Source organism: Pseudochaenichthys georgianus, chromosome 24 (genome assembly GCF_902827115.2).
Source record: "Pseudochaenichthys georgianus chromosome 24, fPseGeo1.2, whole genome shotgun sequence".
In the NCBI taxonomy this organism is placed as follows: domain Eukaryota; kingdom Metazoa; phylum Chordata; class Actinopteri; order Perciformes; family Channichthyidae; genus Pseudochaenichthys; species Pseudochaenichthys georgianus.
Genome location: NC_047526.1, coordinates 11,156,378 through 11,228,466, shown reverse-complemented (window position 1 = coordinate 11,228,466; position 72,089 = coordinate 11,156,378). Strand labels below are relative to the sequence as shown.

Genomic DNA, 72,089 nt, shown 5'->3' with positions numbered 1-72,089 from the left:
ACGCTAACTTTACATGGAAGTTGCCCCATATACAGTACACGTTCTCCTGGCGAGACCTCAAATCATGTTCGTATATCTATCAAACTGTAGATCCTACACATCCACTGGACGTGGATTATAAAAGTACAATATACACTTCTCGCTAGAAATCTAAAAAAAAAGCATTTTAATGGCCAAACTATTCCACAATTTAGGATTTTCCAGAGAGGGTTATTTGTGAATAAACGACCCTCCGGAGCGTTTGCAATCGACAGGAGCATGTTGTTTCTTACACGACCACTAGAGGCGCTACACTTTAAAACGTGTCTCTGGGTCGTATTTAGCTGCTGAACAATCGACCTATATGGTCGTTTTTTGTAGGAGGACAGGCTGCTAAGGAGGCAGGGCCAGTTCTGACCAATTTGCTGCCCTAGGCGAGATTTTAGCAGGTGCCTGATAAGCCAAAATCCCCCACTTTCATCACTTACAGCGCCCATCGTACAGGGCAAATGGAACGTGTAACCGGGGTGAAAAGGGTACCCCCCCCAAAGCAGTTAACCTAGGGGAAACACTGTATAGTATATTATACAGTATTTGTACAATATAGCGTTGCATCGTATAGTGTAGTATGGAATAGTATAGCATAGTATAGAAAAATAAAATGTATGGTAATGTGGTATAGCATTATAGAAAACCTAGTATATTATAGTATAGTAAAACACGGCATAGTACAGTACAGTACAATATATTGTAGTATAATATGGTATAGTTCAGCATGGTATAGTTTAGTTTGGTATAGTCTAGTAAAGTATAGTATGTAACAATACAGGGTAGAGAGGCGTAGTAAGGTTTATTCTAGTAAGGTATAGTGTAGTAATTTAAATGTTATAGTATATTTAAGCAATCATACACTAGAGGCCGTTCTTGAACGTCATTATTGGTACGACAGTACTGCGGCAGGACCGAGGCGCTTGCGCCGAGGTCCGTACCCCCTGTACTGGAGGTGGAGCATAGCAACTATGTTTCATGCAGAAGGCAACGGAGGGACTATTTTATTTTGAACATCATTATTTACTTATAAAAACTATTTAAATTAGAGTGTGTATTTTTCTTTCATAGTGCCACACTTGGTAACCGTTTTATAAACGCAATAGCTCACTTCAGGCCGTTTGCTTAAATATATAATACTTCAGTAGTATAGCATGTTATCAAGCTCAACAACATGAAATCCTAAATTACTTAAAACAAACCAGAATTGACAGTGCTGTTCAACCATGAAAAACCAGAGAAAATGAGTCTTTGATAGCTTTCAACAACCACTTTAGATAAATAGCAGTTGCTCGGAGAGGAGAAACAACAATCAACACTAATCTCAAACTAATTGCCAGTAAAATATCGATACTCGGCAATGTGGAATGGATTTGGCCCGGTCTATTAAGTCCTGTAATCAGGGGGCGAGTCATGTACACAGTAGGCATCAAGAAGACTGTTGACTTTCTCTGATGTTGCCTATTATTACATAAGGGTTTCTTGTATTTATTAATTTACATATTTGTCATGGTATGATTATCTGTGGGGTGTGTACACAGTGCTGCAAGACACAGCCCAAGAAGTGACTCTCCCCTTCCGAGGTCATTCCTGATAGACTTCCAGTTTCAGTTAAAAAAATCCTTGATCAATGTCTTAAGTGTTTCAATCAGACATAATTATTAACTGTAAAATATTACATTCATCTGTTGTCACGTTACAGTGAACAGATTAGAAATAACGCTTTTTTGCAATATTTGTATGAATTATTTTCACATCACGATAGCAATAGAATAAAATTGAATGCTTTGACACAAAAAACAAAATTCGCTGCCCAATATTTAAAGTTTAATTGGCAACTTGAAACTGAAGACTGGAGTTGCGATACAACTTCTAAGCTCGGTAAAGTCAGAAAGATATTGATAGGTATAGGCCAGTGTTTCTCAAACTTTTTCATACCAAGGACCACTTAACCAATAAAAAAACACTCGCGGACCACCTAACTCCACAAATATCCCAAAACACATCGTTTTTCTAGAACAGATTATAAATCGCCTGAAAATGGTACAAACAAGTGGCAACATGTGTGACGAAGGTGTTGCCCTGAGCTTTATCATGCAATAGAAACTTAAGCTCGTTCCATTGCGGAGATATTCCCGCGAGAGTGCGAAAAACTTAAATGTATTTATTTATTTCAAATGTGAAATGTTACCAATATACTCACGGACCACTAGGGGGCGCTCACGGACCACCAGTGGTCTGCGGACCACACTTTGAGAAGCACTGGTATAGGCATATGGAATATTTTCTATCAGAAAAACTAAATAAAAAAGAAAACTGTAATTTCCCCTTACTTGTTGATGTGGTAAAACCAAGACCACTAATGTGTGAAGTGAGTTTGGTAGCACTTTATTGTATGACTGGAAGTTTGGGATATGTCTTTTCGGCATTGCACTTTGTAGACGGTCCCTGCGCATTGTCTCTCCTTTGGCTGCAAATTGAGAACAATGCAAGTTGTCCAGCTCTGAAAACTGCGCGTTTTGGCTTGTTTTAAAAATAAAAATTAGGTTTTAACTAATTTGTCTAACTGTTGTTAATAGACGTCTTTTGTTATAGATCCTCGAATCAGTCAATTTCTCAACTTTCCCAAACTAAGTGTGACCTGAACGTCTTGCAGCTCTGTCCATGGTTCTGGAAAGTTATTGAAAAAATAAATCCCAATTTTACAGAAATAGCTCTTTGTTGTCCCCGTGATCGTGAATAATTTATCTCGCACCGCCGTTCCGTGCTGACATTTGCTCACATGTCCCCGGGTAAGCGCGGACAGGAGCATGAATACCTCATCAGAAGAAAGAGAAAGGTCAAGTCTTATTGATTTCCCTATGCAAACGCGCTCTATTTTGTCGAAATCAAACCTCCAAAGTTGGACTCAGGTCATCCTCATCTTCCTCTTCATTCGACTTGTATTATGCAGGCTGAAATTAGATAATAGTCTGGATAGTAGTAGCTCTAGCAAAATAGACGTATATTTAGTGATAAATGTACAGAGGCTGTAAATGCTTCTGTATGTTGGTGGTCAATCAGCGGTGCGTAAAACGCGCGCTCAGGGGTGGGGACTCCTTTGGAGAGGCAGGACCAGAGAGTAAAACAGGACGAGTCTGCATCCACAGATTGCCGCGCGCCTCTCTCCTCCTCTCAGTGAATCTTTAGATTGCTGACAGTGGAGGAGAACCGTTTTGGACTTGGGCTGCATAGAATCTCATTGGCAAAATGCCACATCAACCGCCGCGGGACAACTCGATATATAATAATGTAATCTTATTGCGCTGGACTTTTCTGTCGTAAAAAAAAACACCTGTTTATTCCGAGGACGGTGCGTTTTTATTCCTGAACACCATGCCACCTCACATGAGCTGCACCACGCTGACAACAGCTACATAATGGCATGTAGGGGCGGCTCCGGTCCAATAAACGAGGATAACGCAAGGTTCCTGCTGCTGGCATTGTTCATCATCATCTATCTCCTCTGTGGGGCCGCTGTCTTCTCCGCGCTGGAGCAGCCAAAAGAGCGAGAGGCGAAGGAGCGCTGGGAGCAGAGGTTCGAGCATTTCAGCCAGAAGTACAACCTGAGTAAGAAAGACCTAAACAACTTCCTGAGGAACTACGAGGAGGCGAACGTGGCGGGGATCCGCGTGGACACAATCCGACCTCGATGGGACTTCACCGGCGCGTTTTACTTCGTGGGGACGGTGGTGTCAACAATTGGTGAGATGGAGAAAAGTCGCGTTTTAAAACAGTGATTTTGCGATTTTCTCTGTCAGCTCTATCATCTTTTTATTGAAATCATTTTAAAATCCACTATTTAGTATCTCCATAATCTTCATAAAGTCCTTGTTTGCAAGAAACTATCTTAAATATCACAGCTACTCGCTCTCCATGAACCAAAATAAAAATAAATGTAAATAGAAATGTACCCCCTTAATGTATTTCAGGATGTTCAAAGCCCAGTTATCTGATGTTTTAATTGTCATAGAAGCATAAATACTGGCCCAACAAAGAGCCAGCATACACACTATTTCTGGAACAAGCACACCTGATTATAATTAAGCCGTAATTATAGGCATGAGTTGCACCTGTGACAAGTCGAAATCCTGATTTGCATTCAATTAGGACCTCCACTTTTCTCTTATCTGTTTGTGTATGTTTATTTAGTCCTAAGAGATATACTTCAAGTTATTCTTTATATTAACATCGCTGTGTCATATTTATTGGCCATGACTTGTGATTTGATCCAGTATAGGTTCAACTGAACAAGGCTAGGAAAAAAGGCAATTTAGAGCAAGATTTGTCCTTGACAACCGTTTTTTCCATTTCAGGCTGCTTCTGAGAGTCAGTATTTAATAAACAGTAAAGCCATATTTCCCTAACCAATAGCACTGTTAAACGATAGCCCTGTTGATATTCTGTTGTCGATATCATTTGATCCTACCCTACACTCTCAATGTTTTTTCCCCTCATTAGCTAATCAGTAGTCATATTCACCTGTAATTGGAGTGAGTTGTTTCATGATTATTGACAGTTTGACAGATTGATTATTGGCATTAGTTATGTTAATAATGGTCCAGACTGTTCTTAACTGAACACATTGTGATTAATGTTGGTCTAAAAAAAAGTGATCTCCATATTGATCCAATGATTCACCCGTGATTACTAAAATACCAGGGAAAAAAGGAAGACAATGATTGTTTATAGCCTCATTATCAGCTTTTGGAGGATGTATACAGCCCCTCATCGAGAGCACTTTTTGCATCAACAACCCAAACCCGACTCTCGCCCTGACAAAAAGAGGTGATAGGCACCAAAGCTCCTTTTGTTTTTGCTCCCAATTGTCATGAGATGAACTCAAAGATCTAAAACATTTTCTATATACACAAAATAACCATTTATCTCAAATATTGTTCACAAATCTGTGATAGTGAGCACTTCTCCTTTGCCGAGATAATCCATCCCACCTCACAGGTGTGGCATATCAAGATGCTGATTAGAGAGCATGATTATTGCACAGGTGTGCCTTAGGCTGGCCACAATAAAAGGCCACTCTGAAACGTGCAGTTTTGCTTTATTGGGGGGGTCTGGGGGGGTCCGAAAACCAGTCAGTATCTGGTGTGACCACCATTTGCCTCACGCAGTGCAACACATCTCCTTCGCATAGAGTTGATCAGGTTGTTGATTGTGGCCTGTGGAATGTTGGTCCACTCCTCTTCAATGGCTGTGCGAAGTTGCTGGATATTGGCACGCTGTCGTATACGCCGATCCAGAGCATCCCAAACATGCTCAATGGGTGACATGTCCGGTGAGTATGCTGGCCATGCAAGAACTGGGATGTTTTCAGCCTCCAGGAATTGTGTACAGACCCTTGCAACATGGGGCCGTGCATTATCATGCTGCAACATGAGGTGATGGTCGTGGATGAATGGCACAACAATGAGCCTCAGGATCTCGTCACGGTATCTCTGTGCATTCACAATGCCATCAATAAAATGCACCTGTGTTCGTACGCATACCCATACCATAACCCCACCACCACCATGGGCCACTCGATTCACAACATGACATCAGAAAACCGCTCACCCACACGACGCCGCATACGCTGTCTGCCATCTGCCCTGAACAGTGAAAACCGGGATTCATCCGTGAAGAGAACACCTCTCCAACGTGCCAGACGCCATCGAATGTGAGCATGTTCCCACTCAAGTCGGTTACGACGACCAACCGGAGTCAGGTCGAAACCCCGATGAGGACGACGAGCATGCAGATGAGCTTCCCTGAGATGGTTTCAGACAGTTTGTGCAGAAATTCTTTGGTTATGTAAACCGATTGTTGCAGCAGCTGTCCGAGTGGCTGGTCTCAGACGATCTTGGAGGTGAACATGCTGGATGTGGACGTCCTGGGCTGGTGTGGTTACACTTGGTCTGCGGTTGTGAGGCCGGTTGGATGTACTGCCAAATTCTCTGAAACGCCTTTGGAGACGGCTTATGGTAGAGAAATGAACATTCAATTCACGGGCAACAGCTCTGGTGGACATTCCTGCTGTCAGCATGCCAATTACACGCTCCCTCAAAACTGGCAACATCTGTGGCATTGTGCTGTGTGATAAAACTGCACGTTTCAGAGTGGCCTTTTATTGTGGCCAGCCTAAGGCACACCTGTGCAATAATCATGCTGTCTAATCAGCATCTTGATATGCCACACCTGTGAGGTGGGATGGATTATCTCGGCAAAGGAGAAGTGCTCACTATCACAGACCTTCTACTTTCCTCCTATGAAAGTATGTACTCTTAATATATTTTTAATCAAATATAACACATAAAAACAATAATTCAATAACGTGCTTTAACCACTAGGCGGTGCACACAAGGTACACACAGCCATAATAACTTTGTATTATTAGTGTAGGACACTTATGTATGTACAACATCTGAAGATGTGTAGTTGTATTCATGCTTTCACATCATTTTACAGCATATTGCTATACTATTTCAGACTCAGTATTTGCATTCCTATATTCAAAGAAAATCAGTAATATCTTTAAAAACTACAAGTCCTTTTATGTCAGCTGTGCACTGCATCTATGAATTAGATCAAATGTAAAAGTCAGCCGAATTAGTGTTGATACTGCAAGGAGACGTATTGTGTGAAGAGAAATTGAAGATGTTGTTTAGTTGTTGATATGAAAGCTTTAGCGCAAGTTCAATAAGGAAGAACTAACAATGAGCCACTTACACGTCACTCTATTGCTTCCTTCCCCCCTCATTAAATACGAGGGCGTCACCCCTCAGCAGCCAATTGCTGCACATGCTAAATTCCTTAAATGCCTGCTCTTCCTCCCTGTCAGTTGTCATTTCAGGTGACCACACACAAATGGTAGTACACTAATAGTCCTCTTCCGTTAAACACTCAGGAATATATAACCTCAAGATGTCTAATTCAGACTTTTCCGACAACGAACCTTTTTCGAAGGATCTCGATCCTGGCTCCGACGTACCTCCAGAAGTAGCTTCCAACTCCTCAAGCCACCGGCGCATGAGCGCCCGTCTGGCTTCCCGTGGCGGCTCACGGACGGCAGAGGCAGACTTCCTCTTCTCCCATCTCAACCCTGTCTCCTAAAAATTACGTTCCCACAGAACTAAACTGCATTCTCAATTACGTTTAGCTAGAAACGTATTTTCTCCCACGTTACGTTAGTTATGAACGTATCTCAAATACGTTTATTTTCTACATATCTTCTAGAAGCATATTTTCTTCCACGTTACGTTAGTTATGAATGTAACTTAAATACGTTTATTTTCTACATATCTTTGCCATTTATTGTCTTGCTTATAATAATGATAATTAGTTATTTATAAATATCATTTTAGAGCACACCTTTGAAATCGACAATCGGGCTCGATATATGGTTAAATTAAAATCAGTAGGCGAGGCTGTAATTTCGCCAGCTGTTACTCTCATGTGCGAGGCAGAACATAATAGTTTTAACATGCCAAAAAGCTGCTGTGTCGTTTATTGCACCTCAAACATTAAAACAAATCCAGAGTTACGTGTTTCTGTACTTCCTCTAAGAAGAAAGGACAGTAACAGAAGAGCTCTGTGACTTCAGGCTTGATCGCCGTTCAAATGACAGCGCTGGTTTCCCCAAAAGTGGGCGGGGCTGTAAAGTGAAGTAGATTTACTCTCATCTATTATTCAAAACCATTCTATTTATTCTAACGTAAATTACATGCCAGTGTTTTATCTTTTATTTATTTGTTTTTATTTTAAATCGTATAATGTCGGACTTTTTTTTCCGTCTGTGAGGAAAAGAAATGGGGCTCAGAGCCTCAAAATACTGAAATCTGTATTTTTTAAAATCTTTTCCTTCTAATTTATTATTCTTTTCTAAATAACACACTGTTATTTACTCAACAATAACACACAATTATCCTTGTTTTTATTTATTCATTTAATTCTATAATCTTGGGCTTTTTAGCCGTAAATAAAGTCACCGGAAACAGACGGGACATTTTGAGCGATACACACCACAAACCCACTAAACTGATTACCCAAGATCCTCAGCTTGAAGCTTGTTGATTGGATGTTTTAGCCGCAATGCACGCTGGGATATGGTGTTGATATGATATGGAGATATGATATCCGACAACGAAAAATAAAATACCTAATTCAGAGTGTGCTTGCTTTTCTCTTTGGAAGTCATCACATAACGGCATTGTAATACACGGTTCGGCTGCATTACATATTACACATCTGCCATAATTCTTTATTTATAGAGAGAGACAAACAGGAGAACTGCTGCCAAAACTGAATACTTGACGTGGATCATAAATATATCAACAATTAAACATCTTCAATTTCTTTTCACAAAATACGTCTCCTTGCAGTATCAATAGTAATTCGGCTGACTTTTATATTTGATCCAATTGGTATATAGGTTATATTTACACCATAACGGTGCACAGCTGATCGAAAAGGACTTGTAGTTTTTAAAGATATTACTGATTTTCTTTGAATATAAGAATCTAAATACTGAGTTGAGAGAATAGTCAGGGGATTTGGGTGATGGGAGACACATCTATGGAATCACAATTTCAATAGCTTACTATTAAATGACGGATAGCCTATGCCTTTCTGTCTGTGATGTTTTACAAATCAGATATTAATGTGTAGAAGTAAAACAAGAGAAATAGTATAGCAATATCCTGTAAAATTATGTAAAAACATGAATAAAACTACACATCTTCAGATGTTATACATAAGTGTCTACACTAATAATACAAAGTTATTATTAGTATGCTGTGTGTACCCTGTGTGCACCGCCTAGTGGTTAAAGCATGTTATTGAATTATTTTTGTTGCATAATCTTATTTGATCAAAACAATATTAAGAGTACATACTTTCATAGGGGGAAAGTAGAAGGTCAATGATAGAAATATAGAATATAAAAAGTCGAGAAGATACTAAGTGATCTCTACAATAAAACAGTTTAGTGCTGGATGTATAAAGATATTAATAGGAGGATGTGCAAAACAGAAAAACGAATTAACCTTTATTAACACATTAAAACATACTTTAGGTTAAGGTCTTCTTTTAAACAAGAAAAAAGCTCTGGGGGTATCTATCTACAGATGAATATTAAGCCTGACAAAGTACTTAACGTCTAACATATTGCTTTCCTGCAATGTTAACTATGTTGAAACACTTATTTTAAATGATATTATACACATTAATTATACTCTTATGTATGTAGATAGAATAAGAAATGTGCAGAATATGACAGTTTAATGGTGGAGGTATACAGTACACACATATTGATAGATGTCTGTTGAGGAACCTGCGACCCAAGTTGTGTATAAGATCAATACACCTTAGAAAACCTTGAAATCTTGAAAGGGATATGCAAAATAGCCATTATACAGTTTTTAATTAACTATTAGTAGAGAATAACGAGTAATGAATATACTTTATAAAGATCTGCAGATAAATGTTTAGTCTTCTCAAGCACCAACTATCAAATATCTCTCCTGATTGTTGGCACTTGACAATCACCTTCCCTGAATTGTATTCAGGTGTAACTAAAGTCTGCTTTAAGGGTTGTTTATATTCCACATCATTAATCAGAATCTGCAAAGTAACTAAACTAAATGTAGTGGAGTAAAAATACCAGGTTAACCTCTGAATTGTAGTGGAGTAGAATTACAAAGTAACAATGAGCTGTCGTGTGGGTATATATTAATGCTGCCCATTATGGATACAAGCGATTTTCACCCATTTAGTAATTACATGTTTTAAATGTATACACACCAATGTGTTTCCTATTGCCTATAACCTCCAGGGCTGTACACAGTTTAATACTGTCAACTTCTACATTTGGGAAAAACGTCTTTTAAAACTACAATTCCCAGTAGAGACGTGCCATAGAGAACATGTTGCGAAACACAATAGCCAGCATGTGTAGTTCTGGTGGGGCGTTCGACCGTAATACGGCAAATAATACGTTTGCCGTATTATTTTATTCTTTTCAAATGTTTTCTGGATTTCATATCATATAAACAACACCAAATCCCAGCAGGCATTGCGGCTAAAACATCCAATCAGCGAGCTTAAACCATAGCTGAGGATCTTGGGTAATCACTCGAAATGCCTACGTCTGTTTCCGGTTATTTTTATTTTGAAATTCAGTTCCTGACGGACGCCGAAAAAGCACGAGATTATGAAATTAAACCAATAAATAAAAGCAAGGATAATTGTGTGTTATTGGTGAGTAAATAACAGTGTTATTTTGAAAAGAATAACAAATTAGAAGGAAAAAAAGATTTAAAAATACAGATTTCAGTATCCTGAGGCTCTGAGCCCCATTTATTTTCCTCACAGACGGCAACAAAAGTCCGAAATTATACGATTTAAAATAAAAGCAATAATTGTGGCTTGATATTGAGTAAGAACATGTTTTTATGAACCACACAGCTTCCGGTCTTCCACGACCCGACCGGAGAAAAAGACGTGCTGCAGGCACAAAACACATTACCAGTAGAAATACATTGCTTTTAAAATCGTGCTGTGCAACACGAAAAAAAAAAAAGGGGAAAATCGTGTTGGTGAACACAAATCAATAGATTAAAAATCGTGTTGGTGAACACGAAATGCCATGAGACTGGGTTGCGTATCACGCAGAGATAGCAGAGTGTCGTCTTCAGTATTAAAAAATATTACCAAAATTAATGCCAACATTCATTAAGAATTGTGGTGAGCATTAAAGAACGCTGCATTTCCAAGTAGCAGGACAATGTCATGACATGTAAGGTAAATTAGACTGCCTCAGCCTTATACGTTTTCATTTTGTCTTTTAACACTCTAAACTTTCCCCTGAGTCATGCTTTAATATGTGATGCCCTGGAACTCCCTGCAGTAATTTGATCAAGCATATAGCTTTTTCCTTATTATACATGTTGGCTTTATGCCTGCACGGAGCCCTATCTGCAGAATTAGTTTAGGCCCACCACAATCCTAGGGCTGGCCTTGCTCAGAGTGTTATTTCATGAAAGGAGATTCAGTCAAATGTATCTTTGCTTTTCGAGTGAAAAGGCTCTTGTCAGAATTCCAAGCTGCACAACAAAACAGCGTGCATGTAACTGAATCTGCAGACAATAACATTGTTATTAATATATCAACTCAAACAGGTGAACAGAGACAGACAGTGCTTCATTGAGCTTTAAGTGCTAAATGAGGGATGAGACATCGCTGAGATCTGTGCGATCGATGGATGCACCTCTCGGCTTGAGTCCTATTTTGCTTCTCTGTCAGTTCAAAAGAGACAATTTGCCCTTATAAATAGAAAACAGTTTAATGGGTTCTTACCTTTTAAAAATGATAGAACATGACGTCACCTTCTTAAACTAATGGCCTAAGTCATATTTTGGAGAAAATGTTTTTTTTGCCTAAATCATCTCTTCTTGATGCTGGCCACCTCTGATAAAATTGCCTACATCCTTATTGAAAATAAAGTGCTGTTCTAACTTCCTACCCTGATAGTATAATGGCCTATGTCAAGAGTGTGACTTAGGCAATATATTTAAAAAAAAAAAGATGGCTTAAGTCACAAGACAATGTGACTTAGGCCATTTGACAAGCTTTACAAAATGGCTGCTTCAAGAAGAAAGAAAAACTAACAGAACAGATAAATTAAGTTATTTTCATGGTTCAGGGCTTGTCCCCTGTTGTTGATGTTTACTATACTATAGGCTAGGCTATAAATGTTGTGTAGTTATTTAGTCTGTGAAATTAAAAATGTATAGTTACTGTAGCTAATGTAGCTACTGTAGCTCCATGAAGCTTGCACACATTTCCCTCTGGGACAATAAAGACTCATCTAAAAACTAATCTAATCTTTCAAAACTAACTGTTACAATTACAGCATAATTATAAATAAGGAAAAGTACATTTTGCATTTGTCTGTTTTAATTCTTAATATTGTCTTTTTTCCACATTACATTTCCATCTTATTAGGAAAGATGAAATGTTTTTTTAACTGAATTTGGCGAAATAATATTCATTAAATAGCTTTAATGTATTAATGCATAGGACCACAGTGCAATTACAAAAATGTTTTTCACAATAATCACACAGTTGTGACCGTACGCCTACTCCTTTTTGGTAGGAGATGCACTTGACTTTTCAGACACCGATCAGGAATCATCCAATGAAAATGAGACTGTCTTTAAAGAGGTGGAGCAGCATGTACCAGGCCAAGACACTGTGGGTGTTTCTCAATGTCGAGGACGCTTCCTTGTCCTCCAAGTCAGGTCCATCAGAGGCTAGGCAAGAGTCATTCCTGGCTTTCGGAGAACGAAGAATGGAACAGGCTAGCAAGTGTGCAGGTGTGCGTCATATGAGAGGCCCCGCCTTACATTTTCTGCCAAAGATTTTGGGAATTGGTCCGTGCGCAAAGCATTGTGGGGATTTTAAGACCGCGGAGTCTACACATGTGCAGCCTCGAAATTTCCAGCAACGAATTACGCCGGCCTCGGTAGAATTCCAAGGATCCTGGACATTGGAACAGTCCTTCGGCGGCACTCGATGATGTAGTATCCTTGAAATAGTGGCTCTGGAGCAGCCTTACTCGACATTGAGAAACACCCTGAATCAGATGGAGCAGACAATAACCTAAACACTTTCATTGAAGAAGAGAGTGTTGCTGAAGATGCCTTAGCAGAACCGTCCACACCATGAAGAAGACATAGATGATGATGATGTTATCATTGACCCAAACTACAATCCATCCTCTGATGAGTCCTCTGTTCCCGAAAATGAAGACAGTCTGGCAGCAACTTCAGAACATTATGGTCCTCATCTAAAGGATGTATGAAAACAATACGGTCAAAAGGAAACAAATACCTCAGCCCAGAAACATGGAAGCAAAATGAATCCAAGAAGAAACGTCTCAAAGGAATGGCATACAAGGCCAAAGGTGGCAAAGAAATAGCTGCAAAGGCTATGGGCCTTCCCTGCAATTCGAAGTTCTGTCAACGAGTCACGACTTGAGACTGCCAATCCATTACAGAAGAGCAGAGGCAGTGGATATTTCAGAAAGTTTGGTCAATGGACAACTGGGAAGAACATCGGTTATACGTCACCACTTTGGTCACTGTTACGGTTTGTGTTGGAAGTAGGACCCAAATGCAGATATAACTGAAAACTCCTTTATTTCAAGGCTATGATACCTATATCGACAAAGACAAACAGAACACTCACCGACGAACTTCGTTATCACACAAGACAACCCGACAAAGAGAGACAGAAAACCCAGAACTTAAATACACCCAGGACTAATCACATAAATACGACAGGTGAGGAGGGAGGAGAAAACACATAGGTATCAGGTGAACACAATTGGGTAATCAGAGAGGGAAACCGACAGAAAGCAAACAGGCAGGAAACGGGGGTGAACACTTTACAAAATAAAACAGGAAACCCAAAGATAGAAAAGGACAAGAAAAATACCAACACAGACAAATCCTAACAGTCACAAAGGTTTCCATGAAGCAAAATAAAGAAAGTTGGTGAAGGATCCAGGCGCAGTTCATCATTTTCCTATAACTGAAACTTCAGGATGGAACAAATCTTAAAGAATACAAAGCTTTTTTTCTTCTACACTTGGTATCCCTGAAAGAACCATTACACTGGCTGAACAAAAATACCATCGACCATGACGAACAAGTGGCAGACCCGCCAACTACATCTCCACCTAAGAGTGGCAAAAATGCAAAGCTGGAAATGGCTGTTGCAGATTTCCTTAAGGACTGGTTATAGGATCTGCCCACTGTTGATTCGCACTACTGTCTAAAGACACGAAGTTCCTTCACCCAGGCACAACCATCTCCATCAGGAATATCAACAGGCAGCTGCAACTGCTGAAGTTGACGCTCTGCCAATCAAGGCGAGGAGGTTTCAGGACCTTCCATCCATGAAACATGTCATGCCCTTCGAGTGCCACCCACACGCACACACGCACGCACACACGCACACACACACACACACACACACACACACACACACACACACACACACACACCAAGATGACTGAGAAAGGTTCAGGGGAGAAACGGATTTAAATGGAAAAGGGTTAGCAATTAAAAACACAGCAAAGAAGAGCTGGAGGGAGTAGTGAGGAGAGGCACATGCCTCCTCAGGGTTTGATTTACTTGCCTTTTGTTTTATTTAGCTAAGAGTGATTTAAGTTGTAGCTTTTGAGTTTGCTATATTGAATTAAAGGGCCAACCACGGCCAAACTGCCCTCTCTTTTCTGAGTCTCTGTATGCTCCTCTAGCATTTTAAACTGTTAGTGGCTGACCCAGCCCCATGGTCTGTCACAGTAATGCGGAAAAGAGAAGTGCACTGTTTTGCCTAAGTCACTTACTCCAGAAGTAATAAGGCCTAAGTCAGGTTTCAAATTGCCTAAGTCACAACAACATGTTCGTAAATTGGCCTAAGTCATCTAATCCTCTTATTTTACACAATTGACAGACAGTGTTATTTGTATGTCAATAGTCATATATTGTCATAACCTTTTTGTGTGAAATAATTAATATATATCATATATTCGGTTAAGTTTTTTCTGTTTTTTGAAAAACTTTCAAATATGACTTAGGCCATTAGTTTAAGAAGGTGACGATGATACAATTGACATGTGAATTGGCCCCAGTGGGACTTTCACTTGCTAAGTAACTGTAGGGAATACGGTGACATGTTAGAGAAACAGACACCTTTGCTCTGATTGTCAAGATGTGCTTGGATTGAAAACACATTTGCGCTTTGATTAAGTGAGTGACAAAGCGAGAAGGAGAGCACGTCACCAATTGCAACTAAGGGGTTCAGCCAGTTTTGTGAGAATGATTTCCCTCTCTGAGATGAAAAGATCAGTAATTAGCCTTCTTTGTTAATGGCATAAAGGATATGAGTTTGATTCAAAAGGTAAATACAATTAGCTGGAGGCAATGGACACAATGGTCTTCTCTACAAAGGATCCATTCATTTACAACAGTGTGTGTGATAGTTTTCCAGTGATAATAATGCTTCTCTTGTGCTTTGTGAAGCGTTTATTCTCTCCTTTTTATTCAGAGCCACCTGCATCTGCAAAAGTCAAGGAGTTTCGCAACTCTCTGAACGTGAGCTTGCAGTCCTATTATGTATATATTTCCTTATTGCATATATTGTGTGTTTCCAAGGGTTCGGTATGACCACTCCTGCCACCATTGGAGGAAAAGTCTTCTTGATGTTCTACGGCCTGCTCGGCTGCGCTGCCACCATCCTCTTCTTCAACCTCTTTCTGGAGCGTGTCATCACAGTCATCGCCGTGGTCCTCAAGTCCTGTCACAAACATCGGCATAAAAAAGCTGCGCTTGCATCAAATGGCCAGCGGGTGTCTGAGGGAAACAGAGCTGGTGGAAATGGAGGAGAAAGAGGAGAGGATCTGGCTGGCTGGAAGCCTTCGGTTTACTGCGTCATGTTCATTCTAGGCATGGCGGCCATTGTGGTGTCCTGCTCTGCCTCGCTCATGTACTCTGCAGCCGAGGGTTGGGACTACCTGGACTCGCTCTACTTCTGCTTTGTGGCCTTTAGCACAATTGGTTTTGGAGACATGGTGAGCAGCCAGCGGGCGGTGTACGAGGGCCACGCCACAGTCGCGTATAGGTTGGGCAACTTCTTCTTCATCCTGACCGGCGTCTGCTGCATATACTCCCTCTTCAACGTCATCTCCATCGTCATCAAACAGGTCCTGAACTGGCTCCTGAGGAGGCTGGACGCACCCTGCCGCTGCTGTTTCCCCAGGAGGGGTCACCACCCACACCGGCACCCCCGACGGAACGTGGTGGCACCGGGCCACCTGCACACCCGCAGAGACCCCTCCATCGAGACGGATGCCCTCAACGAAAGTGAGACCGACAACGGGCGCAGGATGTCTGGGGAGATGATCTCCATGAAGGACTTTCTTGCAGCCAACAAGGTGAGAGCTTCACGGTGTTACTGACAGTCATTTCATCTATCTAATATCATTACGTGTTATGACGCTCAACATATTCAGTTATCTCCCAGAGTAATTTAATTTAAACTGCTCACAAGATTAGTAAAACAGACATTCATTCAATCTTGTTGGTTCCCTGTAGTCATGCTTACTTTAGTCATTAACTCCTCATTCACCCTGCTCTGTCATCTTGCTCCTCATAACCTGTATTGCACTTTGCTCTGCTCTACTGCAGCTTTTCTGCATAATTGGCAATGAAGAAACTCCAACATAAAAGTAACCTATCATATAACAGAAGGGATATATGGATAAAATCTAATATCCCGATATTTCTGATCAATTACTCCGATATTTAGCGATATAAACACAATGTGATGCAGTTTTTGAAAAAGTAAACATCTGGAATTTGGATATAATAGCTAAGAGGGTTCAAATGTATGTTCATACAATTACAGCACTTTACTGCCTTTGAAAGAAGAAACATTTGCGATATTACGCTATCCAAAATGTAGGACGATATCTAGTCTATCATGATATCCATTTTATATATATATATAACACAAGAATTAAGGCAATTTGTGTTGGGTTGATGATTTCTATGTTGAAGCAATGCTTTTTGGCAATAAATCTTATACCATTATATACTGTTTTCTTACCTTTCCAGTGGTACCACATTTGTGAGGAACAAGCCACATTTGTGGGATGAGCAGCAGAGCTGTGGGGTGCGCCCATGAAAAATGTGATACCCCACATAAATGTGACAAATCTCCTCTAACATATTTTTTTGCTGCTGACTCTAGTTTTGTGTTGTTTGGTGGATTGGATGATTGGAGTCTGATGAATAAAGACATATTGGCAACAATTGATTTATTAACAATTGATTCATTTAACAAGCAGCCTCAGTCGCGTGTGGAAGAACCAAACACAGCCACAACAGCCTCTCCTCCTCATGCTTCCATTATTCAACCAGCAGTTGTCCCAGGTCAGCCGGCGTGGTTGTGTTGGTCACTCTGGAGCGGACAGCAGGGCCAAGCTGACCCAACATGGGGTTCAATGGGGTTGAGGTCAGGACTGCAGGTCATCCCATCCTCTCCACTCCTACTCTATCGGTGCAGCAGTCAGCAAAGCATTCTCTGCGTCTTCTCCACACTGTGACCCTACGATCCATGTGCCGCAGGCAGAATCTGGACTCATCGCTGAGCATAATGTTCCTCCACATGTTGAGGTTCCTGTTTAAGTGGGCCTGACGGTGTAGGGCAGTCATGGCAAGCTCCTGGCAGCCGTACGAGACCGGAGAGTGGCTGCTGTTTGGCATTGGCAGAGGAGATTTATCACATTTTTCATGGGCGCACCCCACATACTCAGCTCTGCTGCTCATCCAACAAATGCTTGTTCCTCACAAATCTGGAAAACAGGCTTTCCAACGGTACAAGATGTATTGCCAAAAGTATTGTTACAACATAGAAATCATCTACCAAACACAAATTGCCTTACTTCTTGTGTTAAGTTTGTATATTACCCAGCCTCATAGTGATGTTTCCCTTTAAACACACCAATATTAAATCATCTGTTATAACTAGATTACAAGTATTTAAACTAAAGTTTACTTAAAAATGTAGCGTAGTGCAAGTCATAGTTTGGCTTCCTGGAAGAAGCAGTATGAGTTAGTTGCTGTTTTCTAGGCTACATGGATATTATGTGTAAAATGTATCTGAATACCAATTCCCTACTCCATTGCTATCACCCTTTCAAGAGCCCTCTGAGACACTCAGAGGTGTCAATTGTCCATACATTTCCATAACTGCCACCCTACTTTTCCGACGAGACGAATGAGCAGTGTGTGCTGTTGAATATCAAATTGTTGCTCACTCACTCCAGAGTTATTCTCAACTGGAAGTACAACATCTGAATGTTCACACCTGGTTATTATTCTGATTACTGAGCCTGAAGTTTCTGGCTGAGATAATTAGAAGACAACATGGTGTGATGTTTCAAGGATGTGAATATCCTGATGCAAACTAGCCAAATCTCCAGCGATGTCACTTTGATTTACCTGCTTCATTGACTATTAATAACTATTAACAACATTCATTTACTCCTAGGCATAGGCATAGGTGGAGCCAAGAGAAAGACAAAGGAAACGACAGGAAAATCAGAGATATTTGTATAGGCAAGGGGACTGGTAAGGGTTATTAGAAAATACATGCTAGCACGTTGTAGTGTTGCGACTACCCATCCATAGTTCATTATATGTATTTAAAAAGTTACAAATGGCATAAAAACTTCAGTAACACGGATCTAACAAGGCTTAATGATGCTTAACACATGGCCAATTAGAGCTATGAAGAGATTACGGTTGTCGACAGGGGCAACCGCAAGGCTAAAAAAGACATATTTGATTATGGAAGTGCAACTGACAAAAAAATTATAATATATATATTTACATTACATAAAAGTATATGTGGTCAATACCAACAAAAGCAAACGCAATGTGGCAGTCCAATTTTGAATAAAAAGCACAAGTTGTTCAAAGCTGGATTCTGCCTCAGAACTATCTGATAACATCAGAGTGCCACAGGAATAGCATTTCAAGTCTGAAAAAGTAGCAGGTTACATATTGTACGTGTGTAAAGAGGAATAAGAGAGAACATGAGGGGAAAGGGAGGGGTGGAGAGGATGTAGACGAGACATGTGATAGAAAAACAGAATGCTGCTGTTGCATAATGTAACAAACGGGCCTTTAGATGTTCAATCAGGGACAGCTGCACATTGAAGATGTGTATAGACTTTAGTGGCAACATGGACCTGTACTTTATTAAGGCCTTAAACGTTTCAATGCAGGGGGATAGGTGGAAACATTCTTAGAGATAGACCTCCAAACACTGAGTCATTTTTATAAATATGACTTTGTCTGTCATTAACTGAAGACGAGGTCATCGTGTCATAGTCATCCTCAGCATATTATGTGACAACCTCATCCAATTAAAATGCTATAATTTCAGGTATAACAATATAAGTGTAGAGGTTAAGGTGATTCAGCAACTAACTAACCATACTCATACGTCCTTGAGAGGTGGTCTGAAGTGAAACAGAAAGAGAATTGAGACCTCTTTCAAATACATTCACACAAGAAACATATCCGTGTTCTGTTGGTCCACTATATGGTTAGTTTAAAAGAGTCTATTTGTGAAAACATCCTTGATTTCCCTCACTTCAGGTACATGTTTATTACAAGATGAGTAATGCAAGACTCAGGGGATCACCAAAGTTAGAAGGCTTTTCCCGTGGGGCTTTCTGTACTGTACACATTTCCTGATAAATCATCTCAAGAGCTGTTGAAATATTTCTGTCTGGATGAAAGACAAACATCCAGTCATGCAACTACCATGGCTAAGAATACCCATTCATCCAAAATACAGTTCCATTAAATATGAAGGAATATTAATTAAACAAATGTTAAACAATATTACACATCAGTAATATGTATTCCCTACAGGTTGTTTTGTACACTGATAAAGCAAAAAGAAGGTTCTGCTCAGTAACACTTGCTCAGTATTTGTCGTCCTTGTTCACATAGATCGACACCTAAAAAGGAGAGGAAAGGCACCATCTGGTAGCCTCATATCACACCTGTGAAATCAGATGTGTGTGCTGCCAACGCATTGTATTATCCTCATTGTGCAAGGCTTCACAGGTTGCAGCTACCACTTCCAAACGCAGACAGAACATATATCCTCATCTGTTCATTCCTTTATCTCTTTCTCTTCCTGCAGGTCAATCTGGCTATTATGCAGAAGCAGCTTTCCGAGATGGCCATTGGGCACCCGCGCCAGTCCAGCTCCAATTCACGTCAGAACGGATTCTCCGGAGGGGTGGGAGCCCTTGGCATCATGAACAACCGTTTGGCAGAGACTAGCACGGACAGATAGGGCAGACAATTATTTTTAGGGGTAACAAAAGGCTGCAAGGATAAGCCGATAAGGACACATTTCCACTGGGGAAAGCCTTCCTGGAAAAACGAAAATGAGACTTTGGGTGGTTTAAAGACTGAGTACATGACTAATTCATCCATTGACACCACGCTGACTCCCAGCAGCAATCATCTCCGCCAATTTCCCTGTCAAGAACATGGCTACACTAATGATGAATTAGATGGGCTGGAGTCTGTCTTCTGAACCACAATGTTACCACATGAGGAATTCAGTTGCCATGGTGATATAAAAAAAGGCCTGCCTGGAGTACTTGTATCTAAGCCTTAAAATCCTAATGCACTACACGCTTCTTCACCTTACATATCGTACTTACTCAATACTCACTATGGCTCTACCCACATCCACAATGACATAAAAATAGCTTTAATAAAATGGGTGTTGCTTAATTTTGTGTCTAACATTAGTAATTACATGAAGCTGGGTGAAATGCAGAAAGGAAAAGCTGAATTAATGGCTAATTCGATGTTTTGATCCTGAATGCATCATTTTACAATTAGAATCATGACCGAAAGAACGAGATCGCGGATACAAGCGGCCGAGATGGGTTTTCTCCGCAGGGTGGCTGGTGTCTCCCTTAGGGATAAGGTGAGAAGTTCGGTCATCCGGGAGGGACTCTGAGTTGAACCGCTCCTCCTTTGCGTTGAAAGGAGCCAGTTGAGGTGGTTCGGGCACCTAGTAAGGATGCCACCTGGGCATCCTTACTAGGCATGTCCAGCTGGGAAGAGACCAAGGGGTAGACCTAGGACCAGGTGGAGGGATTATATCTCTTCGCTGGCCTGGGAGCGCCTTGGGACCCCCCAGTCAGAGCTGGTTGATGTCGCCAGGGAAAAGGAAGTTTGGGGCTCTCTGCTGGAACTGCTACCCCTGCGACCCGACCACGGATAAGCGGGAGAAGATGGATGGATGGATGGACAATTAGAATTGCAATGCCACTCTCGTTAACTCAAACAAATGTTTCAAAGCCTTTTTATATGCCATTCAATAGCCTCCATCTTGGCAATGGTTACATTAATTATAACGACAAATAGAAGAAGAAAAAATCCCAGGAGAACCTTATTATAAAATAAACAGACCTATTATCTTCAGCTGAATGGGTGATGTTTTGCGACTGAGATGAAACCTATTATGTTAGACTGATGGTTACTTTTTGGTTTGCAGCACTTTCTCCAGGCACAGACGCAGATAGAAGGACATTTTCACACTCTGATGTTGTCTTACAGTCCCAGGAGGTTGGCAGTAATATAATGTGTCGAAAAAGGTAGCTCCAGGGGTTATTCTTTTTCATTTTAGCACAACAGTGTAAGGTTTATGTTTTTCCTGTCGTCTAGGTTCACCGCAGATGCAGTTACTAAAATGGACGGACTGTTCAAAACATGCCTACACTGATTGACCGACCCCTGAAATCAGCCACGCATGAAGACAATTTGTGGACACTATATCATTAACTGCAATTGAATAGGTATCTTAATTCTCTTTGTTCATACATCTGAGAGGAAATTACAGGTTGACAATACTTGTGCTCCACATCTGACGTCAACATCTTTTGGAATCTGAATTGTGTAAGAAGTGTCTGAACAAAAGCAGACAGACAACGTTTATTGTTGATAAATTGATAATCAAGCAAACCTGCACAGAAAGCATGTGCTATATTTTTGTACAGGGGTCTGCATAGATTTCTTTTAGGATGATGATGAAAGAAGGAGGTCGGATTCAGATGGCACACAGCATTAATAATATGTAAAGATTGTATTTGTGTAATAAAAAAGGAAAACAATGTAAGTGAATATTTGTTACAACCATTTCCCCATATGGATTTTTTTTAAATCGGTAATATAATATGCACAGCTAACCTTTGAAGCTTTGGATGTCTCAACTTGCTAGAGCAGTGTTCTTTTCTGAGTCTAGTAATAGTGTCTTTGTGTAACTTTTCCCAAACAAAAAACACAAAAAAAAGGGTGCTTGAAGGTGTTTTTAAACGAAGTTTTCATCTGCTCTAATGTAAGCTAATGTCATGAGCATAACCAAACTAGCTTATGAAATACAGGAGCAACTCCAATGCCAAAAAGCCTTATACTGTATAAAAGAAGCCTCGAGTTTGGTCATTTAAATGGGGGTCTCTTGTTTTTTTGTGAGCATTGTTGTTTTTTGTGAGCATTTTTCAAAAGCTAACGTTAGCTCTAGCAAGCTAGTTTGATTAGCAAGGTGTATGTGAAATTCACACTAACTGTGAAATCAGTTCCTTTTGACTTGCAAAAATACATGTTTAACAGAAAATACACTTTCCCCAAAAAGTGAAAAGTCAATTACTTATTAAGTAGTGTACAACTGAACACTGAAACAAAAGCTTGGTAGCAAAGCAGTGTTAGGGACACCATGAAGCTCCCTAAGGCATACCCTGCACTTGTCATTTTTACTCTTTTTTTCTTTTTAACTCTAAATGGTATCACCAAAACTAGCAATCGAGACCATAAACCCATTAGGAAATATTTGTACTGAAGTAAGCCTTGACTCTTTGGACAAGGAGGTTGAGAACAGCTAATGAGCACTAATTCCACTGTGTGGTCATTCTCCACCTTATAGCTCTTCCTGGATACTGCAAGATATGCTTTTCTTTACTGGATTTGAGGAAGTTTGTACACTCGAGCCATGCATGCAGCTTTAGCCTCAGTCTTTAAGCACAATATCATGTTTGTCAATTCTTATACAAGAATATTTTCTTTAACAATTGTTGTTTAATTGCTGGAAACATTGAAAAGTAAGCCAGAGACAGCAACTCATTTTGCAAATGTTAGCTTAGTTAGCAAACGCTTGATTAAAATCCCTAACCACTTTAATGTAATATCTTATAAACAGTAAGAACACTGACACAAATAACCTGAATTTTGCAGCCTCCATTTTTTGCTATGGAGATAGTCCCACACTAGGAAAGAATATTCTGATACACAAACTGCAATGATGTTGCTTAGCTATTGTCAACGCAGATGCATGATGCACACACACAAAATCACAGAGAAGCGGTGTCTACACAGATAATTATAGCTTTGAACAGATGCTTGTGTGTTCCTGTTATTCTGTATGTGTGCACAAGTGTGTGTGTGTTACAGACCAGACTCGGACAGATGCAGACATACAAAGACTCTTTGTCAAAGCTGTAGTCTGAGTTAAGGCAACTCCCAGAGAATTACTGACACTGCGTTCAGACCCTTTGCGTTGGAGACAATTTGATGCTCAGTCTGATGGAACAGTCATGTGGTTTTATTATGTTCTTCTGCAGAGGTTGTCTCAGGCATGCAAGGTTTAGAGGTAAATCCTTTCAAAGGTGGGTATTTTATGATGATGTTCACAATAGGTGTGAAAACTCTGTGTACCTTAGTGAAGATGCATGTGTGACCATACTGTGAAGACATTTGAGAATAAATGAAAGTGAGTGTATTTTCCTTACTATGACTGATACATTTTTTGGGAAACAACACAAGTTTATATATTACACGTATTACATAATGTGTAATATATGCAATCATTTGGGTCAGGTAATGGCTTTGCACATATACAGACATGTCCGACCAGTGGGATTAGCTACGCAACAAGTGAAAACCTTGCCCAATTAGCTAATTACCTTAATGAAAAATTAGAATTGCTGGAATGCGTTGTCATGTTGTGGGCATAATTATTGCTTGATCATCGGCATGACTGTGACAGGGGAGGGCAAACAGCAAGCAAGCAAGCCAATTAAATTGTCCCTGAAATCCGAGGGGGTTACATGTGGCACATGGTGGCAATCAAACCAAGCATATGCACAGTGACAAGCTCATTTGTACAAAAACAAAATCAAGACAATTATTTGCAGCTCTTTCCCATCCTCTTCACTGTCCAACACCCATGTCACGATCTTGTGCAGTACTGACGATGTAAATAAAGTCCAATATGAAAGTCTTCCTTGTAGTTTATGTCTTTTCCACCTACGTGTTTATGGCATAAACCATGTAGATTATTTTGCCTATTTTAGTGGCATACAATAAACTATGGCAATCAGCTGGTAGTATGCATTTGCACATGGACTCATGATTATGGTTCACTAGTCATCAGCTACAATGTGCCATAATGTCAGATTTGACCATAACAACCCACAAATTATTTTTAGCAAACTTAGTTTAATAAAATGTGAAGGCAAACTGTGCTATTTTAATGAGTTGAGCTTTGAAGTTTGTACATACAACAGACAACAATAGAAGCAGTTTAAGTTGTAGACAAAATGGTACGCTATCATCATATTAAATATTTTTACAAGTAGTAGGGAGGATTAAAGTTTAGTGCAATACAAAGGTTGTGTTGAAAAATCCCAGCCGAATACGTTTTGTTTTAATTTAAAGGAAGTAACCCATGAAAGTATTTTTTTAAATAAGGCTTAAAAAAGTGGACCGTTCATTCCAGTCACAGGTGTCTTCTCTTTCCCGGAGATGTTTGGCCGTTAGTGTTGCCGTACCGAGTGACGTCACTTCAGAGCGACAACTAACAATGGTAAGTGAGCAAGCAATTTTCTCTTCGGCTCGTATATTTATTTTACATAAACATCATATTCGCCAATACAACTTTAAATCATGGTACTTGAAACGTTAACATTCGTGCTGTCGTGTCGTTTTAGACTGCTTTATGTCTTATGTGTGTACTAACAACTTGTATATAATTGAGAGTAGGGTAGAGCCTAAAGCTAGCAACATTAGCTTATTTTTCTCGGTTTGAAGCACTCGTTATCCTAGCTACTATTAGCATAGTCATTCATATGGTAACGAGTAGCTTTTCCCGACTTCTTTCAAATTTATGAGGTTTTTTGTGGATGACAGTGTTAAATATTGTTTCTATAATACAAGCGAACGTTTTGAATTCAGCTATCCTGGCAGGTAATGTTAACGGCGACGTAAGCTAACTTCACTGTAAACAGCTAAGCTAATGAGCTATGAAGGGAAATGTCTAACTAACCAGAAAGGCCAAAATGCAATGGTGGATATTTTTCTTTTCAGCTGTTTTTAACATATATCTGATATTCTTTTAGGGTCAAAGCCAGAGTGGAGGCCACGGACCGGGGGGAGGCAAGAAGGATGACAAGGTGAGGATGACACAGCTTCTGCTAGCTTAGTGTCTGACCGTTTTGTTTTGCTAGCCACATATTATCCTTCGTGTGGCCTCTGAACTAAACGAATTAGTCGTGACATTACATTTCAAATTTTAAATACCCAAATTGTATTTTAACATTTTAAGACATTTTGCATATTGACACGTTTAGGTAATTTATTTTTGATGGTCTAAATTGACAGTTAGTGCTGTGATATATGATTGTCAATAAAGTAATTGCCTTGTTTATTTATTTATTAAACATTTAAGATTAATTATAGGACATTTTGTTTTGCATAAGCTCGTATTATCTGAGAAGCTATCCTGGTCTACTAAAGGCCTTATTTAGAAAAAAAAGCTTCTGTTCTAACAATGGCTGTTAGTGCCATTATGTCAAACAATACATGTTTTGCTGTAGGTGATGAGATTCTGGCTATATCCTTTTCTGACATTTGTCATCATCTCACTTTGTCCCAACTGAAGGATAAGAAAAAGAAGTATGAGCCTCCAATTCCCACAAGAGTTGGCAAGAGAAAGAAGAAGACCAAGGGACCAGATGCTGCCAGTAAACTACCATTAGGTAAGGAACTGCAAAGACATAGACATGTGAAGACGTGTTTCTATCTGTCTGGTGGTCTGATTTTGTTTGAGCTGTATTTCATAAGAAGTCTTGAGCTATAAGGTCTCCTTCCTAACGCGATTTAAGCTCACCGGATACAACTAAGGATACTCAGATTGGTATACAATTAAAACTCCTTATTTGGCAGTATGAAAGAGAACAAAATGTTACAAGCGGTCATGATATTGACAGCATTCAAGCTGAAGAGGCTCTGTGAAACATCACGTTTTTGGTTGCATGAATTTGGTGTTTATGTTTTTGCTAGCACGACATATGCTGACCTTTTTGTTTGTCTTTCAGTCACTCCTCACACTCAATGCCGTCTCAAGCTGCTGAAGCAGGAGCGGATAAAAGATTACCTGTTGATGGAGGAGGAGTTCATCAGAAACCAGGAGCAGATGAAGCCTCTGGAAGAGAAACAGGAGGTCAGTTATTGCTCTACATATCTCTATTGCTTTTGTGCTATGATTTTTAGGAGAAATATAGGAACATTACCCTATTTGACTTTTTATACTGATTTATCTGTGGTCAAGTCACTGAGGAGAACGGATCTTCATTTTTCCTACCATTTAACTTTTGATAATCCTGGTCGTATCTATTCTATAGGAGGAGAGGTCAAAGGTGGACGACCTGCGAGGAACCCCTATGTCCGTGGGCACTCTGGAGGAAATCATCGATGACAACCACGCCATCGTTTCCACCTCGGTGGGATCAGAGCACTATGTCAGCATCCTCTCCTTTGTGGATAAAGATCTGCTGGAGCCTGGCTGCTCCGTCCTGCTCAATCACAAGGTACAATTCAGATAGTTTTAATTTCAGGTTAACCCTTTTGTAAATGCATTTCAAGATAACTTTGTGTTGTTTCTGCCAACTCTTAACTGTGCCACAATTAATAATTTACCTGTGTTTGTGTGTCACTCGTAGGTCCATGCTGTGATTGGTGTGCTGATGGATGACACTGATCCCCTGGTGACAGTGATGAAGGTGGAGAAGGCCCCACAAGAAACCTACGCTGACATCGGAGGACTGGACGCTCAGATCCAGGAGATCAAGGTACAAACACTTCCACCTGCTGTGATATACACTGGCCCCGAGTTAGCAACCCTGACACAATTAAATAATGACAATAATAATATGTTTAATGTCCTTTGTAGCTTTCCCAGTGATTTGTTCACATCACTTGCAACCACTTTTAATGATAAGCCAAATTGAGCACATTTACAAAACATCCTATAAGATGTAATTGTTTATGCATGTAACTTTTTACAGTGTATTTTTCTGTGTGTTGATTTTCATAGGAGTCAGTGGAGCTGCCTCTCACACATCCAGAGTATTATGAAGAGATGGGCATAAAGCCTCCCAAGGGTGTCATCCTGTACGGACCACCTGGCACAGGTGGGTGCTTTCATTAAACATGGCAACGACAGTGGCTCTCAAACAGAGAGAATAAATTGACAAATGTTTTTCATCTTCTTTCCACCATATAGTAGGAACATGATGGGAAGAAATTAAATATATGTGGGACCAGATGCTGGGACCATGCTTTATGACTTTAGTTTCAGGTTCAGTCACATATGTATTTTTCAAGTGAATCCAGAGATAATGGTCAATTTACCTCAGAGTTTGATGAGTTTGATCATCAGGGAGTGATTTTAAAGGGCACCACAGCAGGGAAGCTGAGGGACTGTCACCAGCCTCCTGTAGCTGCGCGAAGACATTAGGCGCTTTCACACCAAGTACTTTGCCGTACTTAGTTCATCAGAACTCTTTAGTCCTGATGAACTAAAGAGCAGATCGCGTTCACACCGGAATAAGTTCCCTGAGGGAAGGATTAGGCAAATGAAGCCGCTGACGTCACTTCTTCTTCTGCTTTGGGCTTACTGGCAGGCCGCAAACAACTTCACGGCGTATACTGCCACCCGAAGTTCCCGGCCGGAAGTCCCCGGAGTTGGGGACTGGCTTCAGAGTAAATCGTCAGAACTCCGACACCTCCTCATCTCCACCGCTCCCATGTGTTTTTTTTGAGTTGCCATAAGTTATTCTCTCTCCGTTGGTGTGCTGGGCTAATGTTAATAATGCTAATGCCAGCAAATACAATGGCAGCTTCACAAAACTTTTCCGAGTTTTACGGGGCGTGGTTTGCAATCCGCCCAGCCAATCGGAAATGGGAACCTTTTTCTCCCACGAAAGTACCTGCTCTCTAGCAGGGACTAAAAATGGGGTGAAAAGGTTCTCATGAACTAAGTTCTAGTTCCGGATTGTTTTGGTGTGAACGCAACATTTCAAGAACTATTAGGAAAAGTACTGCGGTGTGAAAGCGCCTATACAGAATGTATTCTTTAGTCTGTCCATGTGAGAATGAGATGTATTTATAACTTGCATATAAGTATTCCAGAACCTTTTATCAGAATTGCAATATTGAAATTGCAGGAAGCCCAATATGTGTTTTAGGCTGAATATATAAATAATAATTGGTAGTCGGTAGCTGTAAACTGAGGTCCTGTTTTTTTTAAACATACCAGAAGCTTTTACTGAAATTGTCTCAATGGATACCGCAGATAGATTTGAATATCTTTAAAAATGCAATGTCCTGACAATAATTGACAACACACCTGGAATTTAGGTAACAGTGTCCCAATTCTTTTTATTGGACATTTTACTTTAACTTCTTTTGTTTGTATTAATTCCGTTTCTCTATTTTATTGAAAATAACAATTTAATTTCTAATAGTTATATACATATCTTTAATTAAATTCTTAATATTTTATCTTCCGTTGGGCATTTTACTTTGACTACTTATTTTTATATAAATGTTGTATTTCTTTGAGTTCTTTCATTTGATGTTGTTTTTAAAATGGAGCAACTGTCCCAAAACCCAATTGTGCCTGTGAAAAATAGAATATTCTGATAGTTCTTGTATTGCTTAAGGTACACTTGAGAATGTAGCAAAGAATGACTATGTTGTTTTGTGCAATTACCAGGTAAGACTCTGCTCGCCAAGGCCGTAGCCAATCAGACGTCGGCCACCTTCCTGCGCGTGGTGGGCTCCGAGCTGATCCAGAAGTACCTGGGAGACGGGCCCAAGCTGGTCCGAGAGCTGTTCAGGGTGGCAGAGGAGCACGCGCCCTCCATCGTCTTCATCGATGAGATCGACGCCATCGGAACCAAGCGGTATGCAGACGTCTTCTTTAACCTATTTTAGTGTGAGAGACAGCGAGCATCAGAGTGGGAGTGATGCATCACCTTTTGGTGTTTAGGAGTCACACGTGGGTGACAAGGTGTTGATGGAACAGTTTTATTTTTATTCAGTACTTAACAGCACATTAACAGCTCAGTACTTCATCATAGAACTGAACATGAGCTTAATGATGTAATCCTAATCAACTGCATTTTGTACCTTTTCAATATGTACTTTGCAAGAGTGTTATCCAGGTGGGCATTATGTAAACCTGAAAAAGAGAAGACAGTTTTAGGACCAGATGCCAAAGAATATCCAAAATGCACCACTCTTATTTGTTTTTCACGAGCAGCTAAATGTAAAGATTCATTGTTAGGTAGGGCCTTGGCTGACTTGGCACTAATCAGCCTGGTTGGATCTGAATAGAAATGTGTACTTCCTGTCTGTTGTGCAGGTACGACTCTAACTCTGGTGGAGAGAGGGAGATCCAGAGGACCATGCTGGAGCTGCTCAATCAGCTGGACGGCTTCGACTCGCGGGGAGACGTCAAAGTCATCATGGCCACCAATAGGATAGAAACCCTGGACCCCGCCCTCATCAGACCCGGTCAGTGACTGAATCTGTTTTGATTTTGACATCTACAGTATGTCTGATACGGAAAATGCTTTCACTCTGCTGAGTCCTGGCAGGAAATGCTGCTTCTCATCTTCCTCTTTTGCAACTGCTCTTTGAAACCTAGATCCGTGCCGCAGGTGGTCACTACCAGATTTGTATTTACTTTAGCAACAAACATGTTTTAGTTTGAAAATTCTGCTAATTTAAAAAACCATCTTTAGTCATATGACATGTGTACGTATTAACAGTTAATTATTAGTTCATTTAAAGCTGTTGCCAAATCTACCTTAAAGCGCTTGACTAAACTGTACCTCGTCCTCCTCCTCAGGGAGAATCGACCGTAAGATCGAGTTCCCCCTCCCCGATGAGAAGACCAAGAGGAGGATCTTCAATATTCACACCAGCCGCATGACGGTAGCAGATGATGTCACCCTGGATGACCTCATCCTGGCTAAGGACGATCTATCAGGAGCGGACATTAAGGTAAGAAAATCTACTGGCAGCTCGACTTCTCACTTCTTTATTCACATCAGAAAGGATCTTAAAAACACATGGGTAGGCAAATTAAACATTACAATACCCAAAAAACATTATGACACGCACTGCATGATGGGTAGAGCTGGTGGTTCAAGTGAGTTGATTATTTTTTCTTTTGAGTTGTTTCTTTACTCCCACATGTGTTACTAACAGTGTCTGTGGGAGTCTTAACATGTGGATTAAGCAGCGAGGTTTTGTCCAATCAGGGTGCATGCTGGCACCGGACCTGCTTTCTTAATTTGCCCCTGCTTGCTTCTGTGACCATTTATTGATTGTGTGATTTTGAAAAGGTCTTTAGCAGCAAGCCACCTCACACTGGCTCAGCAGGAAAATGCAATGAAGGGGCTGATTTGCTAAGTTATTGTAGCATCAACACTTATTTTTTATTGTGTTAAGTCCTCCAATAAAGAAGATCTGATCCAAAGTTTACTGTCGCTTGAACTCTTAGTATCTCACTGACTCAGCTCTGCTGCCCTCATGTGGCGTCTGACAGAACTACACCACGAGTCGGTTTCCACCGTGCTGTATGCTAAATTACTTTGTAGATTTGAGTTCTTTAACATCCTCAATAATATCAAATACATATTATTACTTAAAGGGTTAGTTCTCACATAAGCCTTTAAGTCAGGGGTGTCAAACTCAAGGCCTGCGACTTCATTTTATGTGGCCCCACAAGAGCTTGCAAAGAATATAATGTTTATTATATGGTTTACTTGCTACTTTACAGAAGCACGTTGCCCATAAACTACATGTCCCACAATGTCACTTTTTTTTAGAATTAGCCTTTTTCTCAAATAGATTTTTTTTTCAGAATGTGGCTTTTCTTTTAAAATCATATTGTGACAGTCTTACTGAAGAGACTTGCAATTATTTGCCCTCGACTTCTGCTTTCAGGCGTAGTTAATTATGAAGTTATTCCCCTATCTGATAATAATCCAATGCAGAGGCAATAATGTAATATAATACATTATTTTATATATATTAATATTTATGTATGCCTTTTTTTTATAGTCTTAAAGTTACAATCGGCCCTTTGAGTGCAACCATAATGCTGATATGGCCCGTGATGAAATTGAGTTTGACACCCCTGCTTTAAGTGATTACTCTCTGAATTCTAAAACACGCTGGGGGCCGAGAGGAAGATGTTTACTTCAACCCGTGATCTGAACTGTATGCCTGTTAGAATTATTTAAAAGGTGAGAAGTTGTTATAATTGAATGAAAAGCACCTACAGCCTGGGTTCAAACTACATCCTGAAAGTTAGGGAAATGGCACATTTGAACCATTATGTTTAAAGGTTAGGAATACGCTTGACTTTAAGTATACTCCTTCACATATGCTACATACAAGAGAATCTGATTTCAATTTAGACAATAGCACATGTAAAGCAACTCTTTAATCTCTTACACTTACCATAGTCAGGTTGGTTGTCCTGGTGGCAGAATAATGCAGGGTGGAGATAGGAAAGCCTGAAATATGAACAATATACATTGATACGAAAGATGCTTCTTACATTTTCTCATCAGAATACTTCATTTATCCTGGTGGAAATTGGGTTTTGGGAGTTTCTAAAAAACAATTCACAGCATTGTCAAATACTTCACGAGTAGTTTACACAACCATTTTGACTCGGTGTTAAGGCTTCTTTTTCTCTATATAAAACATGTATTAACTCATTTCCTGTGTCTCCAGGCCATCTGCACAGAAGCCGGCCTCATGGCTCTGCGGGAGCGCCGTATGAAAGTCACCAACGAGGACTTCAAGAAGTCCAAGGAGAACGTGCTGTACAAGAAGCAGGAGGGCACACCGGAGGGGCTTTACCTCTAACCTAAAAACTCTGATGTATCTCTAGCCCTCTCCCTACCAACCTAAGCCCTCTCTCTATCGCTGTGTGAAAGAGAGGAGGCAGCAACCGAGTTGTGTGCCTCCCGAGAGAGTTTTGATATATTTTCTGCATGTCTTGTATGGCTTTAATCCACTCTCCTGTTACTGTTATGTGAATAAAATAACAAAAGAATATTCGCACTGTGATTTTTGGAGCATTTGTTTGTTAACGTCTGCTTCTCATTAGATGTATATTGAGTTAATCGCTGCTATAATATCTTTTATAATCGACCACATTAATAATTCAATTAGTTCAGTCTGTGTGGCTGCAAATGGAATTGATCCTAACACGTTTTTTCGCCTTGCTTTTATCGCATACTTCCTGATGATGCATGTTCAATTCAAAACCTTTATTTATCCAAGTAAAATCCCATTGAGATCAATGATCTCTTTTTTAAGGGAGACCTGCAGCAGTAGGCTCCACAAGACATAAAAACATAAACAACAAAAGGACATCATACAGCAAAATGTACAGGTATTACAATTTACATATCTAACCACAGGTACCAACAGCATCTGATTGTGTAGCATCCAACCGAGCTTTAAAAACATGTAGTGGTACTAGCTTGGTAATTTTCCATTCTTTTTGCAGACTGTTCCATGTTAGTGGAGCTGCACATCTAAAAGCTTTCTTCCCGAAGACAGTCCTAGCACTTTGCACATTTAATAAAACCACAGCATGCGATCTCAGGCAATACGTACTTTCAATTCGCAGAGAGATCAGGGAGCAGATATAAGATGGTAGTTTCTCCAACATGGCTTTGTAAATGAAAAAGTACCAGTGACTGAGCCTCCGTACAGTTAGTGATGGCAAAACCGCCTTGGTGTACAGTGATGCGTAAGTGCTTTACAATTTGTCAAAAATCTCAGTGCACTGTGATACGCAGCATCTAACTTGCTCAGGTAATTGGCAGGTGCATTCATATATAACAAATCACCATAGTCCAGCACAGGTCAAAAGGTCACAGTGACTAGCCTTTTCCTGGCCTCAAGCGAGAAACAGGACTTATTTCTGTAAAAGAACCCTAGCCTAACCCTCAGCTTTTTAAGCAGGTTATAGACATGACATTTAAAAGTGAGACAATCATCAAGCCAGATACCCAGGTATTTGTAACAGGTAACCACTTCAAGTTGTATTCCTTGCGTAGTTACAATATCCAAAGCAGTCTCCGGTGTATTTTTAGCTTTAGCTTTAGAAAAGAGCATTACCTTGGTGTTATCCACATTTAAAAGAAGCTTAAGCTCAGAGAGCTGAGCCTGAATAATGTTAAAAACAGCCTGTAATTTAACAACAGCCTCGTTAATCGAGGGACCTGCACAGTACATAACGGTATCGTCCGCATAAAAATGTAAGGTTGCTCTTTCGACATTTTCACCTAAACTATTAATATATATGGAGAATAAAAGTGGTCCTAAAACAGAACCTTGTGGTACACCATTAGTGATGTTTAACCACTCAGAAGACTCCATCAAAGTGAACACATTGGGACCTTTCAGAGAGGTAGTTCACAAACCACCCCACTGCAAGGCTGGATATGCCAATACGGACCAGCCTCTGCTTCAAAATGCGATGATCGACGGTATCAAAAGCTTTGGATACCTCAACAAATAGAGCTGCACAACTCTGCTTATTATCTAAAATACTCGTAATATCATTTACCACTTTCATTGTGGCAGTGATGGAGCTGTGTTGCTTTCTGAATCCTGACTGATGTTTAGACAGGATGTCATTTGTACATAAAAACTCCTTTACTTGTTCACTCACTAGGCGTTCAAGAACCTTAGCCAGAACTGACAATTTAGAGATGGGTCTATAATTGTTTAATAAGGTGGCCTCCCCTCCTTTTAGTAGTGGCAGGACATACTTTTTGGGATTTTGTTCGTGCTGAGGGAGAGGTTAAAAAGAGTAGTAAGAGGTGGAGCAATACAATCTGCAGCTATCTTTAAAAATAAAGGTTCTACGTTGTCCGGACCAGCCGGCTTTTTAGGATCTAGCTTGGTTAATGCTTCACGAACAACATCAACAGTAAAAGGAGTAAAACTGAAAGGGTTTTCCAGACCACATTGTTCTGAGTCACCGACTGTGGTGTTCACAGAAGCAGAATTAGAAACAGAGAGCCACAGGACACAAAATGCTCATTAAAACAAATTAACATGGTAGCCCTATCCGATATAGTGCCAGATGCTGTGGTAAGGCACGGAGGTAGCTCAGTGTGTTATTTTCAGAGCTTAGCTACGAGACAGGCCGGAAAAGAATTGCCCCGTCTTTCCCCTTTCAAAAAATTAACATTCTCCACTCATTAGAATAGAATCACACACATGCAGAGCACACAGTGAAATGTGTTCTCTGCATTTAACCCATCTAGTACCAGGAGTCTAGTACTAGGAGCAGTGGGCAGCTATTGTACAGCGCAATGGGAGTGGGGGGGTGTCCAGTGCCTTGCTCAAGGGCACCACGGTAGGGCAGGAGGTGAACTGGGACCTCTCCAAGTAGTCCACACTCCATATTTAGGTCTGGTCGGGGACTTGAACCGGCGGCCCTACAGCTCCCAGTCCAAGCCCCTACTGACTGAGCCACTGCCGGACTATTAGTAGAATATTTCATACAAGACTCTCACAGTTTGACATCATTAAATCTGTGTTACAGAATTGCTTAACACACCAATCGGACAGTACCTCCTATCATTGCACTAATGCTTTCCTCTTAAAGGGGTTTAGTTTAAAGGGGCCGAATAGAAATGTAAGTGAATTTGGGTTTGTTTTCCGCACATGATCATGAATGTTTGGCAGGGGGGTGAGTGCTGTCTTCCATTCAAACGGGCCTTTAGGTTATTAAGTCGCTCGGAGCTGCCCTTGCTGCAGTCTGACATGCGGAGAACAGCGGCGGTGATTTAATTCCTCTTGATGTGGAGCCATGTGTAACTCAGTGCTCAGCAGAAAGTGGCCCCCATGCAGCAATCATCGAACCACTGCTGCAGCCCCCCCCCCCCCTCGTAAAAACACTCTCCTTATTAAATCAGTCACGCATTTCAACTGCAGCTCATACAATTCAGCAAATGGAAGAAGGAAAAAAAACAAATAGTTTTAAATCAAGCGGGGAGAGTCTTGGAGGGCAACAGGATGAGGGGTGTGTGTGCTGTAATGACGAGTTAGCTCAAGGCAAACTGTGCCCCCCCTCAAGGGAGAGCTCAGATACTGATGGGGGATGATACGGCAGGGCGGAACATGCTGTTGGCATTCTCTGAAATGTCACATCCACATGATTGCTTATTCACGATGTGTGCAGGTTGTGCTCGGCTTATACGCAAATAAAAGCCTCGTTTTCGAGATGATCAACTAAAAGACATGAAAGAAATGCAAAAGAATACCAAACTGCATAATGTACTCACAATTACCAAGCTTTTTATTTGTATGCATGGAGGTTGTTTGCCTAACAAATCCTACAACGATCCATTTGTATATTTTAAATTAGAAAGATACTGACACCGGGACGTACTCCACCTTCATAGCTAAAACCAGCATATTTGTACAGCTGAAAATATTGTATTGAACACAATATTATGCGTTATTGTAGTTAAAGTACCTTTACTTCTTGTGCACTTGAATATTCTTATATTCTAAAATGGAGCAAAACCCAATTTTACCAAGGATAAAGTATTCTGATCCTGAATGAACCGATTTGCTGTAAGTGTTGCATCTGTGCTGACAAATGCCTTTTATAAACCTGAATGTAATTGACCTTCTATATTGGCAGTCAAGGGTTTGAGGCGAGGAAAGGTGACTTGACGCAGGAAAGTAAAATACAATGCTCATCCCCCCCACCTCTGTGACTGCCAAGAGTCAAGCCATTCAAAAAGAAAGTTGTGAGAGTGAGTTAGTGACTGGGAGACATTTCTCGTGTTGAACAGGCCAACACATCGGACAAATTCAGCAAGAAGTCCCGATTAGTTCCACCAGATTAACAAATAAAACTTGAGTTAGAGTTTTTCTTTAAATGTGCTCCATTGTGCTGAAATGTTCATGGAGATTTTCACATATGCTACAAGCAAGCGATATCCTCCTGGGGTCCACAGCACACACAGAAAAGCCTACTTCATATGATTAATGACACACATACACATGAACATAAAGAAGCCACAGCACTGTAACATAATCAGCAGTAATGCAGCATGCGCACTATCAAATATGCTGCCAAACAATACACTTTACTATTACATTATATTCTTGTTATAATAAACTATATATATAAATTGTGATGGGTTTGAAAGTCCTTTTTTTAATGTAATGCTTTAAAACTATAAATTACTTTTACAATTATGTGTAAAGCTGATTATTGTTTGTTTGCATACAAATGTGTGTATATGTTCGTAACACATATTTAATGGTAATATCCACTACCTATGAGCATAATGAAGTGTTGGTCAATGTATAATTGTAGAACAATGCATTATGTTTTATATTTCTCATTAAAAAGGGCGTAAAGGTAATGAATTTATTTCTGCAGTGTCTCTAAATATTTTTTTAAAGGCGCACATTGATAATTATTTCCAACTGTACAGTGAAATGACATCCTATTTGATACAAAGGGAAAGAATATGTGCATACAATGGTCTTTGTTGTACCATGCTAATGCAAATCAATTCTCCTTAATTTCAGACGACCTTCAAAATATTTATGGCTCATTAGAAATCTGATGATTCAATATATTCAACAGAATGGAACAAAACGGATGACTTTAAATCCTTGGTTTGGGACTGTGGACTAGTGACCTTATTATTCATTTCCACATGTCTAGCTTTAGTGACGCAAACAAACGTTTTACAGCCTTGAATTTGTATTTAAAAATATTATGATGTCCATGGGCACACGGACACGGACTTCATGATGGTTAGGGTTGTTTTTGTGGTGTCTCGTTTTTTACGTTTTGTGTATTTGTTGTTGGTTTTATGTCTCATTTGGTTGCTCTGCGTGTAATGTTGTGTTTATTTGATCGTTTCGTTTGCTTCGAGTTAATTTGTTTTCATTTTGTGAGTTTTTGAAGAAATGGGTGCTTATTTTTGTTCTGTTACTTTGTGGTAATATACGCCTCTTTGTAGTTATTTTTCGTCTCTTTTTTGGTCGTTTCGTCTCTTTTTAACAATTTGTGTTTGTTGTATGTCAAATTGTTGCCCTTTTGTTTGTCTTCGTAGACATTTTGAGTCTTATTTTGTATCACTTTGTGATCACGTATTTTTCTTAGTTTGTCTCATTTACTCATTTGTGTTCATTTTGTCCTTTTGTGTGTCTTTGTTGTAATTTCCTGTCCCTTTTTAAGTCTATTTGTTATCATTTGTTTATGCTTGGTGGTTTAGATGTTCTTAGTATTCATTTTGTGTCTCTTTGTAGTGTTTTTGTCATTCCTTGTGGACATTTTTGCATTACTTTGTGGTGACAACATGTCTTTTTGAGTGACATTTTGTCGGTGAAGGACAGGGGGTGAGGATGTCACATACATCTGTTTATAATGTTAGTTAAGTCTGAATGTCTTCTATCCTTTGAATCAAAACAGAAACAAAGCTATGCATGGAGCCATCAAATGACAGTTACTAACCACTAGTAGGCTATGTATAAATTGTGTGTGTGTTATCACACTTTGTCCACTGGGTGGTGCTTGTGTCAGATACACTGACTGCACACACTCACACAGGCTGGAGGATTTATTCAGTATGTGTATACATTATGACAACACAGCGATGATATCTGCTTCGCCAAATTCTGCGTCGTCATTCTACCAACCGAATTCAAATACCTTTCATTGTAGAGGCCGATATATCCTTAGTAAATGACACGACTGCTCGTTTTCGACATACAAATGCAACAAACCACCGGTTGTGTATCTACCTACCGCTCAAATACGTAGGCGCAGTGCTTCATTGTTAATTCCACGTAGGCCTACACACTTTGTAGTAGCCAATAGTAAATCTGCGCACTTCCCACATCGAGCCTATCAAACATTCACCCCTCACCAATGAAAAGCTGTCGCATTTTCCAGCCGTCTCGATCAAATAAATTAAAAATAATGTCACACATTTATAAAGCGTTGTAAACACAGCGTTGAATAGTTCGACGGTTTTTAAGTTTCCTTTATTTATATTTATTACATTTTAATCAAGTGCCACTGCCTGGTGCAATGCAGGTCCCGTGTAGCCAATCGATGCGGCCGACACATGGAGTATAATATTGCAGGTCTGCAGCGGCCAATCAGAAATGACATCACACAACGGCAGAGCAAACTCTCCAGTGTCGGCCGGGCTGCTTCCTACACTAGAGATAACCTTCCGCGGATGAAAACTAGTACTCCGTGTTGGGAGAATCTAACTCTCTTTCTGAAATAATAGGGTGAATGCATTGTAGTTAATGCACATTTGGAGATTTGATATTATTTGTGTTAAGTTAATTATTAGATATATTCAGTGAAGTTGATAATTCTAAAATGTATAGGCTCCAATTTAAAAGGCACAGTCTGCGTTTTCTTTTTAGCCCATGAGTTTGATTATGGTGTTCACATTTGCTACAAATGGCTATACAATTACAAATAAACTGTAAAATGAGTCTCTGGTGGATATTGCCAGATGTAAACTTTAGTTTGTGCAATATTCTTATTTTCTCAAGTATATTATCAGTTGCCAAAAGTGCACCATCTTTCACATTTGTAACATATTGGTTTTGATTTATTTATGAAAGAGATTATCCCAATGAAAAATGGCAAGTCTTTGGCATTCCATAAAGGCCAGTTACTAAACATGTTTAGTATGCTCTGGATATGTACATATAGGATGATGAAGATAGTGATTGAGCAATATATTTTGTTTGCCCACTCAAACTTAATTCTGGTTTATATCTAAAACCAGAATACCACAATAAGTATTTGGTCTTAACTTCATTTTTCAGCTTCATTCTACTGAATCTAACTGGCCCTAAAAACTATTCAAGGGGCCTAGAAAACACACACAAATAGTGCACAAAATACAGACAAGCTGATAAAAAGCCAGAAAATGGCCTCCAGTTGGTAATTAAGTAGAGCAAATATGCATTTGTATAAAAGTGAAATCGAAACAAACATTAATGCTATCTTTAAAGGACCTTATTCTCAAACAACTATGGCACTGTCTCTCAGATGGAGGCCAGTGGTAAACTAAGCAATACAATTTAACCTAAAAAATATATTATTACATAATATGTTTGATATCAATTTGTAGGCTACTATGTGTTTGGTGTATTTTTATGCATTATCTATATTGAAAAAGGCCTTGTGATGACTTTAGCCATAATTAACCAAATATCGACTACATCCTTGTTGAAGTAGTTTAACACGAGTGTACGGGTGAACTCCGTGCACTGCAGGCGTTTTTTAGCCCGGCATGTCTCCTGCTGGAGGCCTGCGCCGCTGCAGCAACCCTGAGATGAAACAAGGAAGTGAGTGATCAGTGCTAGTGTGGCGGAGGGATACACAGGCAATCCCCATTCTGGCCACGGCCAATATACACTTCCTAACCCGCCAGTGGAACTCCATCTAAGGAACGACCACACTCTGCCTCCACAGACCAACAAGCACACAACCTATCCGACATGGTATGTATTGTCATTCATTGTGTGCAGAGAGAACATGTGTTTTAATAGCGTGATAGCATACTTACTTACTACAAGTGTAAACTTGGTCTGTCTTTTCATTCGCTATTCACTCATTGATTCCGCTTACAAGCGATTTGTATGCGTAGAAGAGACGGAAAACACCCGTAAACTGCATTTTATGTTTTCTAGCCATTGCATTGGGATAATGTGACGCAATATTATAGTCTTACTTGCTTCGTTTTTAGTGATATATGCGTGAAATGATGTTCACCTTCATTAACGGGACAGTATTTCCTCATAACTGCGCAATTCATACAGTATTGTATTGTATTGTATTTGGTTGGTCGGGCCAAGAAGCTGCTTCACGGCTGCATGGTGCAGCTCGAATTAATTGTTGGATTGCATTTTGTAGTAAGCTATTCTGGGTCATTACAGCGTAATTCTGCAGTCATAAAGGCATTAGGGTGCATTTAACACTCCGACTTAGTAGCACGAGCGTGTTGGGAAGCCTACCTAACGTTATTAGAGCCACGCGCTGACATTTTCACATCAAAGCCGACATGTCCATGTATGTATGTTCGAGAGATATCCATGTTTTATTCTGTTTCACCCGGCTGAACACGGTGAACCCGCAACTGACGCCTCCTCTCGTCATGAAAAAAACTGAGCATGCTGCGTTTGGCTTCCTCTTTTTCTATGTTGCACCATCTTGGATCTCGAGCTGAGCCGTGCGGTGATAGGGGAATGGCACTGTTGTATCTTGTCAGTGTTCCGCAACGGAAACTGACCATAATTGCAATGTTACGCGTGGCCATTAAAGTGTACTAATAAAACTATATGGGACGCAGTTCCGCATTCACTGCAGCCTCTGAGGGGTTTATCTTTGGCTTGGTTTTCTATCTGTGTTATGTCGCCTGATTTGGTTGCCTCTTTGCAAATGTCGATGTTATGCAAATGTGTGCGAGTTGTCAGAGAAGCTCTTTCTGGCACTTGCCACCACAAAACATCAACAGCTGGGAAGTTAGTCAATTTTTAAAAGGTAACTATTTCAGCAGGAAGTCAAGAGAAACCGCAATGTTTCAATAGGCCTCAGTGACTTGCAAAATGTGCACCACAAAATTATAACACATTTCACCAGATGATTGAGGCACACTTTCACACCAACACTGACATCTGCAAGCAGCTAATGGAACAGAGCTACGTCACATGAGAAGAAAATCTGCACTTGTAAAAGAGGCCTTCAACCCATTGATTATCAAGCCTGATAGATCATTAATGGCCCAAGGGAGTCAAGAAACTGTACAACTATTTTCCCCCCTCTACTGTGATCAAATATCCCATATATGGCATTGAGCTGCGATACAGTTTCACGTTGCAACGCGGCACAGTAATTGGAGTGTAAAGCATGATTGTTATGGAGTTAGTCTGCGTATCAGCATCTCTGAAAAGTTTAATCCACACGCGTAAGCCCCCCTGTCTGCAACAATACGGCCATTGAAGTGGAAACAGTCTCCCCCATTGAGGTGGAAGTATCGAATAAGTATTCGGACCTTGCTAGGGACCTATCACATTCCTGTTACACTGTTGTTTGCTGATGCATGTTTAGTAATTTGAAGGACATCCGATCCGCTGCAATGAATAATGAATATGCTTGGCGGAAACACCTAGCCATGCCCCATGTGCCCAGTGTCTCTGAGCGATAAAGTGCTCTCTGTGGTGCGGAGGGGTACCCAGCCACCCACCACCATCAGGCCATATGGTGGACCGGCCTTGTCCGCAGGGTGTGGGGAGGCTGGTGTTGTTTACACCCATCTTTTCGCCTCCCCTCCAGACACAGCCCGGGCCCCGAGGCCTCATTGTCTTTTGTCCGGTCTCAAAGACAAGAGGCGTTCAGGGCTATGTCGAGCTCAGTGCTGCTATAGAAAGGAAGTGTGCGTCCCACACTAACTCTTTGTGTTAGAATGAATGGAAGCGTGTGTGTGCTATTGTGTGTGTCACACCCTCTGTCATGGTGACAGCCGGTTGTGCATCTTTCGCTTGGTGACTATAAAGAACCTATATCGGGATTTATGTATCTGGAATCTAAAAGTGAAATATTATTATAGGGCTTGGCAATATGGGAAACATGTAATATCACAACCTTTTTATCGATTTGGCGATAATGTCGATTAACCATTGGCGCTTTCACAAAAATATTTACACAATGAGATTTAACAAAATCATCAGTAATGTGGATATAATGACTAAGTGGGTAAAGGAAATAGAAGAACATCTACAACATTGAGTTCATAAAATAAGCAATTTGAAAAATATCTACAGCGCTGACAACAGGGTTATTAGGAAGAAAATTAACGTTCTCTTACACCCTTTTTCATCACCTATCGAATGAAACCAGTGTGAACAGTGAACGATGCAGTACGTTTATACAAGGGTATCAACTGAGAGCACCAGATATTTCTCACTGCCTCCCACAGTTCTGTTTGGAGCGAATTGCTGGGGCCGGCTTCCCGGGCAACAGTGCGAGTGGTTGACCCACTCGTGCCAGCAAACTGCTGCCAGCAGTGCCCCCTCCCCCGCCCCCTACAATCCCAAAACACTCACACTCCGGTTCCTCTACAAGCTGTCATAAGCCTGGCAGTGAAAAGCCATGTCCAAAGGACAGTGTGGATGGTGAATCACAGGGAGTTTCCTCTGCACAGTATGTCATATATCTGGTGAGAGAAACATGCAGAGGGGAAAGGTCTAGAGGAGGAGTTGGTGTAGGCCAAAGTGCCAGGGAAAGTAGGAAGAGAGATGAAGGGATGGGCCGGTAGCTGGTCTGGTGGTGCAGCAGCACCGTGAGGCCCCAACAGCTTGGGCCTAAGCCAGGGGAGGATCCATAGCACTGAGTCACCAAACCCCACACCCGGTCAACTTAGGGAGACAGAGAGAGGCAACAGGAACGACAAAGCATGACAAAGAGGATGACTATGGGGAAGATAGGAATGGAGATATCAACAGAGGAAGATTGGGAAATGTACAAACGATAGAGGCAACACAAAACACACAGACGAGAATGAGAATATTGGTCGAGCTGGGTGGCATTTTAGCATCGGGAGAACGGCTTTGTCTCTTGACATTTTCCCGATTCTCACGGTGGAAATGGAGAAAGGAAAAGGGTGAATTGAGGGAGAAGAAAAGCATTGAATCATGTCAGCTAATTGTATGAGCGCCACTGATGTTATCTGTGAAAACCCTCGCTGGGCTGGATCAATCCATCCTTTGGCTGCTGCTACGTTAGCCTTCAGCAGAGGCTTTTGTTTTTGACAAGTTAAAGGTCAGCTCGCAGTGTGTCATCTGCTAAATCTTATCCAGTCCAACCCAATCCAGTAATTGAGCAAGAACTTCGATTTACTACCTAGATTTACAGAATAAAATACCCTCACTTCCAAACATAGATTTTACAAGGCTCTGAATTCCATAGCCATGGGCATTGAAGGTTTTCTTGGCAGTATCCACAGCTGCATTGCTTGTTCAAACTCACCAATGTGATGGAGGAATTTTCTTTGAGGCAAACTGGCAACTATGACTAACTCACAGGAAACATGGGGATGGAAAGTGTTGGTGTTGAGGAAAAATGCACCTTAAGCTGGACTGCACACATGTTTGTGTGTGACCTTATGTGCACATCTGCAACTGCTAATGTTTATCTGTGTGTGTTCCTTTGCTGCCAAGTGTGGTCTGCTAACCATAATAATTAAAGAAACTGTCGTTTTACAATATAAGGGGTACCTGTGGGATTTATTTGCCCCTCAAGCTTTGTATTCAAACTTTACTGCTGAGGGTCTGAAAACAGCTTCACAAAGAAGCTTGATACTTCTATGCAAAAGGCCTGGCAGTGGATGCTCGCCTGCAAGCCATTTAAAGCTTGTGTGAGTCACTATCAGCCGTCGCAAAGCCCCAGCAAGTGAAGGGGAACAGGCTGGGAGGGGAACCAATCTGCGCCAACCCAGCAGGTCGTTTTTCTTGTTGGTCAGCATGACCGTGGAAAACGCTCCCATGCTGATATGTCCCGAAACAACCCCGCCTAAACAGTCCATTCTGGTCTGGAGACAGCACTTCATCCGTTTTATTACAGCATCCCTCTGCCAAGCTTGGGTGAACCGCCATGCTGTAGCCTACTTTTCTGACAATCGTGTGAGTCAATCCCATAGAGCCACTTATCAGCCGGAAATTTAATTTTGTGCAATTCCATTGTGGAACTCTTTAATGTGGTAGCTTTACGAGACATCTTGATAAGGCTTCGGTTAATTTAGCTGAGTCTGATAACTCATAGTTAGCATCGGACTTGGTTTTAAAACAAATCAACGTCTGCCTGGAGTCAATGTGGAATCCAATTGATTCTAAAATAATACAGGGACAAATGGTTTTGAGTCTGAATAGATACAAACATTTTGAAAATACATTTAAGAAAGTGACATTGAAGCATACTCTTCACTTTTTGACGCTCCAATGCTAGCATTTGTTGCTAGCTAATGGGGCTAGTAATTAATTTAGGTTATTTTCATTGGTTAACCCCGTCAGATTCAAACACCGAGGCCAGCAGACCCCTAAACACTGTGACCAGTGTCGAGCCGCGTGGTTGTGGTTGAGTGGGGACGATGAGGAATGTAATGACGCAACAGTTCAGCATTTGCAATAGCTGCCTTGTCGAGAAACGTCATTGTTTGTAACCCTCTTCCTTTTTTTTCTACCACAGGCTGACCAACTAACAGAGGAGCAGATCGCAGGTACGAACAGAAAGATTTGTTCTCCTAAGATTTGTCCCTCATACCCAAATCTTGCCTTCACATATCCACATGATCTTATTCCATACAGTATCTTTGTCACATGACCAAGATAATACATCTCATTAGCTGTTCTGATTGCTTCCACCTCACATATAGAGAGCATGAAATTAAACAGAACATTGCATGATCTGGCAGCCGCCCTCCCTTGGTAGATCATTAGCTTTTCAAAATGAAAGGGAAATAAACGGAAAAAGCATTTACATGAGTCATGAGTCAGGAGGAAACCACACTGAACCGAGCTCATGAGAAGTTTCAATCACTAAGGCACCTTGAAATTCTTGATAAATAAATGATGTGGCCCTTGTACTAAAATTGGAGTCTGCACAGTTTCCTCTCAGTCAAACCCCCTCTGTGGCTAATTAGCTTCTGCTAAGGCTCCAAGGCTGATGCTCAATATTGCCTGCGTCTCCCTCGATGGCTTTTTATGGATATGGAAATATTTATATTTAGAAGCACGCTTGTACAAGCCGGTGCAGACAGTTACTACATTAAATTCACTCAGCTTTCAAAATGATGCACCATTGTTAAGTTTTTCACAGTAGGAGATAAGACTGTGTGTTTTTAGAGCTCAGCTTATTTACAACCTTACCTCTGGGTCTGTTAAGAAACAAGCATGGATTTAGTCAGCACGGCCGCTTTTAGTAAGGGACTGATTAACCTTTTCGACCCCACTTCAGCGTCCTAACATAACCCTATTTTGCAACCGCAGCGTAACGGATATCTAACGGCTCATTCTTAACTCCGTTCCCCACAGAGTTCAAGGAGGCTTTCTCCTTATTCGACAAGGATGGCGACGGCACCATCACCACCAAAGAGCTGGGCACAGTCATGAGGTCGCTGGGCCAGAACCCAACAGAGGCCGAACTGCAGGACATGATCAACGAGGTGGACGCTGACGGTCAGTAAACATGCTTGATTTAGCCATGTACCAACAGTTGGGAGTTATTCATTACTGACATGAGTAATTCATAATCAATTCATATCAGGCTTCAAATTTGAAAATAATGCTAGTAGATTTCTCTTGACTGGTCCAAAAGAGGTTAACAATCAGAACTACCTACCTTGTCAGATGTCATACAAACACACACTGCTTCAGTAGTTCATATTATTTAACACCTAGAGATATACAGTGCTGATAGTCGTATTTTCTGCTAAATCATAAAAAGAAAATTGGACTAAATCATCATGTGGTGCTCGAAATGACTTTTTAAAGACAGCATGATTTTTTGAATCATTATTTAAGTAGGTGAAAATCTGTCACTGGATATATACATAATGCTTTAATCTGAGGTCAAATGTAAAAAGATGAATAACTGTAATCACATTTAACAAAATCTATGGTAGGAATGGTTTGACATTTAGGTTTATAAGGTGAGTCAGTTCCCATCAAGTTTAACCTTTCCAGCAAACAAACCCATTTTTAACCAGTGAAAGGATTACAGTTTTAGTTCTATACCGTGTGGCACTGTTCTTTGGGAGATTTATCCATTAATGCCAGTCGTTTTCGTGGAATAGGACCCTAATTCCATGTTGCATGACTTCTGTGATAAAACCTCTGTTACAAATGCATAAGGGATTACGAATGGCATCCATTACAGCCCCATCTAGAAACACATCAGCGGTGCCGATGCCCACCTCCCTCCCCCTTTCCTACCAACTCTCCACGCCAACTGTCTGGCCAGCTTTACCCTCGGATGACGTGTGACTGTCAGCAGTTTAGTCACTGTGTGTTCAGCTCCATCAGAGTTGACAAAGTCAGGGAGATGTGTGCGCAGGAGATGCTTTCACTGCTGGTGAGCGGAGCAGGCTAAGTGTCAGAAAGGCTGTCAGCGTCAGATTCTTCACTGAGTCTTTAACCTCCACTGTCTCCAAAAGGCACTGTGATAAGAGAGTGATGGAGAGAATAAAAGGCAGGAGAAAAAGAGAGAGGAGTCAGAGCAGTTGGCCCGTACTTCCCGTGCTCAGCGTCCTTGGGCTGTGGAGTCAAGGATGTGAGCCGTCAGTGGACCTTTACCTCAGCGGTGCTCGAGGTAAAGGAGGAATCAATTGCATCGAAACTTGGCTGCCTCTTTTTTATTGAAACGCCCTCCCAACATCCTCAGCCCCCCTCCCCCTAAGTTTCACCCAAGAGCACACAACCATCACTAACATCCCCTTGTTCAGCCTCTGCCTCCCTTGGCTGATGCAATCTAGGTCAGACAGCAATGAAGCTAGTAATGGAAAATAAAAGTGGTTGCATAAGGCCTCTCTTCGCTCTGCATATCCAGTACCCACAATCGGCAGCCATGGGATGTCAGCTGGCCCATTGAAAATCAGCTTTATTTACCAAACAAGGAGGCTGTGGCAAGGAGTTACAATGAATAAAAATGAGCGGATGGAAGGCAGACAGACAGGGAGCCGCTGAAAGAAATAGTCTCGCGGGTGATTTGATTGTAAAAGCAGAGGCGTAATTTATGAGCAGTTGGGGTTACAGTATCGAATGGCATTCCTGCTGTTTATCTTCCACAGAAAACCACAGCTGCTTGAAATAATACACTGCCTTCCACATTTCAGTATGTAACAGACCCCACCGAGCTGAAATGTGTCAAAAGATATATATGGGTGTATGACAAAAGTATTAGCTTTAGTCACAGCAAGTCATCGTTACACAACCCTGCGCTTCATCCCCATCTCAGGGATGGAAGTTGGCTTTGTGATGCAGGGAAAGCGATGACCACACGCACAAGTGCGCCGAGATGCCTGAGCCTTCTATAGTTTGCGTCAGCGCCTCTTATGTGTAATCGCACCATCTCCCACTCGGTTCACTCCTTATATTCTCTCCTCTTCACAGCTCCCTCACTACCGCCCGCCCACTCCCTCCCTCGCTTTATTCTCTCTCATTCCCTCCCACCATTTTCCCTCTTCTCCTCCCTATCTTCATCCCTCCTTGCTTCCATCCCCCCCCTCGGATGATGGTTGCAGTCCTGCCCTTTTTACAAGACTGGGACAATCCCTCACCCACCCCTGCTCCAACCCCCAGTGGCAGCATGTGTTCCCTCGGTGCTGCTGGCTGTCTCTGTGTGTTAGATAACAGGTCCTTAGATTGTTACCCCGGGCTATAAGTTCACCATCTGCCCCATCACATTACTGCATCCCTTTTTACTCGTTCCACACACCACATCCATTCTCGCTCTCTTATTCTGCCTCTATGTAGCTCTGTGAGGCATGCGCCACCATTAGTTAATCTGCGTACAATCCCTCTGCCTCCATCAGTCCATCAGTCCCACCCCGGGCTAATCCTCCCGGGTGCTTTGCCCTCGGTGTCCCTGACCTTCTCTTCAATCCCCTGACAATTGTTTTTGTTCGGATTTTAATTATTATACACAGAGATACTCACTCCCAACATTTCCAGTTCTACATACATGCAGGGTTTACCCCCACCCTTAGATTAACCAGCATCCCTCCCTCCCTCCCTCCCTCCCTGTGGTTGCTGTTAGTGAGCTGCTGAGTTCCTCATAGATCCTTCTTCTGTCAGTAGGGTCTGATCCCCTGGTAATCCCGTCTTGACAACAGTAACATGGATATTGATCCGGTCGCACACACACACGCAACCACCAGCACAGCGAGCTGCCATTAGCACCACCACAACTCAGTGCAAAATGTTAGAGGAAAAAAGGGACACAAAAAAGGATGGGATGGTGCATCTGCATAGAAGCTCCCCTGCTCCCTTTCCCTGCAGCCAGGAACACCAGGAGAGATCCTTTGATTTATCCAGGCTCCTTAGGGCCAAGCTGCACTGTAAACTATATGTCTACATTATGGATGACTGGCCATGCAATCCTGCTGAGCTGTGTATAACATATGCAACATCTTCCAAGGGCTTCCCTGAGGAAGAAAGGGAAGCACCCGGGTTATCCGAGTTTGCTTTTTAAGTAATTGCCATTTTTGCTGATTAAATGTGCCTCATTGGTCACCCACTGCAGGTAATGGAACCATCGACTTCCCCGAGTTCCTGACCATGATGGCCAGAAAAATGAAGGACACAGACAGCGAGGAGGAGATCCGCGAGGCTTTCCGGGTATTCGATAAGGTAAATAAATCTTATAAGAGTATATTAAAGGGACATTGTTATGTAATATATGTGAATAGTTTCCATTCTTTGCAAAGTAAAGTTTTAGCTTTGTTTCCTCGTTAATTTATGTTGATTCAAGTCATGTGGTAAAGAGATTTACCCACGTAATCAGTTTCCAACATCCTGCTCAATTAACACCCAAGGGCCCTCAGGGTCTCCTCATTTATCACCCCGGTGGAAATTAGTCGGATAGGATTTTTGGTTTCACAAATGTAATCCCATGCCGCATGTTTCCAGGATGGAAACGGCTATATCAGCGCCGCAGAGCTCCGTCACGTCATGACGAACCTGGGGGAGAAGCTAACGGACGAGGAGGTGGACGAGATGATCAGAGAAGCAGACATCGATGGAGACGGACAGGTCAACTATGAAGGTAAATTGAAGACAGTCGTAAAAAAGAAAGTAAAGTGTCACGGTGCACAAATAGCTTTAGTTTCTAGGCCACAGTGTAAGCTTTTATTAAACAGGGGGACCAGAGCTCTTCATTTTCCAAGCTGTGTATTTCTCTGAGGGCGCCTGCGAGACAAACCAGCCACACATAATATCAGTTATTAGATAGGGGCTATAGATGGAGCCTGATGAGATAGGAGAAAGCCATCCTTCTGAATTATCATCAGTGTGCTAGGAGCCTTTTCACTCTTTCTTCTTGTTGCCTTCCCCCTTCCCCCTACTTTCGCTCCCTTGGCACATTACACGAGAGACTGCGCTCATTTTCTAGAAGGCTGTTGATATATTATGAACAGTCCATACGTTTTGTCTGAAAGTGCCCCACTTCTATACTCCCATTGTACCGCAGACAGAATAAGTAGTCAGACAATGAAAGCCTTCTCTTATTTATTTATTTTATATGTGCGGCGTGCATGCTCTACGAAACTGTAAGCACAATGCGAGAGCTTTTGAATCAACCGGGTTTAATGAGATGAACATGGAAGCCGTTTGGAAAGGGAACACTAATTAGGATGTGTGTTCTGAACCTGCCTAAGTTGATTAAAAAATTAATAAAGCATTTAACAATTTAGCAGGTGAGTGCTCTTGCTGGCAACGTGCTGTGCCAAAGCCTTAAACCCAATGTCCTCATTGTCTTTTGTCTTCTCTCTTTCTCTCTCTCTGCAGAGTTTGTACAGATGATGACTGCAAAGTGAAGCTTGCCCGCCCCGTCCTGTCCCCTCTTAGAAGAAAAAAAAAAAAGGGAAAAAAAATCAAAATGTTTTACTTACCTCTTGGAAAAAAAATGTTCATTTATTCATACTGTTTCTGTATAGAAAATAATTGAATGTTGAAATAAAATATCCTTCTGTCCACACAGGAAAATATAAAAATATACAAAAAATATCTGCATGAAAATGATGGTTAGTGATCCTGTCCCCTCCCCACTGGAGATCAGTTTAGCATCAGTACTTAACAAGTAAAATAATAATATCAAGGAACCCTGTAACTACGACCTTCAGACTAAAACAAAAGCACTTGGCAAACTACTTCCAGTTCCATTTGCTAGTGGTAAATGTCTGGGCTGGCCATCTCTTCTTTCTCGCTCTGTTTTCTGTTCTTCATGCATGCAGCTTGAGACCGGAGCACTAACCCCCATCCCTCCTCCGGGCTACCAGAGCGTGCTGATTCCACTATAAGCTGTCCTCTTGTTGGTTTGGTACAGTTTTTTTGTATTTGGAGAGGAACCCTGTACTGTTAAGATGAGTTTACCAGGTTCTAACTCAAGCGTTAAAGTGGAATGGGACTTAATTGTATGCTAGATAAAGAGAAAAAAACAATGTACAAAAAATACATTTTCAAATGTTTGGCATGTTCTTTTGTTTTTGTTATGTTATTTGGACGGCCATCTTAGTAGTTGTGCGTCCCGCCCTTCTTAAACGAGGGGGGACTTAAAGAGTCTTACGGTGAGCTTTCTGTTTCTTTTCTTTCGCTGAGATGGAGCGTCTGTTTCTGGCAAAAGAGAATCACTGGCCTTCACTTTTCTTTTTTCTTCTTCTGTTTCTCGACTCAGACAAGAGCATAGTGATGGGTGTACTGTGTTCGCAGTGCATGCTGTTCCGAGTGTCAGCGCACAGCTCTTCGCAACTGTTCGTCTGAGTTCAGTTTACATTCATTCCAAGTTGTACATGCTAGTCTTTATTTTTTTTTTCAAATAAAAGACCATGAACTTTATCACGTCTTATGTCATTTTTCTTATGCATGATCTGTACAAATTATCGCTATTGTGCTGTCAGTTGCCTTCAAGCAGAAACAATTGTCTTGTGTTTTACCAACTGGAGAAATGTGTCAATAATAGACGATTACTAGCCTAGTCCTCATCATGTGCAGTGTCATTGGGTGATGTTTAGCAGAAGAGGACTTGCGGTGTGTAATTCTGTGCTCCATTACATGGCAGTGCGGTTGTGGAGAGAGTGAGCTGCTCACACACAGGGGGAGGGAGAGGCAGCAGAGAGTGTTTGCTCTCGTGCTCAGCAGTGAATATACAAACGCATTTATGACGCTTCTCTTCTCTCAAGTCCCAGCGGGTTGCTAGGCAACAGGAACATGCTGTAACTGGGATGTTTTTGTTTTTTTTAAAGGCAAGTGGGAGTTTGAATAAACCCTCCTGCTTCTGCTGAGGTCTCCATGTTGGCTTGTCCTAGTAAGCCAAACCAGGCCACAATGCTACTGCCGTATGCACTTTTTAAACAGCACACAGTGTAGAGCACAGCAAGGTCTCTGCCATGACAATGCACTACCTTCCTGTCTTAAAAAGTCAAGTTTACTATATTTGGACTGTAATTTGACCATGTTTAGAAAGGAGCAAAGATAGCCTGAGAAAGCTCTCCGCCCACCTACAGCGTGGAAGGAAGCACTTCCCCAATCAGAGCTCTAAACATACAGTACACACCTTATCCTTTTAACACAGAGATAGGGTGGGTTTCTGCTTTCAGGGAAACACCTAAACACACTGTATTCCTCATACACTCATTATTTCGATCTGTTTTAAATTAGATGCCATTTACCAACTGTGGAATTGCAGGCATTATCAGATAAACCGAGGTTCAGTGGAGGAACATGTGATAAGCAGGAGGGGAAGCCCTGCCCAAATGCTGCCAGTAACAGGGAAGTATGTTTCTCATCCTCTAAGTACAGCCCTTTTATTTCTGAAGAAAACCAGGCAAACTAATGCACTCAGCTTTCCTCACCCCTCCCTGCAGCACCAGAAAGCCAATAGGAGCAGTTGTGAAGTTGATTGACAGCTGGCCCTGAAGCTCTGCTGTTCTCTAACTACCTCAACAGCAGTGGTCCAAACCTGGAAATGAACATAGGGGGAAAATAGCAGAGCTCTTTTTTGTATCCCTACTGTGTAACATTTAAGACATAATTAAATAACAGTCCTTGAATACATAAAGTGAGATCTACAAATTAATATGTTGCAAATTAATTCAGTTAATTATTCGAATTATGTTGTATACTTTTTTGCTTCACGTTGCTTTTCATTTCCTAATTTAACAGAAACAATAAAAGACACATTTAAAAAACGCCACTGAATAGACACTATGACTTTTTAAAACAATATTACTTTGAAAACATGTATCTCAATACATTGTTCTAAATAAACCTCTTTGAGCTTAAATGTGACATTTTTGATGTGCAAATTTAAAAAAGAAATTGAATGTTTATTTGGCCAGCGATCAGCTGAGCCAGAGCTTTTCAGCCAGCTAGCTAGTGTACCAAAGGATAGCTAAAATCATCAACAATAAAAACTGCCTTTTTTCTCTTCACAAAAGGGTGTGTCTTTTTATGTAATTAAGTTGTTAGAATCACAACAGTAGTTTAATTTTTCAGTTAGCTCCAACTGTCAACACAGCCTCTTCAATTTGTTAACAACTCACAACTTAACTAGTTAGCTAGTTCATTTGATGGCAGCTGTGAGCCTGTTAAACTAAATACAAGCAGAATTTCCTGTCTTTGAACTGGGTTATTTTGAGCAGCAGCTAGTTGGTTTAGTTGGAATTAGTTAATACTGTTGCTATCGCTAAGAAGGGCAAGCTAGCTGGTCACAATGTGGTTTCTGTTGATGAGCCCTGCCAAGGGAGGCAGGGGGCTCGGCTAATGTGAAAATGATGAGATGGGCACATGTGACACCTCTAAGGAATAGCGGCTTTACAAATATACATTTCTACAACTAAATTAAAATCTAGAAAAATAATGATTTTTACGTCATGTTTAACATGTACGTTTAACATGTTAGTTTCACTACATATTAATTTGAATATGCATTGCATGGCAGAGTACTATCTAAGCTTCTGAAGGACAATCATGGAGTTCACTGAAATGTGTTTCGCTTACCGCCCAACAATTACAGCCATTACTCATTCAAATTATGCATGCTCTGACAGGCATACAGTAGGCATAGGCAACAGGGTTGCCAACTCTCACGCATCTGGCGTGTGACACACGCTTTCACTCTCAATCGCAAGCTGCCCAAACTATTCTCACGCCACAAACAAGATGAACCGCGATCGTTTTTGGTTGGTTATTTACAATGTTGAGTTGACAGCTGCTCAAGCTTTCGATCCGCTCCCTCCCCGCCCCCACCACTCTTAACAACGTTAACAGACAGGAGAGCAGTGGGAGCCGGTTGGTCAGGTCAATCCCCGACCCGTATTGCGCATGCGCAGATGATCTAAGATCCAGTAGAAATGATAAAGAAGTAAAAGTCTGCTGTTTATTGTTCCACTAGGCCAAAATAGAGTCAAAGAGTATATGAGAGTGAGAGTGTGTTAATTAATATATTTGACAGTTTGGAGTAAGTCTGTAGATTTGTTTGTGTGTGTTTCATGTATAGGCCTCTCACGATAATTAATTTTGTTGGATACATTTTCCCGGATATTATTGCAATAAACGATAATATTGTCGGCACCGTTGTATGACCATTTTAGACCACTGACATAATGATAATATATAATAATAATTCAAGTACTTCCTTTCAAACTGCTAGTCACATCCTCATGTAAATGTAAATGTAAATGTATCGAGGTCAGAAAAGTTATCGAGTTCATTTTTATTCAATTAATTGCCGATGCACACAATAAAACTGTGAAAACAAACATGTGTTTGACTTTCATTAGTGAATGAAAACTGTGTGCCCTTTATGTGTCCAATATTGTGTATTTGTATATATTGTATATATATATATATCCTATATATATGCTATGGTCCCGCTACTGACACGATAGCAGTCATTTAGTGCGCAACTGCGCATATGTGTAATTAAACCCAGGATATAAAAATCTCACTCCAGCCAGGTACCCAAAGTTGGCAACCCTGCAGTAAAAGTACATACCAACCCTACAATCACAAGCTCACACATGCACCCAGAGAACAGGTGGGCCCACAACCCAAGGACAAACCCACTTTTTACATGACTCTGCTGTTAGGTTTGTGACTGCTGTTAAATGCAACAACCAACCAATAAGCCACAACCCAAATGCACCCTGTCAACCAATCCCGAGACTGAAAGGTGGTGGTTTGGATGAGACTCCCAGAAAAGGCCTCCCCTCCTCTCTGGTAAGAAGGAAGGGACACTTGAGCACCCTGGGGGTTGAATTAGGAACATCAATATTGCACGTGTAAATGAAGCAGCACACTGTGGAGGCAGTAATGCGAGAAGGATTGACTGGGCTGAGGTATCACGTATCAGCGCCCCTGAAAGAACAGGCACACGTATGAGACAGGCCTGTGACATAAAGCAGGAGTGTGTATGTCCGTGTGTGAGAGGGTGTGTATCCTACATGGTGTGTGTGTGCATCCTACATGTGTGTGTGTGCAGACAGGACATGTGTGCACGGACATGGAGCCCTGTTTGTTTGTTAGTGTCCAGCAGTATTTAGCAAGTTAAGGAAATGGACGTGGTGAGCTGAGCCAGAGCAACATCAATATGGGGAAGCTCTGGCACTTTCTAACACGGCTAGCACGCCACGCATGCAAGTACAACAATAATCTACTTGAAAATGTCCTTGTATTTCACGCAAGTATGGGCATCACCTGGGGCGACACAGACAACCAGAACATTCTCCCACTCCGTCCCCGAATCTGTACCTATAAAGCCATGCTTTGCTGTTCTTTATTTCACTGTATTATTAATACCAAAAAGCAGAAGCACCTACAGTAATTAGCCCTGCATAATGTTTGTGCAGCCTCACTGCTTATTATGGGCCTGGAGGGTTGTTTTCACCGTGTTGCGCTAATGACGAGACTTCAGAGGTGGTGGAGCGAAGCACTGCAGGGGGTTTGGATCTTCTTGCTCCTCGTACTCTGCAATGCAGCGTGTCACCCCCCCTCCCCAACCACCACCATCATCCCAACAAACCCAGTTTAGCTCCCCTCTAATCAGTCCCAGTGCCTTTCAATTACTCGGAGCAGCGTGGGTCTCTCACTAACTCTTTCTCTCAACCTCTAATAGCCCATCTCCTCTTTTTTTTTTTTTATCCCCTCCACTCTGTCATTCCCTCCATCTTGATTCTCCTCGCTCTGTCTCCCTCCCTGTCCTCTTCCCTCTCTCTTTCCCCCTCATTTGCCCAGCTTTCTCGTCTCTGCCTGCTCCATTTGTCTTACACTGCATTTTCCCTTTTTATGGACTTCCAATCACTCCTCTAGTTCCTTTTCTTCTTCCTACACCCTCCTTTATGGTGCGTCAGTGTCCCCGTCAACGTCTTTGGGCTTTTCCTCACCGGCGCCAGGCCTTCCTCTATTTACCTAGAAGAATAGGCTCATCCATCTTTGATTGTTGTGAAATATTACGGCGGTGTCACGACAACCAAGCCTCCCTGAACCTCATGCAATATTCAGAGGCGATGATATAGATTCCTGCTAATGAAAAAAACAGCAGGCAATGCAAACAGCCTTTAATAACGGCCTGGCAGAACAGCTTGCTCCCTATTGAGCCTCAAGAGTGCAGTCAGCTGGTTGCGGTCCGAGGCTGAGAGACCCTGTAAATCAACACCGGGCCCCCAGGGTGAAGGCACCGGTCCCCATGGACCTGTTTGCTACATCGGTCCCATTTGCAGCCGCCATTATCCGCATTGTAGGGGCAATTTTCAGCATGGGAGTTCACTTCCATTCATTGGAAATATATATTGCACTGCTAGGGTTGGGAAACATTGTCAAAGTGACGAAGAGCCAGTAAAGCTAGAAATGTCCTGTGCTTGCCTACTGATGCACGAATGCACACACATGCAAAAAGAAAATACACCCACTCACATGTATGCACACACTCCATATACACATGAGCAGACCTGAGGGGAGGGGGACTTAGTGGCACTGGATTGCATCAGCAGCTCTACCAATAGGGTTGGGAGAAAAAAAGAAACTGGGGGGGAAGAAAAAAAAAAGAGTGAGAAATAGCGAGAAAGATCAATGCAGGGGGGACCAATCCAAAGAGACAGGAAAGAGATGCAGAGGGGGAATATGGAAAAAGGGGGGAGTGTGAGGAAAATGAAGCAGAAGGATGAAGGAGGTGGGGGGTTGTCAGAGAGAAAGCGCTGAGCTGGGATCCTCCTGCAAGGGATTTCCTCCCTCTGATGTATTTCCCCCCCCCTCTTTTTTTTTACCGCAACGTAATCTTTCCTGGGTTCATTGCATATTCCCTGTCAATACCCAAGTGCTGCTGCACACCGCAACCTTCCCAGCAAACACTACTACTACTTCTACTACTACTACTACTACTACTACTACTACTAATACTACTGCTGCAGACCTCCCGAGTGGTCCCGCCCTGCCCCGGTCCTGCCAAGCCCCTGCAGACTTGAACCACCCTGACATTGGAGAGAGAGATGACGGAGTGGGAAAGGGGAAGGAGATATAAAAGGGCAAGAGAAGAAAGGGGAAGTAGGGGGGGTAGTGAAAAGAGGGCCACTCCTGCGGAGGCAATGCAGAGACAATTTGATACAAATGCAAGATAATGCAGTGGTGTTGGGGGAGGCATTGCAGATGAGACAGGGCAAGGACAAGCGAGGGAAGGCTGTTACTCCAAGCCCCCATGGGCACGACGGATGATGCTGGAACACACCCTCGACCTTGATGGACGTATACTATGAATTACATATTAGTACGCAATGGAAAATGTGCAACAGTATCCGCAAATGAAAGTGAGAGCTGACAACAGATTGATTTGGCCTGGCATCCAAATCCAACTTCTACCCTCTCCCGCCTCGAAGCACGCGCATAAACATTTATCAACTCATGCACACACTCATATAATAATCTACATGACTAACTGCTCAATTATTCACGATCAATATACGCACCGTCTGAACAGAACACAACCGGCTCAAATGTACCTTGACACAAAGGAAGTCATTACAGGAATAGGCTGAGGTTTTAGGTAATGTAGACACGGCAATCTACGCTGACGCAGTTCGGAGTAATGCAATTTTCAGAAGTAATCTTGTTTCAAGTCTTGTTATAGAGCGTACAGTCGGAGCCACAGCATGAGTTCCTCCTCCCTCAGTCTGGAGAATGTTCCCTTAAATGTTTTATGTCCTCCTTTTTTGATTTAATAATTCAATAAAGCTAAACTTAAAAGAGTCTGCACTCTCTCAGGGCTGCCAGGAACAATTCAATTAACCAAACAACGTGTTGTGACAGCCTGGTTTATGCTTGGGTCCTTTATTTGTTGGTTGTATTGTATAACCCCTCAGCATCAACTACTTCTCCGTCTTTCCCTCCCTCTCTCTTTCTGTCAGTTCGCCCTGCATTGACAGTATATCAGAGCGCAGAGAAAGTCGAGTCAGACTTTTTCTGTCCCGCTGTGACGAGCCGTGGGCCGCATTTTGTGCTGTGGGGGTAAAAAAAGAGAAAACCTGCTGTCAAGGGGTAGCTGGAAGAGACAGCGGGGAGAAATGTGATGGGAATGGAGAGGCTCTGCAGTTGTATAATATTGTATGTGAAAGGTGCTGACAGGCGACAGTGTGGGAATGGCAGAGCATTCGTTTCCAGGATGGGTCGGCGGTCAGCCTTCATCGCAGGCTCATCCACAGCTCTGTTGATTGACAGGGAGCCAACTGTCAGCAAGTGAAAAAGCCTTGTACTCAACACCACACTAACGGTACGTCCACACAGCAGCTTCAGAAGAATCTTCCACCGCTTCCAACGCTTCTCTGCCCATTGACTTTGAATGGGGATGACGTCACTTTGCCTCGCTTTTCGCCGAACTGCATTGTGGGGGAGCGAAGCGAAGATTTCCAGGATGTCCAGGATCTCCAGGATTCAAAAGTTGAGCAATGATCAACTTTTGAAGCTGAGCTGGAAGCGCCAGCCAATCAAACACGTTTATGCAAATCTGACAGTAGACGCGCTAGCCAATCAAACCGCGTGTAAGCAGGGAGAACCAGACCGCAGTTCATTTCCTCATATTCCAAACGAGAAATTATAGTAGCAAATCACCCGGTTCTTTACGACCAGAACTATTAACGGGATACAAACCAGAGGAACCAGGCATGGAGGGAGGTGGCAGAGACAGTGGGTGAAACTGGTAGGTTTTCGCCTGTTTGGGGAGTTTATATATATATATATATTGCTCGCATAAAATCCCCGGAGTTTTTTGCTTTGTATGTCGGGGGCGGGAGATTCATGTGATTGGTTGTTGGTCGCAAACAATCCCCAAGCTGTCAGACACGCCCAGCTCCAAGATTTTCAAGATTTTTGAAAAGCCGCTGTGTGGACGTACCGTAAGGCTTTTCTGCACAATAGCATTGCCGGAGAGCAACACTTGTCATGTATAAAGCATCAGGCCTGAAGCAGAAATGGGAGGTGACTATTTGCAGGTTAAGGGCCAAGACTTCAAATGACCATGTACCGTTTTCAATACTCATGTGTCAAGCAAAATATAAAGTTCTAAAAATAAGGAAATCATTATTGTGCAGTCCATTGATTAAAAAAAACAAAACAGAGCGGTATCATTTAGAAGAAAGAGGGCTTGAAAGGACTAAAGATAACATCTGTTTGGACTAGCAATGTCCATCAGCAATTACATACAACATACAGTAAGAAAACACTTAAAGTAAGCACAATCTAATACAATACTAGAATATAATACAATGACATGCAATAAAATATATTGCTTTGTCAACTACGAACAACTTACAACTTACGAATATTGGCCTTAAACCGCCAAAAGTAGTAGCCTACTTGTTCCAAAAAGAAAAGGGGCTAATCTTCCTGGATACTTACAAGCTTAGAAAATGTTATTCCCATTATCAAAAATGACCAAAACACCCACTGTTGTGGCCTTTACTTGTTGTGTATTTGTTGTTCCTAGATACAATGGAAATGTCGTATTTGTGTTGCCCACCGCCATTTCCTGTTTATCAATCAACTTTGTATGGAATTGCACCGTCCAAATAACCTACCTCTACTCGGGTCTGAACACACATTAAGAGTCAACAACTATGTTAGCATCTCTGTGAGTTTGCACTGAGCTAAGAGCTAAATGCTAATGTTAGCATACAGTAGTATGCATTACAAGCTGGTGGAGACCAAAACAGAGCCAAAAGAAGAAGGTTGTGTACTAGTACCACTGCACTTTTGTGGTTAAAAAAATGACTGCTGTTTTAAGACATTCAAATGGATTCAAGAGCGGAGCTTAACTAATTTTCAAAAATCTCTAATAATGCAACTGGAGAAAAATGTGACCATAATAGGCAGCAATACAGATCAAAAACTGATTCTAATACAGAATCTGATCCCGAAAATCTAATCTTTGATTATTTTGTCAGAAATAAAGCTTCAACCCATCAAATTCAAATGGTTCACAATTATTTGCTTATAAATAAATACAATAAATGGAACCCCATAGACTTGTTTTAAGGCCTTATGCATATGAAAACAAATGTGTCTGTAGATGCAACCACAGAGACAAGGCTGGAAAGCAGCAGTGTCCTCTCCGCCGTGTCCACCCACACAGAGGCCTAGTCACCAGGTGGGCGGCTGGCAGTCCACTCTCATTGGCCAGCTGAGGCCTCCTGTCCACTGGAAACAGTGAGAGCATGGTTTCCCCCAGCCAAAAGGAGATGATCTCCATCTCCCCACACAAATGGGCCCCTGCTGCAGTGATGAGCAGGGGCTGATTCAGAACAGAGAATTACCTTGATATAAATAGTTATGCCATCCTCCTCCTTTGATGAGCCTTCGCCTAGGATTTAAAGCGATGGTTTTAGAATATCGAGAAATGTATATGAGTCATACCGAGCACGGGAGGCCTGTCAGACCTTGGCTCATTCTTAGATCGTTTAAGCAAATGGAAACAGACGCATTATTGCAAAGGGAAGTCAATGGGGTCAAAAACAACAACACAAGGTGGCATTAAAAACAACTCCCTAAGTGGTTTGCTTTATATTAAACAATGCCTTTGGTTGGACAAAGAGTGATTAATCTGACACTTTCATTACCCTGGAAACTTATGAAACTTTAAAAGCACTCAAAATGAGAGGCGTTCTTTTCCTTATTGTTACAAAACCACACATTTTACACACATATCTTTGACACATGTCTTAAATGTATCCTGACATACATAGCAGTGGATCCTGTTAAGCTTTTAAACAATCCTTTGCAGAATAAAATGCATGTCAAAAGAGGCAGAATGCAATTGCTGCAATCGTCTGGCGCTCGCTTTTTAATTCGCTTTTTTCCTTTGCTACTATCCAAATGGAAACAATAACCAGCACACAAAAAAGGATATATTTGCCTGGATATCTGTTGTTGTATTTATGCTGGATACACCAGAACCTGCAAAATATTGGCTGTTTCTACTAGAGTAAATCGTAAATCAGGCCAATAGCGTGGTTCCGAGATTGGACCAAGAAAACCCCATGTTATTTAAAAGTTAGGTACAGTATATAGTTTGTAGCATTACTAGTCCAAAAATAAAGAATATACTCAATCCACTACCATAAAGCCGATCAAAAAACCCAATGATGTTCAAGTTGATTTTACACAATACATAACATCATACATTCTTCATTAAACCCTCAATACTATACAGTGCCTTGTGCTGAGCAGAGTCAGTCACTTCTTCATCCCTTGTCTTGCTCTCTTTCATTCCCTCCCCCTAATTACTGCCTTGCAAACTAATGAGGAGGATACTTTGGTTAAATGCAAACAGCAGCCTGGCCTTTAATTAGCAGCCTCTCTGGCTTGTTTTTTGAAAACACAGTGGAAGAGAATAGAGCTAATAATAAAGACTCAGTCCTAGCTGACATCAATACAAATAAGGGCCTTGCTACCCAACATTAAAATAGGGGGGGAAATCACTGTTTTGGGGAGTTTATGTATATATAATGTGCAGTGTGTAAGAGACATCTTGTGACTCAGTACGCTGTGAAGTACATCATTGTTTGGTGGAATGAATGAACCCTTTACATCCACAAACGTAAAGCTTCATACCTTAAAGATAAGATTTGATGGTCTATACTCAGACACAGATACAATGTAAGCAGTGTATTCAAGTATCCTTGAATCTGTACAGCAAAGCAGACAATAAGAAACATAAAAGGTAGACGTCAGAATCATTTTGTAATGGATATATTTTTGAGGGATATCTTAGGCTGTTATAATTCTCTGTTCATAGTTAAAGCTACACAAATAAGTGCACTATCATTTGTGTATACCCCAAATAATCATAATCCAGTACATGCAGGTCTAGGTAGATAGGCACTCCAAAAGTATGCAATACTTATACCCAGGAGACTATTGGTGTCCCGTGTGAAATCAAAAGTCACAGGGAGTTATTTTGACGTACTTTTGTTACTACAACCAGTACGTAAATTACGCAACATACATAGGCTTCATATTTCAACCCAAAGGCCAATCATTTCCTAAAGCTAACAGTAGTTATGTTCTTGTACTGGGTGGGTTTACGCAGAGGACTCATCAAATGTTGCTGGACATGCAAAAAAAAACTGAAAGCAGCAATGAACGCATCAGCGTGCGTTGGGGTCATGATAGGTAGCCCGTTACTGCTGCACTGCATTATGGTGACTGTTGGCGAATTGCATGGGGTGTGATGTGCTGAAATTGAGTTCTTTACACACAGTGGCGGCGCCAGATATTTCTTTGGGGGTGCTGTGGGGTAGCTTGACTTTCATAGAGGGTGCTCAAACATTTAGGGTTTCCCATTAATATACCGGGCGCTACAGTTGAATATTCTACTGCAACACTCCCCACACGCACACACAGTGTACCCGCGACTGTTACAATGAAGGCTCGATAATCAGCTCACGGCATATAGGTGTAAGCAGAGGTAAAGTGCTATTTTTTTTATAAGTGGGGGGCGGACCTAACCTCCTAGGGGGGTCTGGGGGCATGCTCCCCTGGGAAGATTTTTTTTTTAAATATTGAAGTTAAAAGCATCAATCTGGTGCACTTTGAGAACAAAATGAAGAGATCTATGGATACATCTCTCAACACCCATATGAAACAGAACTGTAAACAGATGTTCTGTTCTTTATGGATATTTTACTAATCACTCCCCCTTTAAACTGTATTCTTGTTTTACTGCCATATAGTATTTCATACCTGTTTTTCATTTATGCTCTTAGGTATTTTTTTATACCTATAATGATCCTATAAACGTGTGCCTCAGAAATACTTATTTACTTTAATCGTGACCAAACCGTTTTGAGACCCACTGAGATAACTTAGACTAAAGTTAACTAAACGCTGAGAGAGTCCTTTACTTCACCTGAGCTGAGGGTATCTGAGACTCTCAGTCTGACAGGAGAGTTCTCCCTCCACAATTGTTGTTGAAAAAGCTCCTTATATCCGTTAGCGTAGCTAGCACCAGATGCTAACCACAAAGATCTCTGGTACCGGTGAGCGCTCTCTCTCTCTCGCTCGTGCACGCACACAAAATGGCTCGTGCCACACACATACACAGAGCAGAGCTTGAATGAAACACAGAGACCCAGGAGTACTTGTACTGTAGCATATTATTTTCGAATCAATCCTTTATCAAATTATGAATTTCACACATAATAATTTCCGCCGGAGCACCCGTGGGTAGCCTCTCTGACGCCGGCCAATCAAAACGGCTTGCCCGGCCCAGACTGGCGAATGACAGACGGCCAAGGATCAATCGGTTGAGAGAGTGCAGCAGGTGGTGTCCCGCTGAAGTCACAAAAGCAATATTTGAGCCAGCTGAATGGACCACTAATGAGACATTGGATCCTAAATGATAACAGAATGTTTATGGGAGGTCACCGGAGATGGCTGATGAATAATAAAGGGGGTTGGAGCTTGGTGAGGGCAGGTGAACTCACCGGGCTGTGGTTAGCACTCAGCTCAGGGCCGGAGCAGCTACAGGCCAACGTTTAGAGGCTCCGTCAGCCTCAGGAGAGGGGCATCGAGTGAGAGGGGCAAACAAATGCCAACAGGCACAGAGCCCGGGACAGTACCTGGCAGCCGGCAGGACCAGGGTCACCGACACATAACTGGGATAATGAGACCCAGAAGTATGAAGGGCCGCAAACAACATAAAATGACACCAGAAGATGTAGGCATTGAAGCTCTAGTTGTTGGTAGTAATGAAAATGTGCGCTCATATACAGTATAGTAAGATAGTTCCTGATTTAAAATTAGAAAAATAAATTGAATTGTATTAAGTTCATTGAAAGCAATATAGCAACTTATGACACTTTTAACATGTATGTGCTTCTCCTAGAAGAAAATGGGTTTTATAAAAACGAAGTGTTCATATTTCCTTTAAATCTATGTCAATGTGTGCTTGAAAATAGCAAGAGCCATTTGTTTTCAGTGAAGATCACTATAAGTCCACTGTTTCCAAAGCAAAGTCTTTAAATTGTCATCTAAGCTCCAAGATTTAAAAGTGTTGATTTCTGCTATTTACTGAGGATTCTCAGCACTGCACCCAAACCTTCATACTTGCATCTTATTGAGAAATATTTTCCAATTCAGCTCACACTATTGCTATATTGTCTTACACATGACACCTGAAGCAAATGAGCAGGTATGGTTAACCCTGACCGACCCCATGTAACATTAATGAGGGCAGGTGTACTCTTAATAACCCCACTGGAACTGGAATCTCAACCTTTTTGGAAGTGCACACTCCAATTATTATAATGCAACAATAAAACATACATGAGACTGTCTACGGTTAAAATTGCCTCGGAAGCAGAGCAAATGTGTTGCTTGCTATATAAAGCAGATTTGTCTTGAAAATGGCTGGATGATAGGAAATTCCATTAGTGCCTCCTCTCTATTAACTGCCTCTTCCTGCTTATGTAGTCTCCCTCCCCCTCCAACCCATTCAAGTTTGCACCCATTTCACAATAAAAGCCCTTTTTCCCCCTTCCCCATCCCGCTGCATTAGCCCGCTGACAGATAAAGGGAACAGAGCGTTGCCTTCCAAAGAAATGCAAACACATCAGCCTATTCTGCTTAAAATATGCATGTGGATGAAATGGGTCAGGTGGAGCTTTGCTCGGAGGGCGCTATGTCTTTATGTATGTTTCAGTGCGCAGTCTGCGGGGCTTACACGCCCCCCCCGGGCATCTCTGAGGCTCAATGAAGCCAGCACATAAAGAGCCTGCTCCTCTGCTCGCCCTCCTTCTGAAGTTACATAAGATGGAAGAACCAGGCATACCGGTGCTGTTGCAGCCGGAGGTGAAAGTAGGCCTGTTAAGCCAAAGGGATGATGGTTGCATATCTGTGTGTGTTAGAGGAAAAACAGCTAGAAGCGGTGGGCTGGGCTGACGCAAATGGAGCCACTGCTGGACAGGAAATTCTATTTACTTATTCATAAACTCAGCGCTCGAGGGCTGCTTTTCAACCCATGGTGTGTTGGCTTTTTCAAATGTAAAGCAGAAATAATTACCCACACGTGTACATGAGGTATACATCAGGTAACAGGTGAAATGTAGAACACATCATTGTCCATATCTTTTCATTGTAAGCTTGATAGAGGCAACGCTTGTATGCAAAATGTAAATGCTTCCTGCACGGTCTTGAGTGACATGACCTCTGCCAGGTCCCCCAGACGCCACGAGGTGAGCCTGCTATGAAACATTGAATCACCTCAGCGGTGCACACAAAGCCTGCACCCCCACTGACCGTCCCACCGGCAAGCCCCTGTGCAACAACACAAGGCTTTTACCAAAGACAAGAGGACCTCATGAATATTTATGTCACCAACGCTGCTGGAGACGCAACAGAATTTGCTGAGATCAGCGCCGAGAAATCCCCATCGTGCGAAAACACACAAGTACACCAGTGCAGTACAGTATGCATGCATGGTGGTGCTGCTATCTCTCTATTTCTCTTTCTCTGACACACTGCCCGCCCACATACATCCAAATGTCGAAACGTACGCACGTGCAAACGCGCAGACTTCCACCTACATGCTTTCATGTTTACGCGGTCTGGAATACTGTGGTCTTCTCCTCTTCATTATGAGCTCCTCCTTCGTATCACAGGATAATTTGTGTGTCACATTTCAGAAGCAAGATGAAATTCAAATGTGTAAGTGAATTATTTGTGATGAATCCATATTTCAAAAGCTGCTTCTTCTCTTTATTTATATCTGCCTCTAAAGCGCTCACATGCTAGATTTGCAGCGAGACTGACCTCTGCAAAACCCAATGAGTTGATTTGGGAAGGCGTCGCAGCACTTGGACAAATTCACACTGCGTTCCCCCTCGTGTTCATGAGTCAGTGCTTCCCATCATGTCCTCGCTTGGCTCCGCGCACCACGTGTTCAACACCTGCCTTTTCAACTTCACAGTTAAGCAAGTCGATAATACAGTATCGCTTCAACAGTACGGAGGCAGAGGCTCTTGATGATAAGAGGAGATGACAGCCCATCTGATGGCAGCTTTTGAGAGTCGTGACTCGTGACGAGGTCGAACCTATGGGCCCAGCTAGTGATGAGGACCCGCGTATTACTGCTGTATTCTGTGTATCCCCTGGCAGCGCGGCTCAGCTCAGCTGCCATTTGGTTTGGTGTTTAAGTCAAATGTGGGTGAGACAAAGGTCACATTTAGAAATCAACGATATACTGTCTGAAGTTGTCATTAATCTAATTGGTTTATCTAAGATTTTTTCTGAGGGCATGGGTCAGAGGACGGTTTCAACATATTGACTGGATGTGTAAAAAGTGTATTTCCTACCTGGCCTATAATCTACTGTTCTTAACAGTTCATTTGTTTGGTGCTGCTGGAAAGCATTCCGTGAGCTTTAATCATTGTCAGCATTAATATGTGTTACAGTAGAGATGAAACAATCTGCAACTATCATCAACAAGCGTTTAAGGCTGCACTTAGCACAGCTGTGCTTTGTCATCGTGCCAAACGTCACATGCTAACTTTTACAAGGCTAACATGCCGATGTTTACCAGGTTTGCCATTAGTGAATTATGTTAGCATGCTAGCATTTAAACACAAAGTACAGCTTATGGTGGGAGATGAAAGGTCAAAGAATCATAAGTTGCAACTCATGCTAAAGGGGACTTGAATATTACAAAACATTATCGAAACATTACACTAAATACCACAATTGGCAGCTTCGTAAAGAAACAAGAGGAAAAGTCAGAGGATCACCAAATTAATTTGATTCATCTGGTTAGAACCATAATAGCTCTGCAAAATGTAATGACACCGATTTAATAGTTGTTATGATATATGTCAGGTTACCAAGTGGTGGACCGACATTGCTTCCCCGACATCCATGCTGCGAGCTTGGCTTAAAACAATTGCATCTACTCTGATTCCTTGCATTTTTCTAAGCAAAAATGGCAAACATTCTCTAGTTCTAACTCACATATCAATAGTGAAGGAATACTTTGGAGATTGGACACAAGTTAAGTAATCTCATTCATCTTTAGAAAACTGTGATTCTTCACAATTTCCATTCATTATTCTTGAATAACTAGTGGAATCATCAGCAGGCCTCGTCATAAAGATGATGTTCATACTGTCAGAAGCATTGTCATATAGAAGATAATGAGCTGTAGTGACGAGAGTGAGGCCAACCTCAATGTAAAACATGCAAAGATGGTGTAGTATAACTTGTGTAAGCCATTGTTTATGGCATTCATATAACAATCTACATGACTAACTGCTCAATTATTCACGATCAATATACGCACCGTCTGAACAGAACACAACCGGCTCAAATGTACCTTGACACAAAGGAAGTCATTACAGGAATAGGCTGAGGTTTTAGGTAATGTAGACACGGCAATCTACGCTGACGCAGTTCGGAGTAATGCAATTTTCAGAAGTAATCTTGTTTCAAGTCTTGTTATAGAGCGTACAGTCGGAGCCACAGCATGAGTTCCTCCTCCCTCAGTCTGGAGAATGTTCCCTTAAATGTTTTATGTCCTCCTTTTTTGATTTAATAATTCAATAAAGCTAAACTTAAAAGAGTCTGCACTCTCTCAGGGCTGCCAGGAACAATTCAATTAACCAAACAACGTGTTGTGACAGCCTGGTTTATGCTTGGGTCCTTTATTTGTTGGTTGTATTGTATAACCCCTCAGCATCAACTACTTCTCCGTCTTTCCCTCCCTCTCTCTTTCTGTCAGTTCGCCCTGCATTGACAGTATATCAGAGCGCAGAGAAAGTCGAGTCAGACTTTTTCTGTCCCGCTGTGACGAGCCGTGGGCCGCATTTTGTGCTGTGGGGGTTAAAAAAAGAGAAAACCTGCTGTCAAGGGGTAGCTGAGAAGAGACAGCGGGGAGAAATGTGAGGGAATGGAGAGGCTCTGCAGTTGTATAATATGTATGTGAAAGGTGCTGACAGGCGACAGTGTGGGAATGGCAGAGCATTCGTTTTCCAGGATGGGTCGGCGGCAGCCTTCATCGCAGGCTCATCCACAGCTCTGTTGATTGACAGGGAGCCAACTGTCAGCAAGTGAAAAAGCCTTGTACTCAACACCACACTACCGGTACGTCCACACCGCAGCTTCAGAAGAATCTTCCACAGCTTCCAACGCTTCTCTCTGCCCCATTGACTTTGAATGGGGATGACGTCACTTTGCCTCGCTTTTCGCCGAACTGCATTGTGGGGGGAGCGAAGCGAAGACTTTCCAGGATGTCCAGGATCTCAGGATCAAAAGTTGAGCAATGATCAACTTTTGAAGCTGAGCTGGAAGCGCCCGCCAATCAAAACACGTTTTATGCAATCTGACAGTAGACGCGCTAGCCAATCAACACGCGTGTAAGCAGGGAGAACAGACCTCAGTTCATTTCCTCATATTCCAAACGTAGAAATTATAGTAGCAAATCACCCGGTTCTTTACGACCAGAACTATTAACGGGATACAAACCAGAGGAACCAGGCATGGAGGGAGGTGGCAGAGACAGTGGGTGAAACTGGTAGGTTTTCGCCTGTTTGGGGAGTTTATATATATATATATTGCTCGCATAAAATCCCCGGAGTTTTTTGCTTTGTATGTCGGGGTGGGAGATTCATGTGATTGGTTGTTGGTCGCAAACAATCCCCAAGCTGTCAGACACGCCCAGCTCCAAGATTTTCAAGATTTTTGAAAAGCCGCTGTGTGGACGTACCGTAAGGCTTTTCTGCACAATAGCATTGCCGGAGAGCAACACTTGTCATGTATAAAGCATCAGGCCTGAAGCAGAAATGGGAGGTGACTATTTGCAGGTTAAGGGCCAAGACTTCAAATGACCATGTACCGTTTTCAATACTCATGTGTCAAGCAAAATATAAAGTTCTAAAATAAAAGGAAATCATTATTGTGCAGTCCATTGATTAAAAAAAACAAACAGAGCGGTATCATTTAGAAGAAAGAGGGGCTTGAAAGGACTAAAGATAACATCTGTTTGGACTAGCAATGTCCATCAGCAATTACATACAACATACAGTAAGAAAACACTTAAAGTAAGCACAATCTAATACAATACTAGAATATAATACAATGACATGCAATAAAATATATTGCTTTGTCAACTACGAACAACTTACAACTACGAATATTGGCCTTAAACCGCCAAAAGTAGTAGCCTACTTGTTCCAAAAGAAAAGGGGCTAATCTTCCTGGATACTTACAAGCTTAGAAAATGTTATTCCCCATTATCAAAAATGACCAAAACACCCACTGTTGTGGCCTTTACTTGTTGTGTATTTGTTGTTCCTAGATACAATGGAAATGTCGTATTTGTGTTGCCCACCGCCATTTCCTGTTTATCAATCAACTTTGTATGGAATTGCACCGTCCAAATAACCTACCTCTACTCGGGTCTGAACACACATTAAGAGTCAACAACTATGTTAGCATCTCTGTGAGTTTGCACTGAGCTAAGAGCTAAATGCTAATGTTAGCATACAGTAGTATGCATTACAAGCTGGTGGAGACCAAAACAGAGCCAAAAGAAGAAGGTTGTGTACTAGTACCACTGCACTTTTGTGGTTAAAAAAATGACTGCTGTTTTAAGACATTCAAATGGATTCAAGAGCGGAGCTTAACTAATTTTCAAAAATCTCTAATAATGCAACTGGAGAAAAATGTGACCATAATAGGCAGGCAATACAGATCAAAAACTGATTCTAATACAGAATCTGATCCCGAAAATCTAATCTTTGATTATTTTGTCAGAAATAAAGCTTCAACCCATCAAATTCAAATGGTTCACAATTATTTGCTTATAAATAAATACAATAAATGGAACCCCATAGACTTGTTTTAAGGCCTTATGCATATGAAAACAAATGTGTCTGTAGATGCAACCACAGAGACAAGGCTGGAAAGCAGCAGTGTCCTCTCCGCCGTGTCCACCCACACAGAGGCCTAGTCACCAGGTGGGCGGCTGGCAGTCCACTCTCATTGGCCAGCTGAGGCCTCCTGTCCACTGGAAACAGTGAGAGCATGGTTTCCCCAGCCAAAAGGAGATGATCTCCATCTCCCCACACAAATGGGCCCCTGCTGCAGTGATGAGCAGGGGCTGATTCAGAACAGAGAATTACCTTGATATAAATAGTTATGCCATCCTCCTCCTTTGATGAGCCTTCGCCTAGGATTTAAAGCGATGGTTTTAGAATATCGAGAAATGTATATGAGTCATACCGAGCACGGGAGGCCTGTCAGACCTTGGCTCATTCTTAGATCGTTTAAGCAAATGGAAACAGACGCATTATTGCAAAGGGAAGTCAATGGGGTCAAAAACAACAACACAAGGTGGCATTAAAAACAACTCCCTAAGTGGTTTGCTTTATATTAAACAATGCCTTTGGTTGGACAAAGAGTGATTAATCTGACACTTTCATTACCCTGGAAACTTATGAAACTTTAAAAGCACTCAAAATGAGAGGCGTTCTTTTCCTTATTGTTACAAAACCACACATTTTACACACATATCTTTGACACATGTCTTAAATGTATCCTGACATACATAGCAGTGGATCCTGTTAAGCTTTTAAACAATCCTTTGCAGAATAAAATGCATGTCAAAAGAGGCAGAATGCAATTGCTGCAATCGTCTGGCGCTCGCTTTTTAATTCGCTTTTTTCCTTTGCTACTATCCAAATGGAAACAATAACCAGCACACAAAAAAGGATATATTTGCCTGGATATCTGTTGTTGTATTTTATGCTGGATACACCAGAACCTGCAAAATATTGGCTGTTTCTACTAGAGTAAATCGTAAATCAGGCCAATAGCGTGGTTCCGAGATTGGACCAAGAAAACCCCATGTTATTTAAAAGTTAGGTACAGTATATAGTTTGTAGCATTACTAGTCCAAAAATAAAGAATATACTCAATCCACTACCATAAAGCCGATCAAAAAACCCAATGATGTTCAAGTTGATTTTACACAATACATAACATCATACATTCTTCATTAAACCCTCAATACTATACAGTGCCTTGTGCTGAGCAGAGTCAGTCACTTCTTCATCCCTTGTCTTGCTCTCTTTCATTCCCTCCCCCTAATTACTGCCTTGCAAACTAATGAGGAGGATACTTTGGTTAAATGCAAACAGCAGCCTGGCCTTTAATTAGCAGCCTCTCTGGCTTGTTTTTTGAAAACACAGTGGAAGAGAATAGAGCTAATAATAAAGACTCAGTCCTAGCTGACATCAATACAAATAAGGGCCTTGCTACCCAACATTAAAACAGGGGGGGAAATCACTGTTTTGGGGAGTTTATGTATATATAATGTGCAGTGTGTAAGAGACATCTTGTGACTCAGTACGCTGTGAAGTACATCATTGTTTGGTGGAATGAATGAACCCTTTACATCCACAAACGTAAAGCTTCATACCTTAAAGATAAGATTTGATGGTCTATACTCAGACACAGATACAATGTAAGCAGTGTATTCAAGTATCCTTGAATCTGTACAGCAAAAGCAGACAATAAGAAACATAAAAGGTAGACGTCAGAATCATTTTGTAATGGATATATTTTTGAGGGATATCTTAGGCTGTTATAATTCTCTGTTCATAGTTAAAGCTACACAAATAAGTGCACTATCATTTGTGTATACCCCAAATAATCATAATCCAGTACATGCAGGTCTAGGTAGATAGGCACTCCAAAAGTATGCAATACTTATACCCAGGAGACTATTGGTGTCCCGTGTGAAATCAAAAGTCACAGGGAGTTATTTTGACGTACTTTTGTTACTACAACCAGTACGTAAATTACGCAACATACATAGGCTTCATATTTCAACCCAAAGGCCAATCATTTCCTAAAGCTAACAGTAGTTATGTTTCTTGTACTGGGTGGGTTTACGCAGAGGACTCATCAAATGTTGCTGGACATGCAAAAAAAAACTGAAAGCAGCAATGAACGCATCAGCGTGCGTTGGGGTCATGATAGGTAGCCCGTTACTGCTGCACTGCATTATGGTGACTGTTGGCGAATTGCATGGGGTGTGATGTGCTGAAATTGAGTTCTTTACACACAGTGGCGGCGCCAGATATTTTCTTTTGGGGGTGCTGTGGGGTAGCTTGACTTTTCATAGAGGGTGCTCAAACATTTAGGGTTTCCCATTAATATACCGGGCGCTACAGTTGAATATTCTACTGCAACACTCCCCACACGCACACACAGTGTACCCGCGACTGTTACAATGAAGGCTCGATAATCAGCTCACGGCATATAGGTGTAAGCAGAGGTAAAGTGCTATTTTTTTTATAAGTGGGGGGCGGACCTAACCTCCTAGGGGGGTCTGGGGGCATGCTCCCCTGGGAAGATTTTTTTTTTTAAATATTGAAGTTAAAAGCATCAATCTGGTGCACTTCGAGAACAAAATGAAGAGATCTATGGATACATCTCTCAACACCCATATGAAACAGAACTGTAAACAGATGTTCTGTTCTTTATGGATATTTGACTAATCACTCCCCCTTTAAACTGTATTCTTGTTTTACTGCCATATAGTATTTCATACCTGTTTTTCATTTATGCTCTTAGGTATTTTTTTATACCTATAATGATCCTATAAACGTGTGCCTCAGAAATACTTATTTACTTTAATCGTGACCAAACCGTTTTGAGACCCACTGA

The 72,089-nt window shown here is 41.4% G+C and overlaps 3 protein-coding genes across 3 annotated transcripts; all 3 read left to right on the top strand.

The window, feature by feature from the left end:
• Positions 1–3,388: 3,388 nt before the first annotated feature.
• On the top strand, positions 3,389–22,176 carry kcnk13b (potassium channel, subfamily K, member 13b). The gene is made up of 3 exons (XM_034075932.2): positions 3,389–3,771; positions 15,282–16,060; positions 19,852–22,176. The coding sequence occupies exons 1-3, from the start codon at positions 3,447–3,449 to the stop codon at positions 20,005–20,007; spliced, it is 1,260 nt and encodes a 419-aa protein (XP_033931823.1). The 5' UTR covers positions 3,389–3,446; the 3' UTR covers positions 20,008–22,176.
• A 2,353-nt stretch (positions 22,177–24,529) lies between these two features.
• LOC117439833 (26S proteasome regulatory subunit 4) lies at positions 24,530–32,147 on the top strand. Its single transcript, XM_034075931.2, has 11 exons — positions 24,530–24,588; positions 25,121–25,174; positions 25,663–25,759; positions 26,099–26,223; positions 26,405–26,590; positions 26,723–26,851; positions 27,097–27,193; positions 28,780–28,969; positions 29,431–29,582; positions 29,920–30,074; positions 31,821–32,147. The coding sequence occupies exons 1-11, from the start codon at positions 24,586–24,588 to the stop codon at positions 31,953–31,955; spliced, it is 1,323 nt and encodes a 440-aa protein (XP_033931822.1). The 5' UTR covers positions 24,530–24,585; the 3' UTR covers positions 31,956–32,147.
• Positions 32,148–39,513: 7,366 nt separating this feature from the next.
• On the top strand, positions 39,514–50,723 carry calm1b (calmodulin 1b). The gene is made up of 6 exons (XM_034075604.2): positions 39,514–39,623; positions 44,362–44,392; positions 45,207–45,350; positions 48,415–48,521; positions 48,801–48,936; positions 49,677–50,723. Exons 1-6 carry the CDS (start codon positions 39,621–39,623, stop codon positions 49,703–49,705), a joined length of 450 nt encoding a protein of 149 aa, XP_033931495.1. The 5' UTR covers positions 39,514–39,620; the 3' UTR covers positions 49,706–50,723.
• Positions 50,724–72,089: the final 21,366 nt, after the last annotated feature.

Coding starts and splice junctions, on each gene's coding strand:
- LOC117439833 (XM_034075931.2), top strand. Junction 26,591..26,722: donor CCGTCCTGCTCAATCACAAG/GTACAATTCAGA, acceptor TGTCACTCGTAG/GTCCATGCTGTGATTGGTGT. Junction 26,852..27,096: donor CTCAGATCCAGGAGATCAAG/GTACAAACACTT, acceptor TGATTTTCATAG/GAGTCAGTGGAGCTGCCTCT.
- calm1b (XM_034075604.2), top strand. Junction 44,393..45,206: donor AACAGAGGAGCAGATCGCAG/GTACGAACAGAA, acceptor CGTTCCCCACAG/AGTTCAAGGAGGCTTTCTCC. Junction 48,522..48,800: donor CTTTCCGGGTATTCGATAAG/GTAAATAAATCT, acceptor GCATGTTTCCAG/GATGGAAACGGCTATATCAG.
- kcnk13b (XM_034075932.2), top strand. CDS start 3,447: ATGGCATGTAGGGGCGGCTCCGGTCCAATAAACGAGGATAACGCAAGG. Junction 3,772..15,281: donor GACGGTGGTGTCAACAATTG/GTGAGATGGAGA, acceptor TGTGTTTCCAAG/GGTTCGGTATGACCACTCCT. Junction 16,061..19,851: donor ACTTTCTTGCAGCCAACAAG/GTGAGAGCTTCA, acceptor CTCTTCCTGCAG/GTCAATCTGGCTATTATGCA.